The sequence below is a fragment of the Haliotis rubra genome, unplaced genomic scaffold (genome assembly GCF_003918875.1).
Source record: "Haliotis rubra isolate DU_JTF1 unplaced genomic scaffold, ASM391887v1 Scf517, whole genome shotgun sequence".
Lineage (NCBI taxonomy): Eukaryota > Metazoa > Mollusca > Gastropoda > Lepetellida > Haliotidae > Haliotis > Haliotis rubra.
This window is the reverse complement of record NW_025767210.1, coordinates 504,198-576,286: the sequence shown is the minus strand read 5'-3', so window position 1 is coordinate 576,286 and position 72,089 is coordinate 504,198. Positions and strand designations below refer to the sequence as shown.

Sequence of the window (72,089 nt, the reverse complement as noted above, 5' to 3'; positions counted from 1 at the left end):
AATATATATGTACATGAACAAAATATTATCTTTGGTTTTTTTCTTTTCAAAATGATGTTACAAATTTTGTAACGGCAGTGACACAATTTCAGGAAATGTCTAATAAAAATGGCAAAATATGAAACATCATTAAGCTTGCAGCATATATGTTATGTATATTCAGAAAAATTATTATGTTATGTATACCCAAAAAAGAAAAAAAATCCCCATAAAACCAAAAACTAACAAACAATGGGTTGTTGTTATTTGCTTTATTTAACGTCGCACGCACAACTAAGGTATTTCGGCGACGGTAAACAATGGGTACATTTGTGCGTTTTAAAAACAATTTCATTTTGACACTGAGTTTGACACTGGGCGATTTCAGTTGAGTAAATGTACTTAAAACATCAAAGGTTGCGATGTTTTCACGCTAAATTGAGATACCCTTTCCAATCACTGTCGGCACAGTAGATGTATTTACTATCTAAACATTCTGCAATCCGATTGTCAGCTATGGGATGCCCACTTCCAATCACTGTCCAATCAACTCCATTATATTGTTCCAATAGCTATATACACAATTGACATAATTTGACAACAAAAGAAAAATACTGTGACAAAATAACAGATAAATGATTGAATAATAAATATGTTTGGTATAGTGTTGGATATGCCTAGCAACGAAATGAGCAGCCGCAGAAAATCAAATATATAAAACTTGCCTTACATTGAATATATGCGTAGATTTGATAATTACTGTTAGCGGTTACTTTTAGAAATGAACTGTTGTAATGAGTTCAGAATATCACTGATAGTTGAGTTATTCAATGCGCCGTTACCGTATAAAGTAGTTTTCACATCGTATCCTTGAATATAAAAATACATCCTTGTTCTTAAATTTTGATAGTTCCGACATAATAGTAGATGTATTTATTATCTGCAATCCGATTATCTTATAACAAACTAGTTTTCCCCATAAGATTTTAGTTGGTGCCGTTTTCGCCATAAGATTTGTAGCCGTTTTCGCCAAGTCGAGGTTCCGTTATGTCCAAATGGTGCCGTTTTCGCCAGGTGCCGTTTTGCTGTGGTTCCGTTTTAGCCTGCACCCGCTGTTGTGAGGAAACGTGTCACGACCACTCCTGGAAGAAAAGATCACCCTCTCTAACTGAAGGTATGTGTTTATGGTACTATGAAACATAGATGTAATTTCACTTTGAATATTTTATTATTATGCTTCCCTAGATACATTTTCACAAAATGAACCATACTCAAGTTACATTTGCAAATGGATTTGAATAACCGGTAACTTAATCATGATTTCAAATTGGACCAAATAAACTTCACACCTGTGTGAAATGGCAGTAAAACTGACCCCTTGATTTTACAATGCCGTAATTACTCCAAGGTTATGTCACAGGTGATAACTGAACTTCATTCATCAGGATGTTTATGTCAGGCCGTTCACTTACTCATTGCATAACCTTAAAGTGATAAATCTGTAGTTTGCTTGTTGGTATAAATGTCGCTGCAATTGTTTGGGGGTTTGTTAAACCTCAAATGAATGAATGGAGAAATGCAAAGAAAAGTAACGTGTTATTGTTTATTTTTTTCAGCTGATGATGAGTCTGCAGACTGTATAACGAATGACCAAGGATGGTCAGCTGAAACATGTGTGAAGGTAATTTTGACCTATCTGTAGTGACTTTCATTATAAGTAGTAAATAATTTCAAATTAATAGAGTAGAGACAAGGTTTATGGATGTCAACTCCTTTATTATGTGAAAACATGTTTCAGAGTGAATGCTTACCCCTTCGTCAGGTGTAAGCATTCACTCCGAAACACTGTGTTTTCACATAATAAAGACCTTGACATCCGGAAACATTCGTGTCTTGTATTATTCACTTCTAAATACACCTCAAAGACGTAATGGTGTAAACATACAGTCACTACTGGGTGAATATACTTGTGCCTTCAACAATACAACTGCCTGACTGAGTTTGGTTTTACGCCGCTTTTAGCAATATTCCAGCAACATCACGGCGGTGGACACCACAACGTTGATGAAAATCTATTACTAGTACAATTATTACTACATAGAAAATGCAATAAATGTTCAGATATTATATATAACATATTACTACCTCTGGTCTGGGAACCATGTAACTCCAGAGCAAAGTTTGTATAGATTCTGTGTCCTCTTTAGAAAATAAGATATTACATTCGGTCAATGAAGTGTGATGAATTGCATAATTTGAGTTTTGAGAAAACTAGTGCAAAGTGTGATTGTTCAATTTAGTTCTCTTTTATTCAAACTTACTTGTGGATTACTCATTTTAAATCATCCTTGGCATTGTCAGTTTCTTGTTGATTGATGTTTGTGTAATTCATCAAAATAACCTAGTAATTCGTTATTACCTGCCATTTTCAGAAACTTGTACAACGCCTAAACAGACTTGCATCTATTGATTGGCAAGATAGACGATAGAAAAAGGTAGCGACAACACTCACCATAGACATGACATCACCAGTCGTGAGTGACGAAGATGACGTCAATTAGTTGCATTCCGTCCCCTTTGTCTGTGAGTCCAGCAAGCTTATGGCATACACGACGACACTGGACTTGGAAATAATCTACACCTCCACTGCTCTCGTCAAGGCCAACAGGAGGACGAGGATGAGGCATCCAACCAAAGTAACAGAGGGATCTCCGCCTAGGGATGCCCCTTACAGGGCCCACTGACCAGCTCTTGCAATTTAATTGAATTTATTTTCAATTTCATAATGTAATTTTATTTTATTTTTGTATTGTAAGCTGTATGTTGTGTTATTGTATATCATAGTGGATGTCTGGCGATAGTTGTGACATAGAGTGTGTGGCTGAATGCCAAGGCGTGCAAATAAATGTCCGATGCAGCTATGTTTTATTACTGTGTTAAGTTGTATGTTATTGTTATTTTTCATCATTAGCATGATTTTAGAAATAAATTTCGTATCTAACATGCTATTTCAAGATAATAAGTGAATGAAAGTTTAACTGATGAAAAATTACAACTTTGTTATAAATGATATATGATTTCTAAAACTGGATTGAGTTATGCCAATATGTTTTGCCCTGTTCTTTAGTGCTATATTACTAGTTATATGTATGATCTTTATTTGCCTTAAATGCTAATCCATACCATGTTGAGAAAATAAAACAATGAATCTTATTATATATTCTGTTTTTCTTTAGTAAATGTCATGATAATAACAAATTGCTTATATTGTTTTTAACAAGAGTTTATGATATAAATAAAGAAGAATGTTTACATTTAGCTCTTTGAAACGCATATGAAAACCTGTGAACCTGAAATTGAAACCGTAACTGAAACTATGTGGAAACCTTGTCGGATTGTTGGTAACTGAAACTATGCGGAAACTATGTCGGATTGTTGGGAACTGAAACTATGCGGAAACTATATCGGATTGTTGGTAACTGAAACTATGCGGAAACCTCTTGGAGTCTTAATAACTGAAACCTTGCGGAAACCTGAAGGATTCAAAGTTAACTGAAACTCAACGGAAACTTCATGGAGTGTGGGTAACGGATACCTTGCGGAAACCTGTTGGAGTGTGGGTAACGGAAACCTTGCGGAAACCCTTAGAAAGTGGGTAATTGTAAGTTTCCGTTATTGCGGAAACTCAATGTTAAAGAACGGAAACTCACTGGATTCTAGGTGGAAACTTAAGTTTCAGTCCACTTTCTACCAGGTTTCCGCATTGCGGAAACCGAGTTATTTTTGCTGTGCTCGTAAAACTCTCCACAGTTTTACAATTATTATATGACAGGTCTAAAGGCAAAATCTTTAATAATCATTTTAAAATTCCTAAAATCGATATCTTGATAGGTCACTAGGTATACAATTTCCATATGAACAGAGTAGTGTTTTAAAATATTCAGGAGTTTTATGTAAATTGTGAAAAACAGGATGCCAAAAGTTAAGTTGACGGACATACAGCACTGGTCACAATCGCTCATTCACTACAGAGGTCTCTCACACACGGCAGCCTTGGTCATCCCATTGACTGGTAGCACATACAGCACTGGTCACAATCGCTCATTCACTACAGAGGTCTCTCACACACGGCAGCCTTGGTCATCACATTGACTGGTAGCACATACAGCACTGGTCACAATCGCTCATTGTACTACAGAGAAGTCTCACACACCGCAGCCTTGGTCATCAAATCGACTGGTAGCACATACAGCACTGGTCACAATCGCTCATTGCATAACAGAGGTCTCTCACACACTGCAGCCTTGGTCATCACATCGACTGGTAGCACATACAGCACTGGATACAATAGCTCATGGCACTACAGAGGTCTCTCACACACCGCAGCCTTGGTCATCACATCGACTGGTAGCACATACAGCACTGGTCACAATCGCTCATTGCATAACAGAGGTCTCTCACACACTGCAGCCTTGGTCATCACATGGACTGGTAGCACATACAGCACTGGTCACAATCGCTCATTGCACTACAGAGGTCTCTCACACACCGCAGCCTTGGTCATCACATCGACTGGTAGCACATACAGCACTGGTCACAATCGCTCATTGCACTACAGAGGTCTCTCACACACCGCAGCCTTGGTCATCACATCGACTGGTAGCACATACAGCACTGGTCACAATCGCTCATTGCACTACAGAGGTCTCTCACACACCGCAGCCTTGGTCATCACATCGACTGGTAGCACATACAGCACTGGATACAATAGCTCATGGCACTACAAAGGTCTCTCACACACCGCAGCCTTGGTCATCACATGGACTGGTAGCACATACAGCACTGGTCACAATCGCTAAATGCACTACAAAGGTCTCTCACACACCGCAGCCTTGGTCATCACATCGACTGGTAGCACTTACAGCACTGGTCACAATCGCTAAATGCACTACAAAGGTCTCTCACACTCCGCAGCCTTGGTCATCACATCGACTGGTAGCACTTACAGCACTGGTCACAATCGCTAAATGCACTACAAAGGTCTTTCACACTCCGCAGCCTTGGTCATCACATCGACTGGTAGCACATACAGCACTGGTCACAATCGCTAAATGCACTACAAAGGTCTCTCACACTCCGCAGCCTTGGTCATCACATCGACTGGTAGCACATACAGCACTGGTCACAATCGTTAAATGCACTACAAAGGTCTCTCACACTCCGCAGCCTTGGTCATCACATCGACTGGTAGCACATACAGCACTGGAAAAATCAAGAATTGGTGTTTAACTTTGGTTGATAACAAAGTCATAAACAAGTCTAAAGTTCAAGATGGGACAAAAGACATTGGTAACTAATGGTTCTGTGAAACCATTACTCTGAAATAGTCTTTAATGACATTTCCAATTGATCTATCCATACAAACAACACAAGCGCTTTTAGCATTTACTTCAATAAGCCCATCACAGTTGCATACTTTTTATTACTGAGTGTGGCTACCCCGAGCGTGTGACTGAAGTAGTTTATATATTGCCATATTCCCCTTCTGCTTTGCTATCATTGCTGGTGTATGGCCAAATCCATTCCTCGTTTTAATGCCTACAACGTTTAGCAGTAAGATATGCTTCACCATTCTCGTGTGTCCTTCGGTGCAGGCGGTATGAAGGACGTTGTTACCATCATTAGTCACAGGGGAAGCATCAGCTCTTTCATTGACAAGCAGATCAAAAACATCTCTATATCTCCCGTATGCTGCCACCATCAATGGCGTCGTCCCTCTCCTATCTCTGCTATTAATGTCAACAATATTTTGCGAAAGGATATACTTCACCATCTCCACATGACCAACCGCAGCAGCACCATAAAGAATATTGCGACCGTCATCATTTACGAGGGAAACATCAGCTCCTTTATTTACAAGGAAGTCATACACTTTTCTACGTCCATGACATGCTGCCAACATCACTCGTGTAAACCCTCTCTTTTCTCTGCTATTGATGTCAGCGATATTTTGCGAAAGGATATACCTCACCATGCCCACATGTCCACCCTGAGCAGCACTATAAAGAATATTGCGACCGTCACCATTTACGAGGGACACATCAGCTCCTTCACTGACAAGAAGATCAAACACCTCTCTTTGTCCGGTGTATGCTGACACCATCAATGCTGTCTTCCTTTTCTTATCTCTGCTGTTGATGTCAACGATATTTTGCGAAAGAATATACTTCACAATCCCCTCATGTCCACCTTGAGAAGCACAGTGAAGGATGTTGTGACCATTGTGAGCTGCTAAGGAAAGATCAGGTCCTATATTTACAATGAAGTCAAACACTTCTCTACGTCCATGACATGCTGCCACCATCACTGATGTAAACCCTCTGCTATTGATGTCAACAATATTTTGCGAAAGGATATACCTCACCATGTCTACATGTCCACCCCAACATGTTACGTGAAGGATATTCCGGCCGTGATCATCTACTAAGAGAACATCAGCACCTTTATTGATTAGTAGGCCATACACTTCTTTTCTTCCACAAACAGCTGAAAGATTTACTGCTGTCATGTCGCCGCCTGCTCTGCTGTTAAGTTCACCAATGTCCCGTGCGAGGATGTCCTGCACAGTCTGCACATGTCCTGGCCCAGTGGCAAGAAACAGAATGTTTTTAAGGATATTGTCAACAAGGGAAATGTCAGCTCCTGACATTACAAGCAGGTTGTACACGTCTCTATGTCCAAAATATACAGTTCGCATCACCGGTGTCCTTCCCCTTTTGTCTCTGCTGTTGATGTCAACAATATTTTGTGAAAGGACACACTTCACCATCTCCTCATGTCCAGCTTCAGATGCCACATGCAGAATGTTGCTACCGTCAGCACCTACTAAGCATACATCAGCACCTTTACTTACAAGGAAGTCATACACTTGTCTGTGCCCATGGAATGCAGTCAGCAGGAGAGGCGTCACTTTCATTTTCTCACATCTACAGTTCATGTTCACCCGAGTATGAGACAAGATCCACTTCACTTTTTTAAGATCACCCTCCTTGCAGGCATTATAAAGTTTGCCTTTTAGTGTCTTTTTTTCATATGTTTAGGAGCTACTCCAGGGTAGGACTGCTTCCAATCTGAAGATATTTTCGGAAATAATGCACTGACATCGGTGTGTTAAAACATGCATGAATAATGTAGTTTAGAATGGACTTAGCTGCCAAAATGGTAGATTTACGTGTACTGAAGCAAATGGTGTCAAACTTGGGTGCCATCTGAGTTGATATGAATTAGTTGTACAATTTGTAAGCAGTGTGTCCACAGATCTTTCAATTGGTGTGTTGGACTGACTGACTGAGTTTGGTTTTACGCCGCTTTTAGCAATATTCCAGCAACATCACGGCGGGGAACACCAGAAATGGGCTTCACACATTGTACTCATGTGGGGATTCGAACCCGGGTCTTCGGCGTGACGAGCCAACGCTTTAACCATTAGGCTGGTGTGTTGGAACTGATATGACATACATCTTTCCAAGATTGTACTTGAATTAGTTGTACAGTCTAAAAGCATTGTGGCCATATAACTTTCCAGGGTTGTACTTTCAACAGTTAAAAATAGTTTTGCCGAAGCCATCGATTACCAAAATTAAACATGATCCTACAATCTCCCATTTAGCCATTTTATATATATCGTTTAAACAAACAAAATTAAGTTTCACAGTATTTCTATATAGCACTTAAACATATGTGAGTGAAATAACCATTTCGCTTAATGGGAGTAGTATCTTGGGCACGATATTAAAGAACAAGATAGAAGAGAATCTATCCCGTTTAGTTGCAGGAACCTGACTTAACGACAATAGTTCCAGTATCAAATGCATCATATCTTGCCAACGAACTGTCTTCTCATTAACGTTCGTAGACAGTCTGGTATCGCAGAAAATGTAAAGCTCTGTAACAATATCTATGGAAAATGTGCTTTTATTTTGGCTATTTATAGAAAAATAACAATCATTTAAACCTTGTCATTATCTTGTCAAAACGAATCACTTTCAACTTTAGAAATACTAACTAGCCATTAGAATACCAATTCATGCAGAAACCCACCGAATTATATACGTTAACAAAGTACTCCTCTTGTAACGTAGATAACTTAAACAAGCTTTGGTCTGTAGTGCTTTATTCTCTTCAATATCTTGTTATGCAAAACCGTTACATTGCTTAAGATAAACAAACCAAATATATAAATAACATAACAAAACAAGACAAAAGCAAAACAAGCTGAAGTAATTTTACGCTCTCAACATCACGAAAATCATTCAAGGTACATTTAGAGGCATGCCTTTGCAACGAGTACTATATCCCAAGAAGGTAAACAGGCTGAGGGAGTAGCAGACCTAATGCACCGAAAGCAATGGGCGCTGTACAACTTAGTTAAATAAGAGTACGACCTTGGACACGATTTGAAAGAATAAGGTAGAGTATCAATTGTATTCTGTGTATTTGCACGAACGTGATCTAGCCACAACACCGTACGTAGAAAGTTATAATGCATCTACTGTCCCAGGGAAATAGAAGATGATACGCATATATTCTGGAAATGTGGATCTAAGTGTGCTCCATCTGGTGAGAAGTGGAAAGCTGAATGTCGCACAAAATGCAAAGCCCACTTACAATATCCGTGGAAAATGTTCGTGTTGTCTATTTATCGTCATGTAAAGGTTGGTGTAGGACGTCATGTAAAGGTTGGTGTAGTACGTCATGTAAAGGTTGATGTAGGACGTCATGTAAAGGTTGGTGTTGGACGCCATGTTAAGGTTGATGTCGTACGTCATGTAAAGGTTGGCGTAGTACGTCATGTAAAGGTTGGTGTACTACGTCATGTAACGTTTGGTGTAGGACATCGTGTAAATGTTTATCCAGGACGTTGCGTGGATGTTGAAGTAAGACGGCATGTAAATGTTGGTACGGCATGTAAAGGTTGGTGTAGTACGTCATGTAAAGTTTGGTGTAGGACATCATGTAAATGTGTTTCTAGGACGTTATGTGAATGTTGATGTAGGACGGCATGTAAATGTTGGTACGTCATGTAGTACGTTATGATTACACAATGCCATTCTGAAAGTGTTCAAATGTAACATATGTTACCGCTCAGCCACCGCGACTTCCACTGTCATCTGTGACCCAAGTTTGACACCATTCGAATCCGTCAAGATCCGGGTCTTCAGTAACCCATACTTGTCGTAATAGGCGACTAACGGGATCGAGTGGTCTTGCAGTCAGGTTTGCTGACTTGGTTGACACATGTCATCGTATCCCAATTGCGTAGATCGACGCTCATGACATCAATCATTGGATTGTCTGGTCCAGACTCGATTACTTACAGACCGCCCCTATATAACTGGAACATTGCTGCGTGCGACGTTTGACAATCAACCAACAACATAAAACCATTCACTTCAGTAATATAAATCTACTATAGTAATTACAGTTCATATAGAGTGAGTTTGTTAATCGTCTTTGTTCTTGAACCAACTTAAGAATTCCTTTTCACATTCTTTCATCAGGCAAAAACCATAGATCACAATGACGGTCTAAAACACATGATATCATCACGAGAATAGGACAGTACACGTATGTCAATACCTGAAATGAACATTCGTTTAACATTTTATGTGGTTCAAAGACAAATGAATGTTTTTCTCTTCGCCTGATACATCCAATCATAGGAAATGTAAATCTATGATAATTACACACATGTAACCAGCATCCATTGCGTGTAACACCATGAACAACTTGGACTCCTAGCGCCTGTCGCCAGATACCTGAATTTTTGGAGAAACAATATGCCTGAATAGTTTGACAAGGAGTGACTGAGTGAGTTTAGTTTTACGCCGCACTCAGCAATATTCAAGCAATATGGCGGCGGTCTGTAAATAATCGGATCTAGACCAGAGAATCCAGGAATCAACAGCATGAAAATCGATCTACGCAATTGAGATACGATGACATGTGTCAACCCAGACAGCGAGCCTGACCACCCGGTCCCGTTCGTCGCCCCTTACGAACAGCATGGGTTACTGAATATCAATTCTAACCCGGATCTCCACGGGTCAGTTTGACATGGAAAAGCGTCAAACAACTGTAACGATTTATCGCTAAGCAAACAATCTGTCAGTGGGAATGTACTCTTATCGAACATTCGTGACCAACTCGTGTTATTCCGTGACAAGCTGAACAGCGTCTAGCGCACCTCTGAAATGATTTCATATTGTCGTATGAACATCAGAACTACTTCATACAAGAACAACTCTATTTCTGCTTAATTTCGTCAGCAAATAATATTACTGAAACACTGAAAAACTGCTGCTTCTAATATAGTATAACCTGTTTTAAACAATAATAATAATTATGATGATAATTTAATGAAAACATATTTGTACGAACAATTACTAACTAACTATTCGCCTTATTTTTCCAAATGTATATTTCTAAATGCGTTTAAGAATTACAAATATGATTTTTCTTGATGAATGAATCAGCAACTAAAATAATCCCCAAACTAGTTACAGGTTGAAATGCATTTCATTCTGAACAGAAACCCCTGGAGAGTCCTGTCATGATTTAATCTGCCCTGTGTCACGGTTTGTCTGGAAAACGTAAACCATGCTGCGATCCCGTTGGTGGAATTCAAAAGTTGATTAGTTTTATATAAATACATATTTGTTTTGACTCGTAGCTGTCTATAATTACATTACCTTAAAATGTCGGAGAGCGCACATAAAATCTCGAAAATATGACAACAAAATCGTCAGATAAAAACTCAATTGGAAACGTGAGATCCTTTATGAAAACAAACGCACGTGTTTGTATTTGAATCTCGTACCCTTCATGGCCATATCCTTATTAAAAGCCTCAGATTAGGGAACACAATTCGGTGAGTTATGTTCGTCATAATGGCAGAATGACTACATATATTTTTTCACGATTTCTTAAACAATCATAAAGTGACATAACCGATTTAAGGACTTGGGGTTAGTTTTAGTACCTCTATCCTATATATTCTGCTTGGGTTATCACATTTTCGCACATACAATCCATCGAGAAATGGACGTGTCTTCTTGGAGGTTACGGAAAGGGTCGAATGGTGACGAGTGTTTAACAGATAAATCCATTCTAAATAACATTATGTCATATATGTCCTGACACACGGATTACAGGGTATTATGTCCGAACATATCTTCAGGTTGGAAGCAGTCCTACCCTGGAGTGACCCCTCAATACATGAAGAGAAGGACACAAAAAAGCAAACTTCATGCTGCCTGCACGGAAGGTGATCTTAAACGAGTGACGCGGCTCTTGTCTCATACTCGGGTGAACATGAACTGTAGATATGGGTCCAAGAAGTTAACACCTCTCCTGCTGACTGCATTCTATGGGCACAGACAAGTGTATGACTTCCTTGTAAGTAAAGGTGCTGATGTATCCCTTGTAGGTTTTGACGACAGCAACATTCTGCATGTGGCATCTGAAGGTGAACATGAGGAGATGGTGAAGTGTGTCCTTTCACAAGTTATCGTTGACATCAACAGCAGACAAGAGGGGAAGGACACCAGTGATGCGAACAGTGTATTTTTGACACATCTCCTGTTCCATGTTAAAACGAATGTACTAGAAGATGATAAACAGCTCCAATCTACTCACTTCCGCTGGTATTGGACTGATGGTAAAATAAACGATCTCCGGTTGAGTTTTAAAACATATGTCTTTATATACATGGTTAATCATGCGCAAAAATTCCTTTATTTTCCCGAATATGTCGTGGAGACTACTTAAGTCCATTTTTGACGGTTTAATATAAAAGTAAGACCAGTTTCCCAGCAATTTACGTGACATGCCCTACGTAATGCAGCTAATTTGATTATGAATATTATTGTCGCCGATAACAGATTCGTTATAAAATCAATTATGTGTTTATTAACACCAACAGAAGTACTTGTGTTACATCATGCTACCTCAAATGATCGTTTGGTGTTTTTGTAATGTTGATAATAAATGTATTCGGGTTCTGAGCATGTGCATACAGCATTCAATGTACACGGTTTGTTATTATCCAGAAGGCGCAAACACCACGTACATGAGAACAAATACAGGGAAATAGGTGAAACCTACAGGAGAACGCAGTTTTCTTCGAAGACTTTTTGTATGAAGAAATATACTAGGTAATGTTAATTCATCTGCCACATATGAAAGTCACGTGTAGAAGTTCCCTTTTCTTTGCAATTTAATTAGATACGTCGCACAACTAGAAGTGAGGGATTTCCTGAAAATAACCATAGAATCGTATTATTCACCTCTGTACTAAGGGTATGATAATGCCCGGGAAGGAGTACTGCTGTCATACCAACCAAATCGTTCTCTTGCTGGGGAGTTTCCTAAAAAAGGTGATCCATTCAGAGAAGCTCTGGCTCCATTTATTCTCTTCGCTGTAAACATTGGTTCACGTTATTACAATATGCATGAGAAAAAGTACTGTAGCAAGTATACAAAATATTACAAAGCAGATACAGTACAGTTATTTGATAAACACAATTGATTTGCTACGTTTAAATTTTTCGTGACGTTATATTTGATTGGTTTGTTGTTTTACGCCGCAATATTCAAGCTATATGGAGGCGGTCTGTAAATAATCGAGTCTGAACCAGACAATCAGGAGACCAACAGCATGAACAGCGGTCTACGCATTTGGTATACGATGACATGTGCCACCAAGTGAAGCGAGAATCTCCATCCGATACCGTTAGTAGCCTAACATTGTCGCACTTTGCAATATTCCAGCTATATGGCGGCGTTTTGTAAGTAATCGGGTCTGGGCCAGACAATCCAGTGATAAACGTCAGGAGCTTCGATCTATGGCAACTGAGATATGAGTCAACCAAATCAGCTAACCTAACCACCCGATCCACCCGAATCGCTTACGACAAGCATGGGATGCAGAAGATTCAATCTAACCCTGATCTTCACGAGTGGAGGCAAGCATGGGATGCAGAAGACCCAATCTAACCCGGATGTTCACGAGTGGAGACAAGCATGGGTTGCAGAATACCCAATCTAACCCGGATCTTCATGGGTGGAGACAAGCACGGGATGCAGAAGACCCAATCTAACCCGGATCTTGACGAGTGGAGACAAGCATGGGATGCAGAAGACCCAATCTAACCCGGATCTTGACGAGTGGAGACAAGCATTGGATGCAGAAGACCCAACCTAACCCGGATCTTCACGAGTGGAGACAAGCATGGGATGCAGAAGACCCAATCTAACCCGGATCTTCATGGGTGGAGACAAGCATGCGGTACAGAAGACCCAATCTAACCCGGATCTTGACGAGTGGAGACAAGCATGGGATGCAGAAGACCCAATCTAACCCGGATCTTGACGAGTGGAGACAAGCACGGGATGCAGAAGACCCAATCTAACCCGGATCTTGAGGAGTGGAGACAAGCACGGGATGCAGAAGACTTACTGTAACCCGGATCTTCACGAGTGGAGACAAGCATGGGATGCAGAAGACCCAACCTAACCCGGATCTTCACGAATGGAGACAAGCATGGGATGCAGAATACCCAATCTAACCCGGATCTTCACGAGTGGAGACAAGCACGGGATGCAGAAGACCCAATCTAACCCGGATCTTGGCGAGTGGAGACAAGCACGGGATGCAGAAGACCCAACCTAACCCGGATCTTCACGAGTGGAGACAAGCATTGGATGCAGAAGACCCAATCTAACCCGGATCTTCACGAATGGAGACAAGCATGGGATGCAGCATACCCAATCTAACCCGGATCTTGAGGAGTGGAGACAAGCACGGGATGCAGAAGACCCAATCTAACCCGGATCTTGAGGAGTGGAGACAAGCACGGGATGCAGAAGACCCAATCTAACCCGGATCTTGACGAGTGGAGACAAGCATGGGATGCAGAAGACCCAATCTAACCCGGATCTTGAGGAGTGGAGACAAGCACGGGATGCAGAAGACCCAATCTAACCCGGATCTTCACGAGTAGAGACAAGCATGGGATGCAGAAGACCCAATCTAACCCGGATCTTCACGAGTAGAGACAAGCATGGGATGCAGAAGACCCAATCTAACCCGGATCTTGAGGAGTGGAGACAAGCACGGGATGCAGAAGACCCAATCTAACCCGGATCTTGAGGAGTGGAGACAAGCACGGGATGCAGAAGACCCAACCTAACCCTGATCTTCACGAGTGGAGACAAGCATTGGATGCAGAAGACCCAATCTAACCCGGATCTTCACGAGTGGAGACAAGCACGGGATGCAGAAGACCCAATCTAAACCGGATCTTCATGGGTGGAGACAGGCATGGGGTACAGAAGACCCGATGTAGCCCGGATCTTCACGAGTGGAGACAAGCACGGGATGCAGAAGACTTACTGTAACCCGGATCTTCACGAGTGGAGACAAGCATGGGAATGCAGAAGACCCATCCTAACCCGGATCTTCACGGTACTGGAGTACAGGTAGCAACGTCTGCGGGTGGTGACGTTGATGTCTGTTCTAACCCGTCCAGATGGTAGTAGTGTACACCCTAAATAGCAACACAGATACTATGACAAATGCGTGGTAAGCGTATATCTACAATCACAAGGACATACGTGCCTGTCAATAATCTCATCGCGTATTACACAATAATACATTGTTAACATGATTTATTTTTAAAAACGCAGTAAACAAAAAGAATAAATATGAACACAATCTCTTTCCTCCAGCGTCCTATCTGACAAGGACAGGAAAATATAACACAACATATCCTGTTCAGTTGGAGCTCAATAATGCAAGGTGTTTCGTCAGCTTTGTGATTACATTAGATGTGATCAACAGGGACAACTCTCCGTGAATGGGTAAATACTTCACAAGCTCGTCAGAATTCCAGGTGTGAAGCCAGACTCACGCACGCACGCACACACACACGTATGCACTCACCAACGTTTACTCAGACACTCGCCCAGCCAACCCGGACTCACCCGCTCGTTCACTTCCTCCAAAACTTGATATCACGCCGGATGTTTCATTTTTACTCCATTCATGCAAAAAATAAATTGTACAGTCAATTTCAAATATATTCTATTATTCTTGTCGGTGTCATCGTCAAATCGACACATCACACCGACACTTGATTCAAACTAGTAGATAGTTACTTAGAGAGGCAACAGTATACGTGACACCGAGGGCCAGGGAACAAACCAGGAGGTAGATCATGTGGACCTGACACTGCAAGGAATGTTATCACCACATCCACACAGTCGCCAAACAGATGGAGGAGCACATGTTCTAGGTCGTCTATATTATTCTGGTAAGTGCTAAAACCTTCTGAGCATTTCTCACTTTGCTCACTGCATATTATGGATACTATGCATACACACGTTATGGCTACATCACGGTACTCCGTCGGGTCGGGCTCTTCATGCATCACTAATACAGCATGCCCACACACACCACACACACGTTATGGCTACATCACGGTACTCCGTCGGGTCGGGCTCCTCATGCATCACTAATACAGCATGCCCACACACACCACACACACGTTATGGCTACATCACGGTACTCCGTCGGGTCGGGCTCCTCATGCATCACTAATACAGCATGCCCACACACACAGCACACACGTTATGGCTACATCACGGTACTCCGTCCGGTCGGGCTCCTCATACATCACTAAAACAGCATGCCCACACACACCACACACCACACACCTCAACCCAACCTCCGTCCCATTCCCTTTATGTGCATATTTCATTAGTTTAAGTGTACTATTCTTTCCCTAATTACCCGCATGAGAACTACTGCTACCAGTGTGTTCGTATAATGTGGTTTGTGTCCCTTTTTAGCCAACTATGTACACACACCAACCACCAGGACCCGGTTGTATCAAACTTTAATGAAGCATTAACGTGCCATTAAACGTTCATTAACTAATGTATCATTAAATTCTGTTGGACTAAAGTTTTAATGATGCTCTGCTGTCATTAGTGCGTCATTAACTTAATGAAGGTCCTGGGGTATCATTAGAGCGTCATTAAACTTCCTTGAAAAGTGAACATTGCGCCAGGATTTCGTTTGCGCCGCACTGGATCTACCTATAATAAAATTTAATGTAGAGTGTTAGATGTCCTATCTCATGGTATAAACTCAGTTTGAAACGTAGACACTGCTGAATGTTACTCCAAATTTTGTTATGCGTTAAAAACAGTAAATTGCTCTGCTTTTTATCGTGCACTGATAAAAGTACTGTGGGTCACACGCTTATAAAGATAAGCGGGCCTCACTTCGGTACGCTTAATAAGTCACTGTAATTCAGATCACTTCGCAAGAATTTGCTGTGAATAATATTTCCGTGATGTTTTGTTCACGGAATTATCGAAAACAATGATACTCAAAATATTTGTGACAAACGCGCACCTGGCCAATGATTATACGCCATTGTTTTGTCTATAACAAAACATAAACAAATTCAATGAACAAGACATATCCTTTAAAAACGTGTGCATATATACATTTCATGAAATAAATATATCATTTTTATTTATTATGTCAGTTTTACTTAGGATTAAAATACTAAATGTTGATAATGAAATTAGTTTCATGAAACCATATGTGAACGATACGCAAAGTATACATTAATAATACAAGTGTAATCCGCAGGAAAGTGTGATTGTGTTTACTCTTATTCAACCGACCTTCACCTCAAAGAAATTGCCACATATGTTCAACAATGTTGATGTATCACATCACTACCGATGACCGATTTCTCATGAAATAGCGGCTTCGTGGATATGGGTGCCCACGATTTTGCGAGGGAACCTTTGTCCATAAATGTATGATGTAAGTAATCGGAAACATTCTGACTATCTGCGTATGGTTGTTTGTTTTTATTGTTTTCATTGAAAAAGTCTGAAATGCCGATAATTGCCTATGTCGTTCGCCATGATTTTGCGTCTCGCACGGCGTCTCGCATGGCGTCACGCTGCACAGAACTTTTGTATCAATATATCAAATTTCAGTATTGTATCTGTATAAAATCTGATTTTTGTTTTGTTTATATTTCTAGCAAGCGCTGTATAATGAGCACAACGTCCCGTTTTCACACCCAATATGTTCCGTTTTTTCTTAGACACTTGGTTTTAGTGACAAAGACCATTTGGAATTTGATTCTAAAATGTATGAGGAATTCAGCGATGCATTTGTCACAACTGAATATGAAATATACATGATGTAATAGGCGTCCTATGACTGGCCTTAGCGAAACTTGATTTTGTAAACACTATCCTATATGGCGGATTAAGGATTTAATGTATCATTAGGGTTTAATGTTGACATTAGTTAATGAAGCAATGATACAATCGGATCCAGGTTAACTGAGCCGTGTCGTGTTGGTAACTATTGAAAACCATGAGTAGTAAAAAAAACACAGGGGGTGTTATAATGAGGGTTATTCGTATCAGGATGTAATATCTCTGTGTTCAGCTAAATAAATGATTTTATCATCCAAACTGTTCCAAATTGGATATTGCTTGTGTGAGATAAAACGATATCTCAAGGGAGATAGTGACGTTGCGTTCTATATGCGGCGACGGCGGGTAGCCTGCCTATGTTTGAAAGTAAATTTGGGTTTATTTTCCTCAATTTGACGACTTTGGTAGTAAACAGAATGTCATTTTCGTGCCCATATCATACGTAGTCTATGTTTACGACCTTCGTGCCTAACTATGGTATACACCTCGCTCTCACTCGGGGAATACCAACATTTAGGCACTCGTGTCGTTAACATAGTATGACATGAGCACTCATATAATATCCTCTATGACAATAGGTTTTGTATACCGCCCTGACAATGCTATGACGTCATGAACTTGATGACGTCACAATGCTATGACATCGCTGCATTGCAAGTCTAGTGGCAGCACCGTGTTCAGAGAAAACTAATGAAGTGTGTGGTTTTTTTAAGAATCTCCCCCAGTGGTTATACTGAACTTGATGCCGAAATCCTTGATTCAATAATAACCGAAATTGTCGATGCCATAGGAAATCTTAAAAGCGGAAAATCACCTGGTTCGGACAAGGTTTTAGAGGAGATGTTAAAAGCTTCCAAAGACATTATATTGCCATTTTTGCATAAATGTTTTAACTATGTTTTTAAGACTGGATACTTTCCAAGAACCTGTGCGCAGTCTATCATAGTACCTCTACATAAGAAGGGTGACATCAATAACCCTGACAATTACAGAAGCATATCTCTGACGAGTAGTATTGGTAAATTGTTTACATCTATCATCAACAAAAGATTAAACATGTAGGCTAATATTAGAGATAAAATTCCTGCAACACAAGCTGGCTTCAGGAAAGGTTATTCCACATCTGACCATATTTTTACATTGTATGCAATTGTGCAAAAGTACTTAATAAGAAGAAAACGTAAATTATATCCAGCATTTATTGACTTTAGGAAAGCATTTGACTCTGTAAATCGACAGAAATTGTGGGCTTGTTTAAGGCTGGCGGGATTAGATGGGAAAATGTTATTTATGTTACGAGGTATTTATGCAGGTGTAAAGTCTTGTGTGCGTAGCAATGGGGGAATCACTGACTATTTTGAGTGCCCATTGGGTGTGAAGCAAGGATGTTTGTTAAGCCCTATTCTTGTTCCCTTCTTCATTAGCGAATTAGAAAATGAAATAATTCATGAAGGCAAACATGGTGTAGAACTATATCCTGATATTTTGGAGATTTTAATGCTACTGTTTGCTGACGACGTGATATTAGTATCGGACTCAGTGGTAGGTTTACAGAACCAATTAGACATTCTGGAGAACTACTCGAAAGAATGAAATTAGATGTTAATCTTGATAAGTCAAATAGTGTTGTATTTAGAAGGGGTGGACAAATCGCTAATGGCCAAAAATGGTTTTATAGCGGCATTTCAATGCAAATAGTTTCTGAATACAAATATCTTGGAATACTTTTTAATTATACATTGAATATGGGTAAAACTGCTGTTGCCTTAACAGCAAAAGCAAAAAAGGCTCTGGTGTATTTACTTTCATCGCTCTATCCATTAGCGCCAATAACACCAAAGATGTTTTTTAAACTTTTCGATGCACATATACAACCAATGCTTTTGCATGGGGCAGGGATATGGGGTTTCCAGACTTTTGAACCGATTGAGAAAAATCCATCTATTGGCATGTAAGAAGTTTCTTAATGTTAACATTACAACACGAAACTATATGGTGTATGGAGAATGTGGAAGATACCCACTTTATATAAACTCTCACCTTCGCTGCATAAAATACTGGTTCAAAATACTGAAAATGCATGAACAGCGTCTACCAAGAAAGTCTTATAACATGCTGCTTAATTTAGATAATATTGGTTATGTAACATGGGCATCAAATATAAGATATCTGTTATTTTCGTAAGGATTTCGATATGTGTGGATTTTCGAAGGTGTCGGTAACGAGTAGTTGTTTATGAATGAATTTCGTCAAAGAGCTGTGGATATGTTTCGCCAGAATTGGATGAATACTCTTAATTTAATTTCTAGATTTGATGTATATAGGTCCCTACAAGGGAAACACTTATAAGAATTCTATCATCAAAAGACGAATCTGTCCATGTAAAATTAGCCCTGTTTTTAACACATTCTCTGTCTTTAAGGAAGAGTCTAATTTCTCCTGTCAACTAATCTAACAATGTTATGATGCTTTCCACTGTTTGCAATGTCAATACCTTGCCAGTCATTATAACACTATGTATACGGGCCAGAGGCCTTATGTACAATAAACCATCTTGATCTTGAAATAAAAATATCAACATTCGTTGATGAAAGTAAAAATATCCCCGGCAAGCATCGGATATTTGTAACTTTATCACCTTTATAAAACTGAATTCAGAAGGCAATCGGGTGAGATTCTCTATTTATTACACACGTGTTCTGAATATCTTTATGAGATAATTTTGGTCATTTGAAACAGCTGCTTAGTAACCAGTTGAAAGTTATCCAACGAGTGTTGTGTAACCAAACTAAGTTATTCAACGATAGTGACGTCATAATGTCAAACTTTCTGTTTCAAATTCGATATTTTAAATTAACATTATAACTCTATTCAAGCAGTTTTTTACGAAAACTGTCACAAACAAAACATTAGGTTTGTGGACAATTCAAATTTAATTTCGGGATTAGTATTATATTTTAATTGAATATTTTGAATTCATCTGTAAAGAAGTCATGATAGAGTTAAGTAGAGGAAAATGTAGGAAATAGAGGAAAATGTAGGAAATCATGACAACAATACCAGTTACCTCCCAATTTCAATAGAAATCGATGAAGCGTGAGCGGGTGTACAATGGAGTGAGGTACTTGAATGTGCAGTGGAAGAAGACTCCCTAAAGATGTGGTAACAAAGGGAACAAAGGAAGGTATTGAATTGAGCGGAGTGAATGAGATGACACAGGTGTTCGTCGTCTGCTAGCGGTTCCCCGTCTGCAACGGGTTGGATGTGAATAAGAAAAAAGTTCGTCTGCTTTAGGACAGTCGTCTGCTAGCGAAACACTTCCGGTTTACACGTCCGAGGAAGGTTGTTCAAACAGTCTCGTTGCGGTGTGTGTGTGTGTGTGTGTGTGTGTGTGTGTGTGTGTGTGTGTGTGTGTTTTAAATGTAATCGGTATATTTAATACATTTGAATGAAATTGCGGTCATGTAGGAATGTATGTGCGTGTAGATTTTATGCATATATCTGAACATGAATGTATGACACCTTTCAATAGATCCATTACGGTTCTAACCACGGCATGAAACATTACTATGAGTGTGGCTAGCAGTTCGTATTTATTAACACATCGTAAGTAACAGATTTCTGATGAATGAACTCGCCCGCACACATGTCTAGGGTCAACATAACTCTGGGTATTTTCAGACCATCCAACTGTAAACAGTTACACGTTGATAACAGGAGGGTGTAGCGTTTGTGCGGAATGCACTCGTCCTTGTAAAGGTAAATCCATGTAAAAATACGCGTTTAAACTCACAATTTAAATGATGGCATTACTTTTTAGCTGTATTGCTATGGATGGGAGGTTCGTAGATCTGTGAAGTGTGTATCGATGTCTGTCTAGGGACTACACATATATTATCATCGAGGTATATAAGGATTATATTCTAAGTATGCAAAACAAACCCCGACAAAACAAGCAATTCCATTCATATCATTTATTGATTCAAGTCAGTCGGTTCTATACAAAGCTGTGATATACGAATGGACAATAGGATTCACTCTGGAACATTAAAGTCAACAGTTCAGTCACTCTAGACACAGGCTGCTGCTTCAAGGCGCGATTGTTTAAACGGCAAGTCCATGTTTTTGAAACACATTTCGCACTGTTGAATATTCAGTTCACCTTTCCTATGCTGTTTTAAGGTTGAATGGTTATCAATAGTCTTGTTTTATCCACTGCTTTTAACGATGTCCGTCCAGGGGGTCCCAGTTTCACAACTCGTCTCACGTAGGGGAAAATTCGGCGTTTCTCATCGTTCAAGCGCCTCAGTGTATGAGGTGTTTTCAAAATATGAATCAAACTAGACGTGCGGCGTTGACTCGGCATTCGCTTTCTGACTGATATACTAATGACCGATATTTATTTCCTCAAACATTCTCCTCCACGTCATACTCGTCGTCATCAGCGTCGTTATCCTCTGCAACGCTATCAGATTCAGTCTCACTTTCTATTTCCGGCATATCTATCAAAGGCACGATCTCTTTCATCTTGGGTTTCAGGAGGAGTTTGATTTTATTTTTGAGAACGGATTGCTCCGTGGAAGGATTCATATCTCCCAGGCTGTGTAGCATGTTTTGAAACAGAGGTGCCTCTTTAAAGTACTTGGTATATTCCACCGCAAAGATGAGAGTATTACGCAGTAGATCTTCCCACCTCTGTTTCAATCTTCTCTCAATCCATTCTTGCGTTCGTCCCTGTCGCTTGTACTGTTTTCTCTGCAGTTTCATCTTGTCTTGAAACATGTCGTACACCTGCTTCCAGATGCGTTGTAAGCCTACATTTTGCCACTCCTCGGCTTCCATATCAGTGAATGTTGTCTTCCCACGAGGAGGTTTGACGGCAAGACCACTGCCTTTCTGGGAAGAGGCTAGGTCGTCATAGTCACTGTCATTATCATCACTCTCGAGTCTGGCGCGCTTTCTCTTAGGTTGAAGGCTATTGGCCGGACACCAATGTTTAATATGTCGCCCAAGATCGTGCACGTTATCTATCAGCACTCCGCAAGCTGCACAAGCCGTGGCCATAGTCAACGATGTCTCACTACTCGTGTCTGAATCGGTTTCAATTTGAGTGAGCTGATGTTGGGGCAGTCTCTCTTCTTCAGTCAGAGGACTATCCAGAGATTCTGTTGTAGTCAACTTTTCCCTAGGCAGATCCTGTTCACACTGAGCTTTGACTCGCCCATTTTCCTCTTTTACGAGATTGACCTGCAGTCGATCCTTATCTTTGGTGGTAGGTTTTAGATCAATGGTGAGTTGTCCATAGGGTGTTTCAGCAGCCTTTTCATACATAGCCATAAAGTGATCCATATGTTCGGGGAAAATTCTACGGGCAAAGAGTTTGATTTGCTGTTTATCTATGGGGGAATGAAACAAGCTGACATAATGCGCGTTCAAAGCAATGTCTCTCGATTCTTTACCTCTCGGAAACAGATTTTGTACCAAGAGAAAGATCAATACATTCTTGTGATGGGAGGTTTGAGTAAACAGCCGCGAAATACGTTTGTTGTTCTTTGCTTCGGCCAGGAAATCGTCCAATACTAATACGTTCCGTTGGCCAGCATCAAAGTAATCCTCGTCCAAGATATCGTAAGGAATTCCTTTGACAAAGGTCACCTGAGGCAGCTGCTCGCTAATGTCCTGATATAAGGGCTGCCATTGAGTATAACACCAAACAATGCGGGTAGGTCGGGGTTGGATCAAGCCATGTCGGAGCACATGAGAGGTAAACACAGACTTTCCACAGCCACTGGGTCCCACAACGAGCGCATTCGAGGGAATCAGGAACCTGAACCGTTCTTGCTGCTGGTCCTCTTGGCGAGGAGGGTGTTTCTCTTGAGGAGGAGGTAGGTGTCTCTCTTGAGGAGAATGTAGGTGTCTCTCTTGAGGAGGAGGAGGAGGTAGGTGTTTCTCTTGAGGAGGAGGTGGTAGGTGTCTCTCTTGAGGAGGAGGGTATCTCTCTTGAGGAGGGTCGCTACCTACAGGAGGGGCATCATTATCCAGAGGAGGAGGTACTTTTAGAGCGTGCATCTGCTTCCAATGTTCTGTTGATTATCTTTTCGTGAAACCTCATCCCACAGTCCAGACAGGTAGTCACTCCCATCGTGATCCTATACAAGTGTCCAGATTACCAGGGTTCAAGCTTTCTTTTATACTGTTGACGTTTCAAGTCAGCTTCCGCTCGTTTCAAAGCAGCTTTTGCCCCGATTCACTACAGCTTGCATCTCTGACATATATCGTATGTTCATGGGTTGGGGTGTTGTCTTCTGTCCCTTCTGGGTTGTCACCGTTTTCATTTTAGGTGTTACCTGTCTCTTCTTTGTCTTCAGCATCGACTTCTTGGGTGCTGGTGGTTTCATTCTCTGTTGTGACTTTCTTAACGTGGTCTTCCTAAATATATCTCTAGGGTCAAGTCTAATCTCTGATGCTTTCTTCATGTTGTTCACGTCCAACCCGTTTGCTGGCGAGAGTTAAACTGTTTGTCAGGCTACACTACCATAGAGTTTATACTATCTTACACGTGCAGGAGGGAATCTTAGAAGACACTCTTTTCTTCACAGCACACTTGTGACTATGCGTTAAAAAGCGATGGTATGTGTATTTTAATTAGGTCTTACAATACACACAGGTAAATAATCCTTGATGGTCTTCACCGTTGGCTTCCATGGGCAGCCACCCAGAACATGCGTCACACAGGTAAGACATCTTGAACTGAACTGTAAGCAGTCTCAAAGGACATTGGCGCATGCGCAACAGATCACAAAAGCCTAAGGAGATAGGAAATAAATACCGGTCATTAGTATATCAGTCTAACAGTCAGAAGCGAATGCCGAGTCAACGCCGCACGTCTAGTTTGATTCATTTTTTGAAAACACCTCATACACTGAGGCGCTTGAACGATGAGAAACGCCGAATTTTCCTCTACGTGAGACGAGTTGTGAAACTGGGACCCCTTGGACGGACATCGTTAAAGGCAGTGGATAAAACATAGACTATTGATAACCATTCAACCTTAAAACAGCATAGGAAAGGTGAACTGAATATTCAACAGTGCGAAATGTGTTTCAAAAACATGGACTTGCCGTTTAAACAATCGCGCCTTGAAGCAGCAGCCTGTGTCTAGAGTGACTGAACTGTTGACTTTAATGTTTCCAGAGTGAATCCTATTGTCCATTCGTATATCACAGCTTTGTATAGAACCGACTGACTTGAATCAATAAATGATATGAATGGAATTGCTTGTTTTGTCGGGGTTTCTTTTTTGCATACGTAGAATATAATCCTTATATACCTCGATGATAATATATGTGTAGTCCCTAGACAGACATCGATACACACTTCACAGATCTACGAACCTCCCATCCATAGCAATACAGCTAAAAAGTAATGCCATCATTTAAATTGTGAGTTTAAACGCGTATTTTTACATGGATTTACCTTTACAAGGACGAGTGCATTCCGCACAAACGCTACACCCTCCTGTTATCAACGTGTAACTGTTTACAGTTGGATGGTCTGAAAATACCCAGAGTTATGTTGACCCTAGACATGTGTGCGGGCGAGTTCATTCATCAGAAATCTGTTACTTACGATGTGTTTATAAATACGAACTGCTAGCCACACTCATAGTAATGTTTCATGCCGTGGTTAGAACCGTAATGGATCTATTGAAAGGTGTCATACATTCATGTTCAGATATATGCATAAAATCTACACGCACATACATTCCTACATGACCGCAATTTCATTCAAATGTATTAAATATACCGATTACATTTAATACACACACACACACGGACACACACGGACACACACACACGGACACACACACACACACACACACACACACACACACACACACACACGGACGGGGACACACACACACACACACACACACCGCAACGACGCAACGAGACTGTTTCAGCAAACGGAAGTGGTTCGCTAGCAGACGACAGTCTTAAAGCAGACGGACTTTTCCTATCCAACCCAACGAACACCATCGTCGCTCCATTCACACCGCTCAATTCAATACCTTCCTTTGTCCCCTTTGTTACCACATCTTTAGGGAGTCTTCTTCGGTCCACTGCACATTCAAGTACCTCACTCCATTGTACACTCGCTCACGCTTCATCGATTTCTATTGAAATTGGGAGGTAACTGGTATTGTTGTCATGATTTCCTACATTTTCCTCTACTGAGTTATCTCCCTTTCATTTTGTTTGCGTTCGGTTTTGTCTACTTGATTTGTCATCATGGATCAGACTGTTTTCCCGTCATGTGTGTAACAGATAGAGCACACGTCGTCATATGAGCAAAATATTCTCAAGCACGACGTTCAACCCAATTTCACCTCACCTCACAGATAGATCACCAAACTCGTAGATGTTAAAGGTCACATGCAACGTAAAACACAACTTTGTACATTCTGATACCTTTCGGTATGGACTTACCGAAACAAATCATCAAAAAAGCAAAGTAAATTTATACAGTTGAAAAATAACACGATGAAAAAAACCGCGATTCAAACGATTCACTAATTTTCCCCAAGCGCTTGGGGGAATTGAAGTGGTTTCAACAGCTGGGCTGCGCTCATAGCACATGCGCAGTGAAATAGGTTCGCGCAGCTTGGAAGCGGGTTGTCCGGTGATGGCTTTGTCGTGAGCTATTTTTCTAATGTTTTTGTGATATTTCACAGGCGCGAGCTTTTTATATGTTATTACAGTAGATTACCCATATAACTGGTTATATTATATTATTTGTCTATTCACCACACATTCTTCTTACCGAGTCACTTTCTCAGTTCGATGGCACCCGTGAAAGGCCACCTCCTCGTGGTGGGTGCTGGGTAACGCTAAGCGCCTTTCAACCCCCCGTTGTGGACCCGGGGGGGGGGATATTTTGGTCCACCAACCCGTTTGCCGTGGGTTGGGCCCCTGTGTCGGTGGAGGACGGGATTCTGGTGGTTGAGGGCACTGGGTCCACGAACAGTGTCCCTTTGCCCAACACACCACTTCGGCCCTTACTTCACCTAGACGGGTGGTTGAATGGGCCCGGTTCAACCAATCGGCTGGTCATGCCATGCCCTGTGCTTTGTATTTGATATTGCATAAATTTGAATTTTGTAAATGATCTTGTTTTGGGTATTGGTAAAATAATTTCAAAAAATATATATTTGTTTAAAATGTCAACATATGTTAAATATGCCTAGAGTCCTATGCCCAGAAGGCGGTGGCTCATGGGCCAATCTGGTGGATTGATTGATTAATTTCAATTAGTCGTCTGCTGGAGTATACCATTTCAGTATCCCGGTGCTGCCAGTCGGAACCACTGGTATATAGCATTGTCCTTGTGATACTCCTTGGAGGGTGGGGAGCTGAGATGGCGAACCTTTCTAATTAACCATGGCACAACACAAAAACACAAACGAGCATTGGATGAGTGTTTGTCCTCTGATGAGGATAGCATCACAATTAGATCTTCGGATACATGGAGCAGATTTTGGTTGTATCTTCAACTGATGGTGAACCGTTGAAATTAAATCCGTTTGCGACATCAAAGGCTATTTATGGCATTGTTGGTGATGTTAAAGCCGTCAAGAAAATTCGATCTGGCTTTCTACTCATTGACTGTAAAACAGCCAAACAATCGGCTACCCTCTTGGCTACAACACAGCTTGTAAATACTGCAGTTTCAGTTTCGCCACACAAGTCTCTCAACAGTAGTAAAGGAATCCTGAGAGACAGAGATCGCTGGCTTGCTGATATGAGTGAATCTGAGATAGAGGAAGAATTACGCAATCAAGGTGTCACTCATGTGAAACGATTTACATTCAAAGAAATGGTGAAACGCTTAAAACAAACACGTACTTGATTTCGTTTTCGCAGCCACAACACCCAAAATCCATCAAAGCAGGATATTGTAATATCGAAGTGGAACAGTATATTCCAAATCCGCTTCGATTGTTACAAATGTCAAAAGTTTGGCCATGGAGCCCAATCTTGCAGAAATCGCACTACCTGCTACAGATGTGGTGAAACAGCTCACGAAGGTTCAGACTGTCAGTCTACTCCAAATGTGTCAATTGTCTCGGAGAGCATATGTCTTCATCTAAGACATGTCCCATCTGGAAACGCGAATACGAAATCATCAAAATCAAACTTCAAAAAAATATATCATACCATGAAGCCAAACATATATTAAATGCAACCTCCCCTCAAACATCGGGTAGGTTATACTCTTCAGTGGTTTCTCGCCCTCCTGCTCACTCTGTTACGTCTGTCATGTCTGTTGCATGTCAGACGGATATCACCTGGATTAAAACAGACAAACATACAGTCATCACATCAGCTCCAACTGTTGACCAGACTAAATCATCATCAAGCTGTCAGACTGAAATACCACCATCAATATCGCCTGCAGTGAAAAATCCATGCCATAAGATAGATCACAGCAAACAATCTGATAGAGTATCAAAGGGCTCACGTGACCCTGTACAGATGTACAACAAATTTCAACTTCTGGAAGACATGGACGTCTCCCCTCATCCCCGTGCTCGTACTAGGAGCAGTTCGCCCCGGAAGGGAAAAAGTAGATCTCCTGTACTTCCACCCGCTATAACATGAATTCTACCTCCCTCATTCAATGGAATTGCAGAGGCCTCAGGAAGAATTTTAATGAATTACAATTACTAGCTCAAGACTTTCAACCATCAGCATTCAGTTTACAAGAAACATATTTGAAACAAAATGATAAATTCGAGTTGCGTCAGTTCCATTCTTATCATTCTTTTTCACATCCTGGTGACAAAGCCACTGGTGGATCTTCCATTTTGGTGAGACACGGCGTTATACATAGCCCTGTTCCACTCAAAACCAATCTTCAGGCTGTTGCTGTTCGTCTTTCTTTACAAATAACAATTACCCTCTGTTCTTTATATATATCGCCATCTTCAACACTTCACCAGTCCGATCTTCAAGATGTATTTGATCAACTTCCCAAACCCTGTATCATAATGGGTGATCTCAATGGACATAACCCATTATGGGGAAGTACTGATACCAATGCTAAAGGGAAAATTCTTGAAGATTTTATCTCTAGTAATCATTTATGCATATTCAATGACGGCTCTAAAACATATCTACATCCTGCAACTGGAAGATATTCCTCTTTAGATCTGTCACTCACTGATTCAAACGTTTATAATGAATTCGAATGGTCAGTCCATGATGATCTTTGTGGGAGTGACCATTTTCCCACAGTACTTACAGCAATTAACCCTACCGATGATCCACCTTTCACAAGATGGAACTTTTCTAAGGCCAATTGGCCCTTATTTCAGGCCACCTGCCTCGAAGAATTGAAATCAGACCTTTTCATGGATGTTTTGATCCAATTCAATTGTTCTCTGACAAACTAAGACATATAGCTGATGATACTATTCCTAAGTCCTCTGTAAACCCACACATACGTAAGCCATGGTTTAATGACGAATGCAAACAGGCTAGGAAAAGTAGGAAGAAAGCCGAGAAATATTTTCGCAGCCATCCTACAGTACCTAACTTAAATAATGTAAAAATCAGTTATGCTAAGGCTCGCCGAACGTTCAAGCACATTAAGCGTCATACTTGGAAAAAATACGTTTCCAAAATAAATTCCCGTACTCCTATGTCAAGGGTATGGAATATGATCCAAAAAATCAAAGGCAAGGGTTCCAAATCTAGTAGTATTCAGCATCTCAAAGATGATACTGACATACTAACTGAAAAATCTGATATTGCAAACATGTTAGGTGAAACTTTGGCTAAACATTCGTCCTCCTCAAATTATAATCCAAAATTTCAGGTTTATCAAACACAACAAGAAAAGAAAAAAATAAATTTTCAATCTGATAATGGTGAAGATTATAATGAGGTATTTTCACTACATGAACTTCACACTGCTTTATCACAAGCTCATGATACTGCAACAGGACCTGATAATATCCACTATCAACTCTTAAAACACTTGCCTGAATCTTGTCTTGAAACTTTACTTAACATTTTTGACCATATTTGGACAACGGAAAATTTTCCTCCTTCATGGCGAAACGCCATAGTTGTTCCTATCCCAAAGCCTGGCAGGGATCATACAGCTCCATCTAATTATCGACCTATTTCCTTAACTAGCTGTGTTTGTAAAACCATGGAGCGAATGGTCAATAATCGCTTAGTTTGGTTTTTAGAAACCAACAATCTAATCACTGATATACAATGTGGTTTCCGTAGAAACCGAAGTACTGTTGACCACTTGGTTCGTTTGGAATCATTTGTTAAAAATTCTTTTATTAAAAAAACAACATGCTGTATCCATCTTTTTTGATCTGGAAAAAGCTTATGACACCACTTGGAAGCATGGTATTTTACAAGATTTACATGCTTTTGGGTTGAGAGGTCGCTTGCCTCAATTTATAACTAATTTTTTTATCCGACAGACAGTTTCAAGTTCGTGTGGGATCAACCTTGTCAGACTTCTTTAATCAAGACCAAGGTGTTCCACAGGGCAGTATTTTGTCTGTGACTTTATTTAGCATTAAGATAAATAGCCTTTCACAGGTTTTAAGTGATTCAGTTGATGGATCACTATTTGTGGATGATTTTAATGTTTCTTGTAGAGGTAGAAATATGCATACAATAGAGAGACAATTACAACTTTGTCTCAATAAAATCAACAAATGGTCACTTGAAAACGGGTTTAAATTTTCTATAGCAAAACTAATTGTATACATTTCTGCAGAAAATATAAACCGCATAAAGATCAGAATTATTTTTAAATGGCACCCCTATCAAAGTCGTAAAGGAGGCCAAGTTCTTGGGTCTCATTTTTGACTCACATTTAACTTTTCTGCCACACATTAAATCACTTAAAGCCAAATGCCTAAAGGCACTTGATCTGTTAAAAGTCGTTTCAAATTGTAAGTGGGGTGGGGATCAAACTACCCTACTGCACCTATACAGATCTCTCATCCGGTCGAAACTTGATTATGGCTCCATCGTTTATGGTGGAGCCTGTAAAATCTCAAAATACTTGATTCAATTCATCACCAGGGTCTGAGACTATGTCTTGGGTCTTTCAGAACTTCTCCTATTGACAGTCTGTACGTTGAGGCTGATGAACCATCTCTTAGCCAACGCCGTATAAAATTATCCTTACAGTATATAACCAAATTATATTCTCTTGAGTCTAACCCTGCATTTAACTGTGTTTTCATCCTCTTTATGAGGATCTCTACAATAAAAGACTTCTCTTGTTCCGCCTCTGGGACTAAGAGTCAAACCTTTCAGTTCTGCTGCTGGTATTGAGCTAGACAATATATCTTCTTCCCGTTTGTTTTCTTCTCCTCCTTGGCAGTTAGTTAGACCAGAAGTTGACCTAACACTAACAACATTTAAAAAATCGGAAACAAACGAATTACAATATAATCAAGAATATAATCAATTAAAAACTAAATATAATACCTACAAATCCTTATTTACAGATGGGTCCAAGGATGGTGGCGCGGTTGCTTGTGCCACTGTCATTGGATCCCGAACAATATCTTCTCGATTACCAAAAAACAGTTCTATTTTCACAGCGGAAGCTCACGCTATATTAACAGCTCTTAGATATATCAATAACCACCGTAAATATAAACAATACATCATCTTTTCTGATTCTCTTTCGTGTCTTCAGGCTATTAAAAATCTTTCTTGTAAACATCCACTTTTATTAGAAATTATTGAATTGTACAATGAGCTTGCTACTGGCCAATGCGACATCGTCTTTGTTGGTTACCAAGCCACGTTGGCATTTCTGGGAATACTATGGCTGATCTTGCTGCTAAGGCAGCACTCAACAAATCTGTGACACCACTTCTTATTCCCTACTCTGATTACAAAGCTAGCATTAGAACTTACATCCGTGATCTGATGCAGAAGAAGTGGGACACCCAAGTAGGTATTAACAAATTACATAAAATAAAACCTTATATTGGTTACACTCATTTGGGTTGTCAGTCCAGATTTGAGGAGGTCATTATGCGACGATGTCGCATTGGCCATACAAGGTATACTCACAAATACTTGTTGAAAGGTGAAGATCCTCCGTTTTGTATCCCTTGTGATGAGAGAGTCACAGTCAAGCATATCCTGCTTGACTGTGTCGAATCTCCATCATAAGGGATACCTATTTCAATGTTAAAACTGTTAAGGATCTTTTTAACACTGTTCATGTTCATTTAATTCTTGGTTTTTAAAAGAAATTGATTTTATTAATGAATTTTTGATTAATATGTTCTGTAGATAGATGTATTTTAAAGCTACGTAGTTTAGATTAGCAACTTAGATTGTCAGTGGCTGTACCCTCAAAGGGGGTTAAAGTATTGTAAAATTATTGTCCTCCGGAGAGGGTACGTAAGTCCCAATACATTCGAAGTGGATTTAAACCTACTACCATTTTAATCGTAGAATGTCTGTTCGTTTAATTTGTGGCTAGATTTTCTAAAATTGCTAGTAGCTGAAGGGATGGTGTAAATCCAGCTAGGGTCCATGCAGGAAGCAAATGTACTGTAAGTCCCCATGGTCTCTAGTATGGTGATCTACCTTCAGCTGTTGGCGATATATAGCCTATTTTTATATTGTGTTGTCACCTATAGTTCAAATATTTTAGATTTAATTACTAGTTTTACATGTCTAACTGTGATATTCTAGTTGTTTTACTGTCCTTCGTCGGCAGGTTTTTATGATATAGATATATTTTGTTTCAATATCAAATGTTCTCGTCACGATATGGCTGAAATATTGCCGATGTGACGTTAAATCTTAACTCACTCACTCACTCTCAGTTCGATACTTAAAAGCAGTGTCATTATTAAGCGTTGGCAGAATTTCTAACTGTGATATAGATATGTCGTTGTCACAGACACAACTCAACGTCTGTTTTATTGACACCCATGTGTCTGCCTGCCCGTCTGCTAATGACAATATACAATACACAACTTCGATCACTGACCACATGCAATTTGAACTTAACACCAATCAGGCTATACACCATAAACAAAACGCATTGATTTATGGCCCGAGTTCTGTCTCTGTCACATTATGTAATTACACAGACAGGCAGGTGTGATATTTGTACACATGACATGTTATGATGTCTGTTGATTGCAAGATGTTATACACAAAAAATGAGGATGTATTTACAAAACCCAACATCTCTATATATACACTGTTACGAGTGAAGGTGTTGCAAATTTCCACCTATAGGATAAAACACCCTCTGTGTTTGTTTTGAAATGACAGGCGACATGATGTTTTCTGAGCAATTCCCCCCACTGCTGCCAGTTGTTACAGGCTCCTCAGTGACGATGTTGTTATTTTAACAATGGAATTAAATCTGCTTAATGTTGTTTCAGAGAACTGGCTTAAATTGGTCACTTCCTCTTATGTTTGATTTTGTTGGGCAGGTACTCATTGTGGCATGTCATTGAACATGTTTATTAAGATGGTCTATTAAGATGGTTAGCGCTATTGTTATTTAATTAAATTCCTGATTTCCTGGTTCCTTCTTTAAAGTTTAGAGTAGCTAATCAATTAATGATGTATTATCAAATCATCCTTCCCCACCTGTATATAAGAGGTTTAGATGGTCATGTCTAGTTGACCAATCCAGATCCTGAAAATTCTGTCTTTGCTTTTTCATGAAATAAATATGTTTAAACCAAGTCTAGTATATCACACTGCATCATGGAGGTTATTAGGAACAATAAAGGTGGTGTCAAGCTAGCGCTAGATGGGTATATGTATACCAAGAAAAGTTCAAACAAAAGTCGTACTAGGTGGCACAGTTAAAAAAACTAGTTAGTCACGACTATCCATCAGTATGGGCAGCAATAGAAGGATTTCAGCAAGACTTCCCCATGTGCCTGACTGTTCTTCTGTAGGACGCCAGGGGGGTTCGACCAGCGCCCAAGCGTGTGAGAAGAAAGAGTGATAAGCACAAAGACAGATTGCGAAATCTGTGCTGAGACTTCAACAGTGGTGACAAGTCACTGCCAGAGCTTCTGACTAGTATTGGACACAATATTAGACTGGAATGAACTGTAGTACAAGTATCAACTGCACAACTGCTATGATGTCTGTTGATTGCAAGATGTTATACACAAAAAATGAGGATGTATTGACAAAAAACAACATCTCTATATATACACTGTTAGAAGTGAAGGTGTGATAAATAGAGAATACTACACGAGGTCTCATTACATACGAATTATACGAAACGAGTTTCTTTCCTATGGTATCTGACCGAGCGAAAGCGAGGTCAGATAACATAGTAAGGTCACGAGTTTCGTATAATTCGTATGTAATGAGACCGAGTGTGGTATTTTATTTATTACCCACGTCTTACATGCATTTAAAATGACGAAATAGCGTATTTTTGTTATGTTTTTGGTTTCAAACCGAAACCGGTTTCATAAAGAGGTTGCAGAAGAGTTTTGTACTGTAGTACAATATTTGCATGACATCACACTAATGACGTCACTGCCATGGTAACCGACGTCACGATGCATGTCAGTTGTCATCGCCTCGTACAGCCTCCTACAGTAAACTACTCCATTGCACCTCGTTTCTTGGTTTCCAGTTGCTTCATTCGGCTAACATCACTGGTGGAAACATTGCGGTTATCTTTTTCGACTGATATAATGTCTCATTTCGATTCACAATTAAACAGCGACACGGCAACATTCGCAATGTTTACATTCCCCCAATGCATTTAAGTTGTAGAATGAATGAATTCACGTGTTTGCTATGAATGAAAAAATAGTTACGTCAGAATGTGACCTAATTGAGAGGTCATCGGTTATCCAATCAAATCGTTAGAATTTCAGGTCAAGTCGTTACGACACAGGTCAACGCCATACGACACTCGTGTGACGTACGAGATTAATATGCAACTACCCATACGTTGACCACGTGGGTAATAAAGGGGTATATGACACCAATTCACTCGTAACAATGAAAATGGATCACACAACAATTTGACTAATTCAGGAAGATTTATTTATACTATCCTAACAGAAGGCTGATACAGGATACCAATTTACAAATGTGGAAAGTGAAGAGGAAATTGTCTTAGATATATTATGGGCAAAGCAATATCGCATAGTCACCTCATTTTTAAATCCTTCCAAAACTGTACACCATGATTTCCTAGTGTCCATATTTGACACATTCCCGACGTGGGTGCAAGTATGTGAATTCACATCATGGGTACAACCACAACAGGCAAAATTCCCGTCCTCAAGAAACATCCCAGCTAGATCAGAATCACCGAGCTTTTCCCTATAAGCTGGCTGGCCACATTCACTTAACTGACCAAAGCCGAATTCATCAAATCCCAAGCTGTACCACTAGTTACATAACAATTTCTCGCTCAAGCGAAGGCCCTCCCCACCCCAAGCTAAAACTAATTACACCAAGTATACTCATCACTATCTAAAACTGTACATTATGTTTGCAAAATATGTTTCATCACCCATAACAACACACACAATGAGCCGTGAGAGCATCTGCAAATGAACCAGCCGTTACACTTGAGTGCACACCCACCCGCTCTGACTGGGTTCGGTATCCCGGCTGCTTCGTTTCGAGGGAAGTAAACCCAAGTACAAAATATTGCACTTTTGATTTGCGATTGTACGCTGATAATTTTGTTTATATGTTTTTTTCATAACCATCAATGCATATTATGTCATGAATAAGTGATAATTTTGTTTTAATTATGTTTGATTTTTTGGTTGCATGTGACCTTTAATGTGAAAAATATTTCAACTCAATATTGTTTTTGTTCGGTTTTGGGGGGTATTTTTTGGCAACGCTCGATCTCATAAGATTGTTGCCCATTGAATTCTTTACTATACAGTATCATGACTACGGGTTGACACCAGTACTTCCACCATTCGTACAGCTACATGGTCCTGGACTGACATTTTAACACGACATACTGAAGTTCTGACTCGCATCTTCTCGTGTAACGCTGGTGTTGATGTCATTCTGACGCGCATCTACTCACGCTACGTCGATACTGATGTCATTCTGACGCGCATCTACTCACGTTACGTCGATACTGATGTCACTCTGACGCGCATCTACTCACGTTGCGTCGATACTGATGTCACTCTGACGCGCATCTACTCTCGCTACGTCGATACTGATGTCACTCTGACGCGCATCTACTCATGTTACGCCGATGCTGATGTCATTCTGACGCACATCGACTCACGTTACGCCGATGTTGATGTCATTCTGACGCGCATCTACTCTCGCTACGTCGATACTGATGTCACTCTGACGCGCATCTACCTACGTTACGCCGGTACTGATGTCATTCTGACGCGCATCTACTCTCGCTACGTCGATACTGATGTCACTCCGGTGTGTAACGCTCGTGTAACGCCGATGTTGATGTCATGCTGACGCGCATCTACTCACGCTACGTCGATACTGATGTCATTCTGACGCACATCTTCTCACGTTACGTCGATACTGATGTCACTCTGACGAGCATCTACTCACGTTACGTCGATACTGATGTCACTCTGACGCGCATCTACTCTCGCTACGTCGATACTGATGTCACTCCGGTGTGTAACGCTCGTGTAACGCCGGTGTTGATGTCATTCTGACGCACATCTACTCACGTTACGTCGATACTGATGTCATTCTGACGCGCATCTACTCACGCTACGTCGATACTGATGTCAATCTGACGCGCATCTACTCACGTTACGCCGGTGTTGATGTCATTCTGACGCGCATCTGCTAACGTTACGCCGATGTTGATGTCATTCTGACGCGCATCTACTCATGTTACGCCGGTGTTGATGTCATTCTGACGCGCATCTACTCATGTTACGCCGGTGTTGATGTCATTCTGACGCGCATCTACTCAAGTTACGCCGGTGTTGATGTCATTCTGACGCGCATCTGCTAACGTTACGCCGATGTTGATGTCATTCTGACGCGCATCTACTCATGTTACGCCGATGTTGATGTCATTCTGACGCGCATCTACTCATGTAACGCCGGTGTTGATGTCATTCTGACGCGCATCTGCTAACGTTACGCCGATGTTGATGTCATTCTGACGCGCATCTACTCATGTTACGCCTGTGTTGATGTCATTCTGACGCGCATCTGCTAACGTTACGCCGATGTTAATGTCATGCTGACGCGCATCTACTCATGTTACGCCGATGCTGATGTCATTCTGACGCACATCGACTCACGTTACGCCGATGTTGATGTCATTCTGAAGCGCATCTACCTACGTTACGCCGGTACTGATGTCATTCTGACGCGCAACCACTCACGTTACGCCGGTACTGATGTCATTCTGACGCACATCTACTCACGTTACGCCAGTGTTGATGTCATTCTGACGCGCATCTACTCACGTTACGCCGATGCTGATGTCACTCTGACGCGCATCTACTCACGTTACCCGGTACTGATGTCAATCTGACGCGCATTCACTAACAAAGAGTTGTTGTTGATGTTTTAGCGCTTCCAAGACGTGACCCCGAGTAAACATATTATATCATAATCGGGTAAAACGAGGGCGACAGCAGATGGATTAGCATTACGCATTGCAGGAACTTGGGCCAGCACCCGTTGACCAATGGCCATGGCGCCCATGGAGGTCACACTCGTTAATGATATCTTCTGTTCCAACATATTTATCAGTGTGAAGTTTAGGGGGAATGGACCGTCCTGCTTTACTTTTCAAAGTGAGACAGCTATCCACATTCGTCGTCAGTATTGTCACCTGGACGATAGTAATATGATAGTAGAAAGTTTTGGGTTTTTTTCGAATAACTATGTTTATTTGCAAAAATATACTGAACCGCAAAAAAACCGCAAGTTTTTCAAAATTAATAAATATTTGACAGAACATTGTTAAATATTATAGTGTAACTACACATTGTTACCGTTGTTGTGAAAAAACAGTTTTTTTAATGTTCAGGTTCTGTTTGGTGATTTTTTTGGATATTGCACATGGCCAAAACGCAGCAATTGAATTGCCCGTGGGATGTGGTTGCAGAAGTTTTTCATGAAAATCATGATGCGCATTATGTCACGGACACATAGGGGTCTAAAAATGCCCTCAAATCAGTTTGAAATCACTCCCGACAAACGCCCACCAAGAATGCCTAGGTTAACGACGCAACAGAGGGAACAAGCGATCGGCCGTCTTGAAGCTGGACAGAGTGTTGCAGATGTTGCCAATGCATTCCATGTGCACATAACGACCATTTACCGTCTTCAGGAACGTTTTGCTGCTACACAGACCACTGCTGACCGCCAGCGTCCTGGACGTCCGAGAGTCACAACACCACGGTAAGATCGACACTTTCAACGTTCGCACATCGGGGATCGATTCTTATCTGCCAACGAGACTGCCCGACACACTATTGGATGTCACAACCGATCAATAAGCGGAGATACAGTTCGGCGCGGACTCAGAGCAGTTCACCTCTGTTGTCGTCGTCCAGCTCGACGTCCTATCCTCACACCGAGACATCGTCAGAATCGTCTGCAGTCGGCTACGTTGCATCGAAACTGGCGTCAACAACAGTGGAGACTGGTATGTTCTCTGATGAAAGTCGGTTTTGCATTTCTCGTGCTGATGGCCGAGTTCGAATATGGCGAAGACGAGGTGAACGCTTTGCTGACGAATGTGTAATGGAAGTTGATGCATGGGGAGGTGCGAGCGTTATGGTATGGGCAGCGATTGGCCTGATCAGAGATTGGGGCCAGTATTCTTCCAGAATATTTGGCCAGGTCGGGGAAATGGAGTCACTGCCCAACGTTATATCGACCAGATCCTCCGACCACAGGTTGTGCCATTTTCCGTCCGACACCAGCAACACAGTTTCCAGCAAGATAATGCCAGGCCCCACACTGCTAGAGTCACTCAGGCATTTTGCCAGCAGCACAACATCCGACTACTGCCATGGCCTGCTGCTAGTCCCGATTTAAACCCGATCGAACATTTTTGGGACGAGCTGCAGAGACGACTGAATGAAGTCCGACCACGTCCGACAACTGCAGCAGAACTCCAGACAGCCATCATCCGGACATGTGCGGCAATCCCTAGGGCCGTTGTCAACCGTCTGATTCACTCCATGTTCAGGCGGTGCACAGCTGTAGTGAATGCACGAGGTGGACATACACGCTACTGACTTGTTGGATCAATTTCGATTTTGTCTTTAATGCAAAGTAAACCAACAATGTTTCCATGCATTGACTGACATGTCCCAATAATCATGCAATAAGTGTTGATTGTTAGCATGTACCTGTTTTCATGCATTATCTGTCAAAAGTAAAGTTTTTATAAATCTGGATTTTGACTTGCGTTTCTTTTGCGGTTTAGTATATATTAGTGACTTGACTTGCGTAGACAGACATGGACCGTGGTCGTTTGCTAACTGAAATGGTTCACTGTAACAAATGACTACTTTTGACGCCACACGTAAAATTATGCCCCATTCAAACAAAAGACATATTTATTGAACTTTATGTGTAAAGTATATAACTCCTAAATTACGAATACATTGCTAATATCATATATAGCAGTGTGTAGACTTGCCAAACGTGGGTTTCAGTATCAAAACCAAACTTCTCAGGCCTTACATGTCAGATATGTTTTCAATCTACGACCGCCAGAGACCTGAAATCTTATGCATGTGCAATTTGCTTGTGTGAAATACGCGAGGATATGTTTGATTGGAAGTTTAGAAGTTGATGAATAATAAGAAAGGTACGATACGTTATGGATAACAGCCTCTTTATTATATTATTTATAACATGAGGGTAATGATGTGATGTTTCGGTATAGATTCTTTTACCTTTTTCAAGGAAGAGCAAAATAATACAGCACAAAGCCGACTTATATACAAGTGGAGTAAGTGAGACAACATGAGGGTATTATCAAAGGGATTAACAACAACATCAACAACAATGGAATGGGTAATAATGCAGTAACAATACGAGGAAGCCAACTGTTGAAGAGGCAGAACATAATATACATAGCAGATGGGATATATTAGCACTGATGGCTGTAGTGCTATGTTCTGTTGTTTTTATCAGTTCATTGTCGTTGGATGGGATGAGGTATCCTGGTCTCTGTTGATTGATTGTGTTTCAGGTTGAGCTTCCATCATTCGATGATGTGGGATTCAGCACGTGGGTTGTTTGCTGCAACAGTCTGGGTCCTCCTCGTGTGGCAGTCGTCATGCCGTAAGTTCCCTTAAAAACATGATTAACGATGGTTACCACCTTATTATGTGTCGAACCTTCCTTCAGAAGTTAGCACTGAGTTGAAACATATAACAGAACAGAAGTTTATTGTATTTCAAGGCCAGGAGGCCCAGAGTACAGTTTTAGATGTAGTTTAAGATGTTAAAATACATTTTCTGAGCGGTATGATTTTATGATAATACCATATGCACTATGATACACAATGACATTAACAAGTCATGATTTAATATATAAGGAAACTAACTCTATGCTCCTAGTTGACCGTAGACAAATTAGAAAGTTATCACTATTTTACGAAATGGTTCATCATATGACACCAGGTTATTTAACTGATCTACTGCCCGAAAAAGTATCACAGTTAAGTGACCATAGATTAAGAAACAGTAATAACATTCAAACTATAAGATGTCGTAGTGATTTGCATAGCAACTCGTTTTTACCTGATACAATACGACAATGGAATGATTTGCCTGAGAATATGTACGATATTGAAACCATAGGCCAATTCAAAAATGCATTCCAATCATCAAAACCACTCAATTTTAATATATTTGATAAAAACTTTGGTACACGTTTCTGCGAAATTATCCACTCACGCTTCAGACTTGGGTGCAGTAATTTGAAAGCGCACATGTTTGAACCGCACATTTCAGTTAATCCATTCTGTTCCTGTGGTCACCCCTATGAGGATACTTTACATTACTTCTTTACTTGTCCTAATTATTCTAACATCAGACATCGCATGTAGTTTTACGAACATGGATATAATTTAAATTCTGTCCTAAATGGTAACCCAAACAAAAATGAACTTGTAAATTTTTTCATACTACAATCTGTCCATACTTTTATAATAAAATCGCATAGGTTTGATAAATGATTGATAATGTTTAATACGCCAACTGTTGAAGAGGCAGAATAGACATTAGCAGATGGGAGTAATTAGCAATGATGGCTTGAGTGCTATGTTCTGTTGTTTTAATCAATACAAAACTGATTAACGATTGCATTATGCTTACCAGTTTATTATGTGTCACACCATCTTTCAGAAGCTAGCACTGAGTTAAAACTTATAACGTTTGTTTCGCGTATTTACAGATTATCCGATACTAGAAGGGGGAATGACGGCTTCGAACACTTCCAGGTTACGATGTACAAAAACAGGCGGTTGGGGCATCACAGGACTGTTTACAGTCTACTGGTACCGAAATGACACCCTTGTATTCGAAACATACAGACGGTTCGGATCATATGTACACATCGTGGACAATAGGTTTGAAAAATCCGTTCATCTGAATATTGCTTGGAGGAGCCACACTGTGACCGTTTCTGACGTGCACGAAGGCATGTCTATATGGAGGTGCAACAACGATAACAACAAAAATACTTGGAGTGAACCAATTGAAATATCAAGTAAGTGCAATAATAATACTAATTATCATATAAATAATTGTACAACGCATTCTCAACTCAGTGTGTCTGACCCGCTCAGTGTCCTTCTCGATAGATCAGTGTACTCGTGACTGCCATTTTCAGCTCAAAGGAAGCCCAAACCTCATATGTCTTGCCAGAATGTTTCCTGTCACATTACCATACCGAACTACCGGGTAACCATATGCGATGCTAGGTGAATTGTCTGTACAAAATGAAGACCCATGGCATTAACTGACTGTGTGTCCCACATTCTTGCTGTCTATTTTGATGACATGAGATAATTTTGCTCTTGGACAGTAAAGAAACAATCGCGTTTTGTCTGAACGACATATTTGGCTGATTTTGCCCGAGATGTCAGTTGCTTTATATGAAAGGACTTTTCTGAAGAATGATGTTGTTTCCTTTTTCTTCAGGTAATACAGCAGGTGTAAAGCCGTTCACGCCTATTACGCAAACCCCTTTTGAAGGTGAGAACACAACATATCACTTGGGAAGATTCACGTTTTAGGAATACCAATCCCCACTCCAATTGATTTATCTTCTTTTATTTATGTGTATTCTGTTCATCGTCAATGTTTGGTTAAAACGGGTTATTATATTAACAACAAAAATCGTTAATTCTTAACTTTGCAACAAAGACACACTACCTGATTTTATCATGTTTCATTTTCAGTTGATAACTAAGGCGAGTGATGTTAGATCTCACAACATGAACTATAGTGGCTCTTGGCCAGTACTCAAACAATACTTCTGTAGGTGCTTTTATATACATTTTAAATCATTTTTTGTCGTTTTACATCGAAAACAGATTAATGTACATTTGCAGCAAAAAAAATTACATTTCCAATAGTGTTCAGGTCTTGCAGTTCCAAATTCTTCCAAATTTCTTTCAAAAGTCTTCACTAAACCAGTGTATTGGTGTACACCATACTTTTCCCAAACTGTTGCAGGAATGGGTTCTGCTTAAAATGACATATGCAAATTTAGACAGAGATATTTAAATACATAAAACACACTCTGTATATGTATTGCCACTCAGATTATATATGGGGATTTGAAAGGAATTCTAAGTATGCAATGCCCTACTTCTTTCATTGTACCACCTGTTCCCGTGTTTGTTCAGGTGAACGCTTCACTTGCCTCTGCATGTGTTTATGACACGTGTTCTTCATGTAGTCGGGGGATTTAATAGGATTTGCTTTTAGCACAGATTTTTTAAGATTCTGTTTTTTCGCTTTCATCTAGTTCATATTTCCCTTTCTGTGATGAGAGACCATTGTTATTTATTTCCCAATAGGACATTGTGATTCGATCATTTTCTCTAAAACATGATCATTGAATCTTTTAGGAAATGTCACTCTAAATGTCCATCCAGACAAGATCGTCGATGATGGCAATGTTACTGTAAGCTGCACAGTGGAGACTGGAGGACATTTCAATATTTCCAATATGGCTTGGCTTCAAAACTCTGAAGAAATCTTCGTGACCTTCAGTAACGGAAGTCATCTCGTCTTGGACAACTCCATCACGCCTGCTGTGATGGACGTGACACAGAGCAACAACCAGCACAACGTAACCATGATAGCCAGTCCCTATGTGAATGGCACTGAATGGACGTGCGGAATCCCAGTGTTGGCAACAATCAGTAACACTGTACTGATACAGGTCTTGGAACCAACAGGTAAGATTAGGCTTGGGAGGTCTGGGAAGTGATATACACATCATAGTTGTTCAGCCGGCTCTTCAAAACATGCACTGGGATTGGATGAGTCTCATATTCCTCGCAGCGTCCTTGTTGTTCAGAATATTAGTGATCCAAGTATGTTCTCTTGTTAAAGATGAGCACCAATTCTTACTTTGCATAATTACGGGAACGGATCATTATATTTGAAGGCAATGTCACACATACACATATTCTAACTTTTTTTTCAGGGAATGTCAGCTTGGATGTGTACCCAGAGGAGGTAGAGAAGGGTACAGGCTATTCTTTATCTTGCACTGTGAAAACGGAGGACCCTGTACGTGCGTCACATATGACGTGGCGTCAGAACTGCGAAGAATACATTGTGACCTTCGGTAACGGCAGTTATGACATTGTCGGCAATTCGACCTCTTCTGTTATTGGTGAGATCAAAGCGAGTGACAGTCAACACAATCTAACTCTTTTGCCTATCAACGATGATTCGAAGTCAACAACATGGACTTGTGGAATTGAAAAGTGGCAATGGTACAGTAACAATGTATCAATAACGGTTCGGAAACAAGTTTCGACATGTGAGTATCGTAATTTAGTGTACGTGCGTGCACTCTGCCCACCAGTCCATCTTGTTAAAATGCCTATGTGCCGATGTTAGAAGTCATGTCTTATATAATGTTACGAGAACACATTCAAATTACTCCTATCACTCAGTGTGATAACTGGAGGGATGACAATGGGTTGAATTGTTGAAGGTGATGACACTGGATTGAATTGTTGAATGTTGAGTTAGTGTAGTCGACAAAGGTAATATCCCCACATATATGAAGGAGCACAACATAACTTTCACTGCTAACTATACTCATCAGCACAACAAACGTCAGTACGAATTCAAAATTGGATAGGCACTGTAATCAAATGATTACAGAATGGATATAATAAGCGGATCTCGTAAAATCCCGGTAGGACTTTTGTGTACAATATCTTGACACGTCAATGAATAACTCAGCACAATTTCAAGATATTACGTGAACGTTTGCAAACCATTCAGACTCTTCACTTCAGTATCTAGTGTGAACACCACGAGCGGCAATAACTGCAGCACAGTGTCTATGCATGGAGTGCACCAATCGATTGATGAAGTCCCGAAAATAAAAATTTCCGAAAACTGTAAATTTAAACTCGCTCGCCCATGGGCGAACAGTGTCCCATGGGCCGGCCCATGGGCGAGCGAGTTTAAATTTAAAGTTTTCGTTTTTTGTGCATTTTTTCATCCTTGGCATATATTCATAACAACTGCATGTTCCATTTGGTCCAATCCCTTGTCAGAAAGTGCCCACAGTGCGGAGAGTTTCTGGACTTTTGTGAGTCCAGAATTAAATTGTGACGTGTTGATAGGTAATAGGCCACAAGTGATTAACTTCATTTTAACAGTCTACCACACCACGTCGATATTTCGTTAGAAAATGCATTTTCATCCAAAAGTGGATATAAGCATACACTTGTCATCATATAGAGAAGGGGATATATCAGTATTTAATCAAGTGTGATGACTCTGTTCAGACATACAGTAAAACATTATCTATCATATCTCCCGTGTTTCACAGCCCGGCCGCACCTACCAAGCAATCTGAAGGCAGTAAACATCTGCTCCCGTTCAGTCACCCTGACATGGGAGAAAGGTTCCAACGGTGGCGCCAAACAAAGGTTCAACATACAATACAGAAAACCTGGCGGACAGTGGACCACCCATCCAACACTTCCAACCGAGGACGACACCCTCCAGCTGGTCATTGATGGCCTCGAACCCGGAACGGTCTACGAAATTCGGATTAATACACAGAATGAATACGGCACCAGCAACTACACCTCCGCCATTGTAACCACGGACACAGGTACATTTCTTCATATAGACATTATTTTTAGCATACAGATGTTTTGGTTTGGGAATTGTTGTTTTTGGGGGGTGGGCTAAAGAGTATTAAGCGCCAGCGGTTAATATACTATTCTCTATGATTTCTGACAGACACATGCATGTACGGGCGTGTGCGCGTGTATGTGTGTGTAATGCGTTGAATATATTTGTTTTGCAACAGAGAAACCGTTGCAAACACAACGATTCATACCTGCTTTGTAAAACCATCTAATTTTGAATTACCAAGACCAATATCTGAATACCCCATGCTCAACACAACCCGTGAGGGTGTGGTCGTGTTCACAGTGGAGGAACCTGTGACAACCCACAGGTTACAAATAACGACCACACAAAGTATCGCCCTGGCTGTGGCCTGCCAAGACTCAACACCCCGTACCACAACTCACTAGTGTTAGAGGATTGTTATTCTTGCTGTTTCCCTCCTTAGTTTCGTGTGACCTTCTGAGTGGCGACACCATCTGTAGGTCAACTTCAATGATGCTGTTCCTGGGTGCCTGTCTCTGCACATATATATTTACGATGTTGTGTGTTTAGTCTTCACTACAAAGATATCTCAAACATTTAATTGGCCATGAACGTTTTACCTCAGTGTGTATCGTGTTCGTATTTGGCCCTCATCTACTAATAACTCGTTTCTCTGTTTGAAGAATTATATTTTATTCTCTTTTCTCACATATCTTTATTGATCACTCATGTTTTCATTTTGTGTGAAACAACCATAGAATCGGAGTTCAAATATTTTTATGGAGTACATGTGTTTAATTTTGTATCTGCATCACAGAAACGCGTTTGTTTTGTTATTTAACGTCGAACTCAGCAATATTCCAGCTATATAACGGCGATCTGTAAATATTCGCGTTTGGGCCAGACAATCCGGTGATTGGCATCATGCGCATCAGTTTATACTGACATGCATCAACCAAGTCAGCGAGCCTGACCATCTGATCCCGTTAGCGGACTTAGCCTGGCAACTCGGGACAAAATCCTACCCGGATCTTTACTGCACGGATATCAGCATGCGAACAAGAGCAGTGAGAGGTAGGGTTTCAATGGCTGTTGATTGTCCAATAACGACCCATGGCAGGATGGATAATGCTTATTGTATTCACAGCGAACCCTTCAGGCGTGCCTGTCTATGTTGTGATCATCGCGTGTGTAACGTCAGTGCTCCTCACAGCGGCATTGTACAAGGCAGTGGTGGTTGGATGTAAGTATTTCACAAACTTGTTTCACATAGCTTGTTTTCTCGTTAGTTTAATTAGTTTCTTCGAATTAGAAAATAAAGCTACTGTGTTTTCACTTTTGCGGTCCTTTATGGTAACGGTTGATTCTAGCACGACATTGTGTGATACTCGATTCTGATTGGCTGAGAGCTCATCAAAACCGTACTTAAATGGCAGTTTAAGACCGCTAATTAAAGTAACCGATTCACCGCGTATGAATACAATGAACGCGTTGACCCTTTTGTTTGTAAACAAATATGTCGGACATCGGCAATGTCTACCTCGGCAGCATCTTTTATGTTTTTAAAATAGAAAGCGAATAGTTTGAAGAACAATTTCTTGACCCTAATCCCAGTGAAGAAACTACGAAGCTGGAAAATTCGTCAGCTGCGCAAAAGCGGCACTATTCAAAACCGGGTCTAGATCTAGCGGGCATGACGTAGACAACACACGTCGGCCCATACGTCCTTACCTGACCGCTTCCGTCCTGGCCGTAATGCCCAGTCCTTCCACTTCCACTGTCCATATATCCCACATAAAACGTGGCATGTCAGGTCTTTTCCAAATTGGGAATAGTAGGGTGGTTATCAACAATTATTAGTTTCTGAGATTAGAGTCAAGAAATTCTTCTGCGAAACCTTTCGCTTTTTACTTCAAAAACATCAAAGATGCTGCCGAGGTAAAAATCGCCGTTATTGGACATGTTTGTTTACAAACAACAGGGTCAACGATTTCAATGTCTTCATACGCGGTGAATCGGTCACTTTAATTAGCGGTCTTAAACTGCCATTTAAGTACGGTTTTGATGAGCTCTCAGCAAATCAGAATCGAGTATCACACAATTTCGTGCTAGAATTTCGAGTATTTTCTTGTTACTTCGTTTCATGTCTCGTTACTTCAAGTTTCTTGCGGGGCTGTGGGGTAGCCTAGTGGTTAAAGCGTTGGCTCGTCACGCCGAAGACCCGGGTTCGAATCCCCACATGGGTACATTGTGTGAAGCCCATTTCTGGTGTCCCCCGCCGTGATGTTGCTGGAATATTGCTAAAAGCGGTGTAAAACCAAACTCAGTCAGTCAATCAGTCAGTCAAGTTTCTTGCAAAACCCTGAATTTCAAACATTCCTTGGTTGCTTCGATTCGATTATCTCGTCTTTACTTCGATTGTTTTCTTCAAGTTTCTTTCAAATGGTAACGAGGAAGTAATCAAAGCAGAAAGGAAATGCTCGAACTTACAAGAAAATGTAACTCGAAATGTCATTTTAACTTAAAAAATGATAAAACAATTGAAATGGAACATATGTTATATTTGGAATAATACTTTCTCATTATACTTCAACCCAATCCTGGATTCGAACCCACGCACTCAGAGTAAGGCATCTAATCGGAAGCACACACATTCCACGATCTAACCCACTCATCCATCTCTTCTTCCTTAAAACTGGTAGCCTGACAACTGGTTGTGATCTAGGTAATCCAGATCACGTATTTTGTGTACTCTGACAATAGGAAATTAGCACGGCTCCCACGGCCGAAAGAAAAACCTCTCAAACTATAAAAAAGTTTAGGTCTTACGACAGTTGTCCTGACAAATATGTCTAAAATTAGTTTAGTCTAAAGTCAACAAATAATCAGTATGTGCTCGTTCTTTAAGACTTTGCTACTCATTTGGCAGGCCTGTTCAACCACTGACTTGCAATATGTAATAAAACAAATAATAAATCGTTTCAGTAATTAAAAAAGTTTGGAACAGAAGTAAGAACTGAAACTCTTGACCACTGGTCTAAGTAAACATAACAGGTAGGCAGGTAATTAGTTCCCTGTATGTGCAATTCAATTCAATTCTTATATTTCCAGACTCGATTATTTACAGATCGCCGCCATATAGCTGGAATATTGCTGAGTGCGGCGCAAAACTAAACTCACTCACTCACTCACTCACTAAGAAGGCAAATATTTCTTCTAACAGTTACTTGGTTGATAAAGTTACATAATATTCAACATTCAAAAGTAACCTAATTACACTTAGTACATACATGTCCGTTTCAGTGGCCAAACGAAAGTCTTCTAACCAGCCCGCGACCACCAAAAAAACCGAGAGCAACTACGAGACTACCACAAGAGGTAGGGAAGTGACAAGTCTATTTAAACACTATCAATTGAAATGAATATAAGATATATCCTCTCCCAATGTTGTATGTAACAGTGAGTGAGTTTAGTTTTACGCCGCACTCAGAAATATTTGTATGTAACAAATCACAACCACAGGTTACAATATGCTCAATCATTGATATCACATTTTTTTACGGTACATTTAGATAATCATTGTTTTGTGACAGAATGTCAATGTTTGAGGGATTCCGGTGAGAATATACACGAACAAAGATTAAGTCTGAGATTAAGAAGACCGTGTGTCCCCGGCGGTATGCGACGTTTAAAGGGTCAATCGCACTTGTTATTCATAGACTGGTGTCTTACAGTTGTGTACTGAAGCCTTTTAGGGCCATGCGTTTTTACATTGAAATTTCAAGATAAATATAAAGCTGAAATTTCAAGAAAATGACCTTCAAATTTTAAGATAAGAAGTTGAAAATTCAAGATCATTATCTTGATATTTCTAAATAGTATGTTGAAATTTTGAGTTACTATCTTGAAATTTCAACTTAACATCTTGAAAAATCCGCTCAGTATCTTGACCTTTCAAGATGAAACGAAAAAGACGAATGGTCCTCGAAGGCTTCCGTAGTTGTGGTTAACTGACGTTTAAAGCAACAACTGTCCTGCATATTCCTATAGTTACCCCTCGGTTAATTAGCAATTGTTAAGTAGAAACTGTGGATTTTCTGGAAAATATTGTTTCATGTGCTTCACAGAAGTTTCGCTCTTCCTTTCACCACCCCACGAATGCGTTTTCTTGTTTTCAGACATGAACGTGGGGGGGAACGCATACTGCTCTCTGGCCCCTGTGGAAGCTGTGTACGTCAACACTAACACCAACAACCAGCCACGACCTACGTCATCAGCATCGGCAGCATCACGAGAGTGACAGTCCCCAAACCCGTATTACTCAATCGTTAGAGATTCCGCTGTTTAATACACACACACACGCACGCACCTGTATTACACATTGTGTAACGACATCATCAGTATATCCTCGGCAAACGGGGTGAACTGTACGATACTAACACCGGGGATCAGCACTGACAGAGATTCTGGTAGGTCCTTCATTCTGCCCAGACGAATATCTGAACTGTATGTATGCATCGCAGACTAGCCGAGTTATTCACACATTTTTTGTCAGTTTTCTCTGCAATCGCATCATCGCAATATCGCAATATTGCTCTTAATGTATGTCTCTTTATTGATGCAACATGTGCTTGGTGTTGTGTTGTGGCTGTGCTATGGCCTATAGCAACTTGCCCACTCACATCAAGAATGCTGAATCTTTGGACACATTTAAATCGTCTCTAAATACCCACTTTTTTCGTCTTGCCTATTACTAGACTTTCTATGTTCAATTGTCTCTCTGTAAATAGTTTTACCTATTTTCTTTTCTCCTATAGTATTGTCGCGCCATGAGCAGGTATTAGTACCTGGATGTAGCGCTATATAAATACCCACATTATTATTATTATTATTATTATTATTATAGTGTTGCACTGTATAACAATGTTGACCATGGAGTCAGTGAGTTAGTGAGCGTAGTTTTACGCCGCTTTTAGCAATATTCCAGCAATATCATGGCGGGGGGACACCAGAAATGGGCTACACATATTGCATCCATGTGGGGAATCGAACCCGGGTCTTTAGCGTGACGAGCGCACGCTTTAACCACTAGGCGACCACGCCCCGAGTGCAGTGATATGCTAGGTGCTATATTTAGACTGGGAGTGAAGACTGGTTTGGAAGTTTCTAGAGCAACCGGACAATTCCAACCAGTTAGACTGACTGACTGAGTTTAGTTTTACGCCGCTTTTAGCAATATTCCAGCAATATCACGGCGGGGGACACCAGAAATAGGCTTAACACATTGTGCCCATGTGGGGAATCGAACCCGGGTCTTCGGCGTGACGAGCCAACGGTTTAACCACTAGGCTACCCCACCGCCCCCCCAACCAGTTAGAGAAAACTAGTGAGTGAATGAGCCAGTTTAGTTTTACGCCGTACAGCAATATTCCAGCTAAATGGCGGCGGTCTGTAAATAATCGAGTCTGGACCAGACAATCCAGTGATCAACATCATGAGCATCGATCTACGCAGTTGGGATACGATGACATGTGTCAACCAAGTCAGCGAGCCTGACCACCCGATCCCGTTAGTCGCCTCTTAGGACAAGCATGGGATGTCAAAGATCAATTCTGACCAGATCTTCACGGTTGAGAGAAATCAAACCGAAACTTCAGGAAACCTCGCCTGCACGCGTTGATGCATCACTGTTCTCTGTATTCAAAATCACTGCTTTTATGTTGTATTGTTGCTGTATTGTACTGTTATTTTTTACTGACATTGGACTTGTTTGTATTTACTTGTAACCCCAGTTTATTGTTGATCCTATCACATTTCATTGTTTGTTAGCTTCACACCAATTTCATTAAGCTCAGATTTCGATATTAAAATCGTCACATATTAACTGGATAAAATAAACAAGTTTTTAGAATCTCTGCCTTCTTTATCCTCATCATTGATCTGGCATTCCTCAATGCCAGGCTCTTCTCTGAGATTGAATCACAAACAAGCACTATTTTACTGACTGACTGACAGAGTTTGGTTTTACGCCGCTTTTAGCAATATTCCAACATCGCGGCGGGGGACACCAGAAATGGGCTTCACACATTGTACCCGTGTGGGGATTCGAACCCGGGTCTTCGGCGTGACGAGCCAACGCTTTAACCATTAGGCTACCCCACCGCCCCAGCAATATTTTACTTGAAGCATGAGTGAGTGAGTGAGTGAGTGAGTGTAGAAATAGTTCAGTAATATCACGGCAGAGGACACCAGAAATGGGCTTGACACATTATGCTCATGTGAACAATCGAGTCTTTGGCGTGACGAGCCAACGGTTTAACCACTAGGCTACCCCACCGCCCCCCAACCAGTTAGAGAAAACTAGTGAGTGAATGAGCCAGTTTAGTTTTACGCCGTACAGCAATATTCCAGCTAAATGGCGGCGGTCTGTAAATAATCGAGTCTGGACCAGACAATCCAGCGATCAACATCATGAGCATCGATCTACGCAGTTGGGATACGATGACATGTGTCAACCAAGTCAGCGAGCCTGACCACCCGATCCCGTTAGTCGCCTCTTAGGACAAGCATGGGATGTCAAAGATCAATTCTGACCAGATCTTCACGGTTGAGAGAAATCAAACCGAAACTTCAGGAAACCTCGCCTGCACGCGTTGATGCATCACTGTTCTCTGTATTCAAAATCACTGCTTTTATGTTGTATTGTTGCTGTATTGTACTGTTATTTTTTACTGACATTGGACTTGTTTGTATTTACTTGTAACCCCAGTTTATTGTTGATCCTATCACATTTCATTGTTTGTTAGCTTCACACCAATTTCATTAAGCTCAGATTTCGATATTAAAATCGTCACATATTAACTGGATAAAATAAACAAGCTTTTAGAATCTCTGCCTTCTTTATCCTCATCATTGATCTGGCATTCCTCAATGCCAGGCTCTTCTCTGAGATTGAATCACAAACAAGCACTATTTTACTGACTGACTGACAGAGTTTGGTTTTACGCCGCTTTTAGCAATATTCCAACATCGCGGCGGGGGGACACCAGAAATGGGCTTCACACATTGTACCCGTGTGGGGATTCGAACCCGGGTCTTCGGCGTGACGAGCCAACGCTTTAACCATTAGGCTACCCCACCGCCCCAATATTTTACTTGAAGCATGAGTGAGTGAGTGAGTGAGTGAGTGAGTGTAGAAATAGTTCAGTAATATCACGGCAGAGGACACCAGAAATGGGCTTGACACATTATGCTCATGTGAACAATCGAGTCTTTGGCGTGACGAGCGAACGCTTTAACCACTGGGCTACCTCGCCGCCCCTCGTGAAGCAGGAAGCTGAATCCGTCAGCGTACAGAGAAGTTAATCAGCTGACTTGGGGAAGCACATTGTGAGGCAGATATCATGTTTATCCGTCCGTGTGTCACGGACGTGTCTAGTTACCTGTCATGTGCTGCAAGAGTTTCCCACCTACCTCCAGGGGATCGTTGTCTTACCACAACAGTAGATAAACACTTAGAAGATGAGCTTATTTTAGTAATATATACTGAAATACAACAGAAGTTGCAATCAGTTATTTGTACAGTTTAGATCAGTGTGAAGTGGATCATGTCGATCAGAGAAACCATTTGATATGAAGGAGTGTGTGTGTGTGTGTGTGTGTGTGTGTGTGTGTGTGTGTGTGAATGTGAGTTAGCGTGTATGAATGGGGAGGGGTGGTCAGGTGACACAGGTAAGTCAAGCGAATCATCAGTTTGATACGTGGTCAGCTCACCCAGGTAAGTCTAGGGAATCATCAGTGTGATACGTGGTCAGGTGACCCAGGTAAGTCTAGTGAATCATCAGTTTGATACGTGGTCAGGTGACCCAGGTCAGTCTAGTGAATCATCAGTTTGATACATGGTCAGGTGATCCAGGTAAGTCTAGTGAATCATCAGTTTGATACATGGTCAGGTGACCCAGGTCAGTCTAGTCTAGTGAATCATCAGTTTGATACGTGGTCAGGTGACCCAGGTCAGTCTAGTGAATCATCAGTTTGATACATGGTCAGGTGACCCAGGTCAGTCTAGTGAATCATCAGTTTGATACGTGGTCAGGTGATCCAGGTAAGTCTAGTGAATCATCAGTTTGATACGTGGTCAGGTGACCCAGGTCAGTCTAGTGAATCATCAGTTTGATACGTGGTCAGGTGACCCAGGTCAGTCTAGTGAATCATCAGTTTGATACGTGGTCAGGTGACCCAGGTCAGTCTAGTGAATCATCAGTTTGATACATGGTCAGGTGACCCAGGTCAGTCTAGTGAATCATCAGTTTGATACGTGGTCAGGTGATCCAGGTAAGTCTAGTGAATCATCAGTTTGATACATGGTCAGGTGACCCAGGTCAGTCTAGTGAATCATCAGTTTGATACGTGGTCAGGTGATCCAGGTCAGTCTAGTGAATCATCAGTTTGATACATGGTCAGGTGACCCAGGTCAGTCTAGTGAATCATCAGTTTGATACGTCGTCAGGTGACAGGTGACCCAGGTAAGTCTAGTGAATCATCAGTTTGATACGTGGTCAGGTGACCCAGGTAAGTCTAGTGAATCATCAGTTTGATACGTGGTCAGGTGACCCAGGTCAGTCTAGTGAATCATCAGTTTGATACGTGGTCAGGTGATCCAGGTAAGTCTAGTGAATCATCAGTTTGATACGTGGTCAGGTGACCCAGGTAAGTCTAGTGAATCATCAGTTTGATACGTGGTCAGGTGACCCAGGTCAGTCTAGTGAATCATCAGTTTGATACGTGGTCAGGTGACCAGGTCAGTCTAGTGAATCATCAGTTTGATACGTGGTCAGGTGATCCAGGTCAGTCTAGTGAATCATCAGTTTGATAGATGGTCAGGTGACCCAGGTAAGTCTAGTGAATCATCAGTTTGATAGATGGTCAGGTGATCCAGGTAAGTCTAGTGAATCATCAGTTTGATACGTGGTCAGGTGACCCAGGTAAGTCTAGTGAATCATCAGTTTGATACGTGGTCAGGTGATCCAGGTAAGTCTAGTGAATCATCAGTTTGATACGTGGTCAGGTGATCCAGGTAAGTCTAGTGAATCATCAGTTTGATACGTGGTCAGGTGACCCAGGTCAGTCTAGTGAATCATCAGTTTGATACGTGGTCAGGTGATCCAGGTAAGTCTAGTGAATCATCAGTTTGATACATGGTCAGGTGACCCAGGTAAGTCTAGTGAATCATCAGTTTGATACGTGGTCAGGTGACCCAGGTCAGTCTAGTGAATCATCAGTTTGATACGTGGTCAGGTGACCCAGGTCAGTCTAGTGAATCATCAGTTTGATACGTGGTCAGGTGACCCAGGTCAGTCTAGTGAATCATCAGTTTGATACGTGGTCAGGTGACCCAGGTCAGTCTAGTGAATCATCAGTTTGATACGTGGTCAGGTGATCCAGGTCAGTCTAGTGAATCATCAGTTTGATACGTGGTCAGGTGATCCAGGTAAGTCTAGTGAATCATCAGTTTGATACATGGTCAGGTGACCTAGGTAAGTCTAGTGAATCATCAGTTTGATACGTGGTCAGGTGATCCAGGTAAGTCTAGTGAATCATCAGTTTGATACGTGGTCAGGTGATCCAGGTAAGTCTAGTGAATCATCAGTTTGATACGTGGTCAGGTGACCCAGGTCAGTCTAGTGAATCATCAGTTTGATACGTGGTCAGGTGATCCAGGTCAGTCTAGTGAATCATCAGTTTGATACGTGGTCAGGTGATCCAGGTAAGTCTAGTGAATCATCAGTTTGATACGTGGTCAGGTGATCCAGGTCAGTCTAGTGAATCATCAGTTTGATACGTGGTCAGGTGACCCAGGTCAGTCTAGTGAATCATCAGTTTGATAGATGGTCAGGTGACCCAGGTAAGTCTAGTGAATCATCAGTTTGATACGTGGTCAGGTGACCCAGGTAAGTCTAGTGAATCATCAGTTTGATACGTGGTCAGGTGACCCAGGTCAGTCTAGTGAATCATCAGTTTGATACGTGGTCAGGTGACCCAGGTCAGTAAGTCTAGTGAATCATCAGTTTGATACGGTCAGTCAGGAATGACCCAGGTGATCCAGTCTAGTGAATCATCAGTTTGATACATGGTCAGGTGACCCAGGTCAGTCTAGTGAATCATCAGTTTGATACGTGGTCAGGTGACCCAGGTAAGTCTAGTGAATCATCAGTTTGATACGTGGTCAGGTGATCCCTGTACAGGTCAGTCTAGTGAATCATCAGTTTGATACGTGGTCAGGGTGTGTTGTGTGGATTGAATCATCTGACAGTTGCGATTGGATGATTATCTGTTAGATCTGTTTTTATTCTGGCTTTAAGGCATCATTGTGCATGTATATATATGTAGTGGATGTTAAAGGTCTGGTTATTTTTAGATAATATAACATTACTAGACATTTTTGTGTGTGTAACCCGTAGCAATGCTAAGAATGACGCAGTAGCCTCTCCTTGCAGGAGTCCTGCCTCACAGGTTCCACTACACTAGACCGCCTCCGTGGCTAGTGGTTAGAGCGGAAGGTCGCGGGTTCGATCCCTTACCGCGTCATACCAAAAGACGTTAAAATATGGTACTTGTTGGTCCCTGCATGGCGTTCAGCATTAATGGGTACAACAAGGACTGGTCGGCTCGGAGTCAGTATAATGTGTTTGAGTTGGGTATTCATGCTTCACTGCGGCATGGTATCTCAGTGGGCTAGCACTATAAAAGCAGCTTCAGTCTGGGCTAGTACAAGCAGCCGCACATACACCTACACACGCATGCACGTCGTCATATGAGCGAAAGATTCTCAAGCACGACGTAAAACCCAATTTCACCTCACCTCACCCCCACTACACTAAATGAGAATCGCATGCTCCCTGAGCGAGAACCGTGTGTAAACAACTGAAGAGACAGAGACATGTGACAGATTTTTATGTATTTTTATTTATGTACAATTTTAAGTATTTAGTGCTGTCATTTTTATCACCATGACTTATGTTATTGTGTGTACAGATATTTTTCAGTGGGTGAAGTTTGGTGCGGAACTGAGGTTGATGTGTTCCGCTTCTTGTCCTCGGAAAAGTAGTCGGACAAGGTGGGCAGAAATTGTGCACCAAGTCCGAATGAATGAGGAGTGACAAGAGAGGGGAAACATATCAAGCCCTGGGTCTACCAGACAATAATAGATGGATGTGGCAGATATCTTAAAAGACATATTTTCGTTAGATACGAGAAACATCCACAGGTATGTGACTCACCTGGAAACAGACTTGGCTTGACCAGTGTTTGCCATGAAGTAGAAAACCTACGTATCTGACTCCCCAAAACATGTCCATGACTCCCTCTCATGACACGAGGAGTCATGATGACTCGTAAAGTTTTATGCCAAGGGCAAACCATGTCGGACTGCTGTCAATCACGTCAGTTTAGAACCTATCAGTACTGATGGAAAGGCTGCGAGGAGAGCCTGCAGTGAAGTTCAATTTCCAACTGAGATCTAGAGAACTGGACGAAGCTCATCGAACCATGTATCATGTCTTATGGTGTTTAAATCAATAAATCAAAGAACAAATTGAACATGCTAGTCTTCTTGGAGGTTACGGAAAGGGGAGAGTGGATGCACTGCTGCCATTCGTCACCACTCGCCCCTTTCCGTAACCTCCAAGAAGACTCGTCCCCCACTCGATACTTGTTATGTGCGAAAATACGACAAACCAATCAGAACGTGCGTAAATGAGCGCGGTGCTTTGATAAAAATAATCCCGAGTTCTTAAATCGTTTATGGCATTATGTCATTGTTTAAAAAATCGTGAAAAACATATATCGTCATATTGAAAGTACAAAGAACGTAGCTAAAAGGATTTCTCTGCCTATTATGAAGTTTTTAATAAGAATCATGCGATTGATGGTGAGAGATTCAACTACACGCACGTGCGTTTGTTGACATAACTGCTCTCATGGGTCCAACTGAGTGTGTTTCTGTGTTTTGTTATGCAGATTGTAAGTGCTCTTCGACCAATTTTAGGAAATGTAATTATAATCGCTACCAGTTTCAAAACAATAATATCGTATTTGTATGTAAGTAATCAACCTTAATCTTAAACATTGGGTTATATTTCATATCTCTGGGGATATTTTAGTCTGACTGTTTTTTGGTCATTCATATTTTTTTCAGTGAATTCATTTACAATTCCACCAGGGGTGTGACAGCAAGGTCAGTTTGAGAAATATTTTAAAGTCATTTTTGAGTATCTGCTTTGGGATTTAATGTAGCTGAATTTTGTTTATTTTGTTTGTATACTCAATAAAACAATTCCCATTTGTGATGATTAACGCTATTAAGAACCCTATTAATTAACATAATGGGAAATATAAGGTGAACAGCTGGTAATAATTACATTAGAATATGTCTTTAACAAATGTTTGTCTCCTTCTTTTAGTTGTATCAAAGAGGTTTAATTCTTTAAAATAAATAAGTAAAAAAAAACAAAACAAAAAAACAACAACCTAGCGATACAATGTACACGTGCTTCGGTGATTTTTAGAAACATTGGAATCAAACAGGGATAGAGTTATCGTTGACAGTTATTGTTGAAAGTAGTTTTGATGTTCATGCGCCAATATGAAATCCTTCCAGAGAGGCACGAGTCGCTATTCGGCTTGTCCCGGAATAACACGGGTTGGTCACGAATGCACTGCTGCAAGACTCGGTAAGACTCGGCAAGACTCGGTGGGGAAACCCTGTTGTTTGTCTGTCTGTCTGTCTGTCTGTTGTTTAAAGCTGCGCTCAGCTATATAGCGGCAGTCTGCAAATAATCGAGTCTGGACCAAACAATCCTGTGATGATCAACAGCTTCGGCATCGATCTACGCAATTTTGATACGATGACATGTGTCATCCAAGTCAGTGAAACTGACCAGCCGATCCCGTCAGTCGCCTCTTACGACAAGCATGCGTTGCTGAAGACCAATTCTAACCCGGATCTTCACAGATAGAAGCTCTGTGGTAAAAGCCTTCGCTCGTCACGCTTGTTTGTTTGTTTGAACATATTTGATTCAATGTTGAAAGGAATTGGGCACAAGTTATTACCGCCCGCTTCCATCAGAAACATGAATGCTCGTCAGGCTGAAGGTCTGGGTTCGATTTCCCTCATGGGTACGATCTTTGAAGCCCATTACCGGCGGCGAAAACCACCCACACCCTAGACTCTACTTCACGGAGGACAGAAACAATTACATAATAAACAAATCATTAATTTATATCAGGATATCCAGCAAACATCTTTTAAAACGCTGAAGGTCTGGGTTCGATTTCCCTCATGGGTACGATCTTTGAAGCCCATTACCGGCGGCGAAAACCACCCACACCCTAGACTCTACTTCACGGAGGACAGAAACAATTACATAATAAACAAATCATTAATTTATATCAGGATATCCAGCAAACATCTTTTAAAACTTGAGAAAATTATTTTATTAGTATTTTCAGGAATTGTTTTATCTCTCACAAGGACGGTATTAATATTACACAACATCCGGTCAACGTTGCCCCGACGTATATGGATAATAAGCATAGGTGTGGGGAAATCCCCTTGAGTTGAGGCTTTGCAAGGGTGGAGCTGTCTTTTGATAGAAATACGGATGTCTGCCAAACCACCCGATAGGGGGGATGGTACATTAAATAGATGCATGTATTGTTTTGCATAACGTGAAAACTGCAAAAGGCAACTACAGAACAGACGCGATAAATTTTCCACCTCCTCAGAGCCTCAGTGCCCCAGGTGTAGCTCCTTCGCTAAGAAGGGTTATGACAATGCACAAAATGGCTGAGAGCTTCCAGATGTTCTGTGGACATTCTGCTATTTTCGTAAGTATAAATAGGCATCAAGTTGTAATTTATTCAAATTGTGTGAAAATAATGATTGTAACCAATCTAACACATACGAGAATAATAGCAATTACGTCGTTCCTTACATTAGATAAACGACGATCAGTTTTACAACCACTTACTGACCTATGCATGGTTGTAATTCAGAAGCACGGACATACATTTGATAAGCTTCAGAGTTAGCAGTCGGTTCTTTTGCCCTTTTCAACTTTCCGCAGACAACGCACCATGCCAGTTATAAACCTTTAAAGTATCTATATAATAACATGCGGTTCAGAAGGATATTGTGGTTGTTTGTCGTTGTTGAGTGTTCTCAAGCCACAGTGCTTTGAAAACTTGAGATGGGAGGGATCTCCCTTAATATCTTGTTAATGCAAATGTGTACGGTACGGTACGAAAACCTTGTTGTCCGCAAAAAGGAGCGCGGTATTGCAAGGGCAACAATTATTGACCCTGATCTATACCGTGGAGGGAGTGTCATGGTGTTGTCCGATATCACACATGAAAACTGATTTCATGACCGCAATATCTCACTGGCCAGCCATATCCGCTGGAAGTATCGGCAAAAACCGTTTTACTGAAAGATGAGAATGTCAGACCACATCGTGTCAAGTCTTGACCTATTATCTCTGACGAGGATGCATACGGACTGACCCCCCAGGGCCCAGGGCCCCTTGACCCGTGAAGATCCGGGCTAGAATTGATCTTCAGTAACCCACGCTTGTCGTAAGAGGCGTCTAACGAAATCGGGTAGTCAGGCTCGCTGGCTTGGTTGACAATTGGACAGCTACCTGTTTTGGGCATTGTCTTTGCATTGTGCAGAGTATATACACTATGTATGTACCCTCGAAACGCTTGATACTAGAGTTTAGGCAAGCAACTATATTATAACAGGTAGCTAACCTGTTGAGATTTGTCAGAAACACCCGTAATATGGTTAACAAACGGCAAGTCTCTTTGTTGCAGCAGAGACTGAGGCACAGTTTGTATTGGATATTGCTACTGTGTTAAACTCCGAGGTTTCCCGTCATTTCAGAATGAGAGTCTACTAATAGACAACTGGTGGCCAGAATTCACTCCATGTTTCCAGAACACTCTCCTTGTCTGGGTACCATGTGGGTGGCTGTGGTTGACCTTGCCCATCTATCTCGGCTACATGTGCAAGGACAAGGACTCCAGACCTCTTCCCGTCAACATGCTGAACACATCAAAGATGGTAGGCCACAGTGAGTGAATGAGTGTGTGAGTGAGGGAATTGGCCATTTCTGCCGATTTGAGTTCAAAGCGTTGACTGGTTTGTTAGCATTTCCTAGGAATAAAGAATTGGTGAGCATATGTGCCTGAAGTTGTCGATCGCTGCCCAAATACAAATCAGTTGCTTGTTTTCATTCAAAATCTATATGGTTTAATTCATTTTTTGTTTGTTTCGTTTATGTTTGTTTATCTAAACAAACGATACAGATACTACTGTTGACATCCTGAGCACTAGCTAACCTAGAAACATAATGAGAGGAAATGTGGGGTTCGAACCCATGATAAAAGGTTTCTGGCACGCCCAAGAAACGCAGCGAATTGCGCCATCTTGGACGAGAGTCCGGCAGTCGCCAGTAGATCTAGATTCATATTGGTTGATATTCCTGCTAATTGGTTACTACAATTCCAGTAAGTCCCGTGACCATTGTATAACGTTGTTTATTCAACATACGTTTGTTTCCAACAATAGCTGATCGTGTAACTTTAGTTTTTCAGCATCTTTCTGAGTTTCATCTGCATCATGGATGTCATGAAGGTCGTGACTGATGGAGAGAAGGAGGATGTCGTCACGGCGTTTTACGTCACCAAGGGCTTGCAAGCCGTTACATTTGTACGTCAAAATTACGACAACTTGTCACAATTCATCCATTTTGAGAGTAGATGTTTTTTTTGTTTTTAACCATCAAGCATTTTGGGATAATTCCAGAAAGAGAGCGATTTTACGCCGCTGTTAGCAACAATGCGGCAATAAAATAGCTGGGGAGACCAGATATAGGCTCCTCACAATGTGCCCATCGCGGGAAACGAACCTGGGTCTTCCCAATGACGGGTTATTCCTTCACCCACTTGGCTACCCGACTTCACCGATACTGTAAGAAAACAAGACATATAGCAATAACATTGTTCATTTTGACATATAGATATATATTTTACAATGATAAACACTGTGAGAAATAAGATCACAAAAAACATATAAAAAAAACCTTGATAACCAAAACATAAATGAATGTATTATATTTAGCACTACCCACTACCAGTCTGAGGCACCGTTTTCTGCGATATAATTGGTTGCCTGAGAGTTATCCGGATCACTGATTTTGCGTTTACAAAAAAGTCGCGTAGGAGTCGTCATAGCAACCAACTGATCGCCTGTGCCGAATATGAGTGGAGTAAGTCAAAACACTCCTCAACGTAACGTCATATATCCTTTATGAAATGATCCCAAATATAAACTGAAAACGTAATCACCGTAATAATCATTTTAAATCAATATCGCAGATATGTACAATATCGATAGTATATACAATATCGACAGTGTGTAGTTTTATGGCAAGTGTGAATACGCTCTTGAGTGAAACACAGAAGCCTCTTCAAGCCTCACCCGAGGTGCCAGGTATCGAGACAGTGTTAAGGGACAGTTGAGACAGATCGGTAACTGATAAAATCAGCGACTTCTTACACTCACAGCGTTGATCTTTTCTTCAGTTGCTGGTGGCCATTTTGGTTCAGCTGGAACGCAAGCGTGGTTTCATCACATCCGGAGTTCAGTTCATCTTTTGGTTGATGACATCACTGGCAGGAGTGGTGCCAGTCTACATTAGGATAATACAACAGGTGGGTATGTGTCAGTCTACATTAGCATAATACAACGGGTGGGTATATATGTCAGTCTACAGAACAATACAACGGGTGGGTATATATGTCAGTCTACAGTAGGATAATACAGCAGATGGGTATATATGTCAGTCTACAGTAGGATAATACACCAGTTAGGCATATATGTCAGTCTAAATTAGGATAATACAACAGGTAGGTAATTTATGTCAGTCTACAGTAGGATAAAACAGCAGGTGGATATATATGTCAGTCTACAGGATAATACAACAGGTGGGTATATATGTAAGTCTAACGTAGGATAATACAACAGTTAGGTATATATGTCAGTCTACAGTAGGATAATACAACAGGTAGGTATATATGTCAGTCTACCGTAGGATAAAACAAGAGGTGGGTATATATGTCAGTCTACAGCATAACACAACAGGTGGGTATATATGTCAGTCTAAATTAGGATAATACAACAGGTAGGTATATATATCAGTCTACAGCATAATACAACAGGTACGTATATATGCCAGCCTACAGTAGAATAATACAGCAGGTAGGTATATATGTCAGTCTACAGTAGGTTAATACAGCAGGTTGGTATAAATGTCAGTCTAAAGTAGGATAATACAACATGTAGGTATTTATGTCAGTCTACTGTAGGATAATAACAGATGTTGGTGTATATGTCAGTCTACAGTAGGAAAATACCGCAGGTGGGTATATATGTCAGTCTAAAGTAGGATAATACAACATGTAGGTATTTATGTCAGTCTACAGTAGGATAATACAGCAGGTGGATATATATGTCAGTCTACAGGATAATACAACAGGTGGGTATATATGTCAGTCTAACGTAGGATCATACAACAGTTAGGTATATATGTCAGTCTACAGTAGGATAATACAACAGGTAGGTATATATGTCAGTCTACAGTAGGATAATACAACAGCGGGGGGGTACATATGTCAGTCTACCGTAGGATAAAACAAGAGGTGGGTATATATGTCAGTCTACAGCATAATACAACAGGTACGTATATATGCCAGCCTACAGTAGAATAATACAGCAGGTAGGTATATATGTCAGTCTACAGTAGGATAATACAGCAGGTGGGTATATATGTCAGTCTACAGGATAACACAACAGGTGGGTATATATGTCAGTCTAAAGCAGGATAATACAAGTGGTAGGTATATATGTCAGTCTACAGTAGGATAATACAACATGTAGGTATATATGTCAGTCTACAGTAGGATAATACAGCAGGTTGGTATATATGTCAGTCTACAGTAGGATAATACAATAGGTGGGTATATATGTCAGTCTACAGAATATTACAACGGGGGGTATATATGTCAGTCTACACTAGGATAATACAGCAGGTGGGTATATATGTCAGTCTACTGTAGGATAATACAACAGGTAGGTATATATGTCAGTCTACAGTAGGATAATACAGCAGGTGTCTATATATGTCAGTCTACAGTAGGATAATACAATAGGTGTGTATATATGTCAGTCTACAGAATATTACAACGGGGGGTATATATGTCAGTCTACACTAGGATAATACAGCAGGTGGGTATATATGTCAGTCTACTGTAGGATAATACAACAGGTAGGTATATATGTCAGTCTACAGTAGGATAATACAGCAGGTGTCTATATATGTCAGTCTACAGTAGGATAAAACAAGAGATGGGTATATATGTCAGTATACAGCATAATACAACAGGTTGGTATATATGTCAGTCTAAAGTAGGATAATACAACAGGTACGTATATATGCCAGTCTACAGTAGGATAATACAGCAGGTGGGTATATATGTCAGTCTACAGTAGGATAATACAGCAGGTGGGTATATATGTCAGTCTACTGTAGGATAATACAACAGGTACGTATATATATATCAGTCTACAGTAGGATAATACAGCAGGCGTCTATATATGTCAGTCTACAGGATAACACAACAGGTGGGTATATATGTCAGTCTAAAGTAGGATAATACAAGTGGTAGGTAGATATGTCAGTCTACAGTAGGATAATACAATAGGTGGGTATATATGTCAGTCTACAGAATATGACAACGTGGGGTATATAAGTCAGTCTACACTAGGATAATACAGCAGGTGGGTATATATGTCAGTCTACTGTAGGATAATACAACAGGTAGGTATATATGTCAGTCTACAGTAGGATAATACAGCAGGTGGGTATATATGTCAGTCTACAGAATAATACAACGGGTGGGTATATATGTCAGTCTACAGTAGGACAATATCGCAGATATGTACAATATCGATAGTATGTACAATATCGACAGTATGTAGTTTTATGGCAAGAGTGAATACGCTCTTGAGTGAAACACAGAAGCCTCTTCAAGCCTCAACCGAGGTGCCAGGTATCGAGACAGTGTTAAGGGATAGTTGAGACAGATCGGTAACTGATAAAATCAGCGACTTCTTACACACACAGCGTTGATCTTTTCTTCAGTTGCTGGTGGCCATTTTGGTTCAGCTGGAACGCAAGCATGGTTTCATCACATCCGGAGTTCAGTTCATCTTTTGGTTGATGACATCACTGGCAGGAGTGGTGCCAGTCTACATTAGGATAATACAACAGGTAGGTATATATGTCAGTCTACAGTATAATACAACAGTTAGGTATATATGTCAGTCTACCGTAGGATAATACAACAGGTAGGTATATATGTCAGTCTACAGGATAATGAAACAGGTAGGTATATATGTCAGTCTACTGTAGGATAATACAACAGGGGGTGTATATATTTCAGTCTACAGTAGGATAAAACAAGAGGTGGGTATACATGTCAGTCTACAGCATAATACAACAGGTAGGTATATATGTCAGTCTACAGTAGGATAATACAGCAGGTGTCTATATATGTCAGTCTACAGGATAATACAACAGGTGGGTATATATGTCAGTCTAAAGTAGGATAAAACAAGTGGTAGGTATATATGTCAGTCTACAGTAGGATAATGCAACAGGTAGGTATATATGTCAGTCTATTTTAGGATAATACAGCTGGTGGGTATATATGTCAGTGTACAGTAGGAAAATACAGCAGGTAGGTATATATGTCAGTCTACAGGATAATACAACAGGTAGGTATACATGTCAGTCTAAAGTAGGATAATACAACAGGGGGGTATATATATTAGGCTACAGTAGGATAATACAGCAGGTGTGTATATATGACAGTCTCCAGTAGGATAATACAGCAGGTGGGTATATATGTCAGTCTACTGTAGGATAATACAACAGGTAGGTATACATGTCAGTCTACAGTTGGATAATTCAGCAGGTACGTATATAGGTCAGTGTACAGGATAATACAACAGGTACGTATATATGTCAGTCTAAAGTAGGATAATACAAGAATTAGGTATTTATGTCAGTCTACAGTGGGATAATACAACAGGTAGGTAAATATGTCAGTCTACAGAATAATACAACAGGTACGTATATATGTCAGTCTAAAGTAGGACAATACAAGTGGTAGGTATATATGTCAGTCTACAGTAGGATAATACAACAGGTAGATATATATGTCAGTCTAAACTAGGATAATACAACAGGTAGGTATTTTTGTCAGTCTACTGCAGGATAATACAGATGGTGGGTATATATGTCAGTCTACTGTAGGATAATACAGATGGTGGGTATATATGTCAGCCTACAGTAGGATAATACAGCAGATAGGTATATATGTCAGTCTACAGGATAATACAACAGGTACGTATATATGTCAGTCTACAGTAGGATAATACAGCAGGTGGGTATATATGTCAGTCTACTGTAGGATAATACAACAGGTAGGTATACATGTCAGTCTACAGTTGGATAATACAGCAGGTACGTATATAGGTCAGTCTACAGGATAATACAACAGGTACGTATATATGTCAGTCTAAAGTAGGATAATACAAGAATTAAGTATTTATGTCAGTCTACAGTAGGATAATACAGCAGATAGGTATATATGTCCGTCTACAGGATAATACAATCTGGTGCGTATATATGTCAGTCTACAGTAGGATAATACAGCAGGTGGGTATATATGTCAGTCTACAGAATAATACAACAGGTAGGTATACTTGTCAGTCTAAAGTAGGATAATACAACAGGGGGGTATATATATATCAGTCTACAGTAGGATAATACAGATGGTGGGTATATATGTCAGTATACAGTAGGATAATACAGCAGGTAGGTATTTTTGTCAGTCTACTGCAGGATAATACAGATGGTGGGTATATATGTCAGTCTACTGTAGGATAATACAGATGGTGGGTATATATGTCAGCCTACAGTAGGATAATACAGCAGATAGGTATATATGTCAGTCTACAGGATAATACAACAGGTACGTATATATGTCAGTCTACAGTAGGATAATACAGCATGTGGGTATATATGTCAGTCTACTGTAGGATAATACAACAGGTAAGTATACATGTCAGTCTACAGTTGGATAATACAGCAGGTACGTATATAGGTCAGTCTACAGGATAATACAACAGGTACGTATATATGTCAGTCTAAAGTAGGATAATACAAGAATTAAGTATTTATGTCAGTCTACAGTAGGATAATACAGCAGATAGGTATATATGTCCGTCTACAGGATAATACAACAGGTGCGTATATATGTCAGTCTACAGTAGGATAATACAGCAGGTGGGTATATATGTCAGTCTACAGAATAATACAACAGGTAGGTATACTTGTCAGTCTAAAGTAGGATAATACAACAGGGGGGTATATATATCAGTCTACAGTAGGATAATACAGATGGTGGGTATATATGTCAGTCTACAGTAGGATAATACAACAGGTGGGTATATATGTCAATCCAAAGTAGGATAATACAACAGGTAGGTATATATGTCAGTATACAGTTGGATAATACAGCAGGTACGTATATAGGTCAGTGTACAGGATAATACAACAGGTACGTATATATGTCAGTCTAAAGTAGGAAAATACAAGAATTAGGTATTTATGTCAGTCTACAGTAGGATAATACAACAGGTAGGTATATATGTCAGTCTACAGTAGGATAATACAACAGGTAGATATATATGTCAGTCTAAACTAGGATAATACAACAGGTAGGTATTTTTGTCCGTCTACTGCAGGATAATACAGATGGTGGGTATACATGTCATTCTATTGTAGGATAATTCAGATGGTGGGTATATATGTCAGTCTACAGTAGGATAATACAGCAGATAGGTATATATGTCCGCCTACAGGATAATACAACAGGTGCGTATATATGTCAGTCTACAGTAGGATAATACAGCAAGTGGGTATATATGTCAGTCTACAGAATAATACAACAGGTAGGTATACTTGTCAGTCTAAAGTAGGATAATACAACAGGGGGGTATATATATCAGTCTACAGTAGGATAATACAGCAGGTGGGTATATATGTCAGTATACAGTAGGATAATACAGCAGGTGTGTATATATGTCAGTGTACAGTAGGATAATACAGCAGGTGGGTATATATGTCAGTCTACTGTAGGATAATACAACAGGTAGGTATACATGTCAGTCTACAGTTGGATAATACAACAGGTACGTATATAGGTCAGTCTACAGGTTAATACAACAGGTACGTATATATGTCAGTCTAAAGTAGGATAATACAAGAATTAAGTATTTATGTCAGTCTACAGTAGGATAATACAACAGGTAGGTATATATGTCAGTCTACTGTAGGACAATACAACAGGTAGGTATATATATATCAGTGTACAGTAGGATAATACAACAGAGGGGTATATATGTCAGTCTACAGTAGGATGAAACAGCAGATGTCTCTACATGTCAGTCTACAGGATACTAGAAGAGGTGGGTATATACGTCAGTCTAAAGTAGAATGATACAACAGTGAGATATATATGTCAGTCTAAAGTAGGATAATACAAGAGTTAGGTATATATCTCAGTCTAAAGTAGGATAATACAAAAGGTAGGTATATATGTCAGTCTACAGGATAATACAACAGGTAGGTATATATGTCAGTCTACAGTAGGATTATTCAACAGAGAGGCATATATGCCAGTCTACAGCATAATACAACACGTGGGTATATATGTCAGTCTACAGTAGGTTAATACCAGAGGTTGGTGTATATGTCAGTCTACAGTAGGATAATACCGCAGGTAGGTATATATATCAGTGTACTGTAGGATAATACAGATGGTGGGTATATATGTCAGCCTACAGTAGGATAATACAACAGGTGGGTATATATGTCAATCCAAAGTAGGATAATACAACAGGTAGGTATATATGTCAGTATACAGTTGGATAATACAGCAGGTACGTATATAGGTCAGTCTACAGGATAATGCAACAGGTACGTATATATGTCAGTCTAAAGTAGGATAATACAAGAATTAGGTATTTATGTCAGTATAAAGTAGGATAATACAACAGGTAGGTATATATGTCAGTCTACAGGATAATACAACAGGTAGGTATATATGTCAGTCTAAAGTAGGACAATAGAAGTGGTAGGTATATATGTCAGTCTACAGTAGGATAATACAACAGGAAGATATATATGTCAGTCTAAACTAGGATAATACAACAGGTAGGTATTTTTGTCAGTCTACTGCAGGATAATACAACATGTACGTATATATGTCAGTCTACAGTAGGATAATTCAACAGAGAGGCATATATGCCAGTCTACAGCATAATACAACACGTGGGTATATATGTCAGTCTACAGTAGGTTAATACCAGAGGTTGGTGTATATGTCAGTCTACAGTAGGATAATACCGCAGGTAGGTATATATATCAGTGTACTGTAGGATAATACAGATGGTGGGTATATATGTCAGCCTACAGTAGGATAATACAACAGGTGGGTATATATGTCAATCCAAAGTAGGATAATACAACAGGTAGGTATATATGTCAGTATACAGTTGGATAATACAGCAGGTACGTATATAGGTCAGTCTACAGGATAATGCAACAGGTACGTATATATGTCAGTCTAAAGTAGGATAATACAAGAATTAGGTATTTATGTCAGTATAAAGTAGGATAATACAACAGGTAGGTATATATGTCAGTCTACAGGATAATACAACAGGTAGGTATATATGTCAGTCTAAAGTAGGACAATAGAAGTGGTAGGTATATATGTCAGTCTACAGTAGGATAATACAACAGGAAGATATATATGTCAGTCTAAACTAGGATAATACAACAGGTAGGTATTTTTGTCAGTCTACTGCAGGATAATACAACATGTACGTATATATGTCAGTCTACAGTAGGATAATTCAACAGAGAGGCATATATGCCAGTCTACAGCATAATACAACACGTGGGTATATATGTCAGTCTAAAGTAGGATAATACAACAGTGAGGTATATATGTCAGTCTACTGTAGGATAATACAACAGGTAGGAAAATATATCAGTGTACAGTAGGATAATACAACTGAGGGGTATATATGTCAGCCTACAGGAGGATGAAACAGCAGGTGTCTATATATGTCAGTCTACAGGATACTACAAGAGGTGGGTATATATGTCAGTCTAAAGTAGGATAAAACAACAGTGAGGTATATATGTCAGTCTAGAGTAGGATAATACAACAGTTAGGTATATATGTCAGTTTACAGTAGGATAATACAACAGGTAGGTATATATGTCAGTCTACAGGATAATACAACAGATAGGTATATATGTCAGGCTACAGTAGGATAATACAACAGGTAGGTATATATGTCAGTCTACAGTAGGATAAAACAAGAGGTGGGTATATATGTCATTCTACAGCATAATACAATTGGTGGGTATATATGTCAGTCTAAAGTATGATGATACTACAGGTAGGTATATATGTCAGTCTACAGTAGGTTAATACAGCAGGTTGGTATAAATGTCAGTCTACTGTAGGATAATACCAGAGGTTGGTGTATATGTCAGTCTCCAGTGGGATAATACCGCAGGTAGGTATATATGTCAGTCTACAGTAGGATAATACAACAGGTAGGTATACATGTCAGTCTACAGTTGGATAATACAGCAGGTACGTATATAGGTCTGTCTACAGGATAATACAACAGGTACGTATATATGTCAGTCTAAAGTAGGATAATACAAGAATTAGGTATTTATGTCAGTCTACAGTAGGATAATACAACAGGTAGGTATATATGTCAGTCTACAGGATAATACAACAGGAAGGTATATATGTCAGTCTAAAGTAGGACAATACAAGTGGTAGGTATATATGTCAGTATACAGTAGGATAATACAGCAGGTGTGTATATATGTCAGTCAACAGTTGGATAATACAGCAGGTGGGTATATATGTCAGTCTACTGTAGGATAATATAACAGGTAGGTATACATGTCAGTCTACAGTTGGATAATACAGCAGGTACGTATATAGGTCAGTCTACAAGATAATACAACAGGTACGTATATATGTCAGTCTAAAGTAGGATAATACAAGAATTAGGTATTTATGTCAGTCTACAGTAGGATAATACAAGAATTAAGTATTTATGTCAGTCTACAGTAGGATAATACAACAGGTAGGTATATATGTCAGTCTACTGTAGGACAATACAACAGGTAGGTATATATATCAGTGTACAGTAGGATAATACAACAGAGGAGTATATATGTCAGTCTACAGTAGGATGAAACAGCAGATGTCTCTACATGTCAGTCTACAGGATACTACAAGAGGTGGGTATATATGTCAGTCTAAAGTAGAATGATACAACAGTGAGGTATATATGTCAGTCTAAAGTAGGATAATACAACAGGTAGGTATATATGTCAGTCTACAGGATAATACAACAGGTAGGTATATATGTCAGTCTACAGTAGGATAATACAACAGGTAGGTATATATGTCAGTCTACAGTAGGATAAAACAAGAGGTGGGTATATATGTCAGTCTACAGCATAATACAATTGGTGGGTATATATGTCAGTCTAAAGTAGGATAATACAACAGGTAGGTATATATGTCAGTCTACAGGATAATACAACAGGTAGGTATATATATCAGTGTACAGTAGGATAATTCAACAGAGAGGCATATATGCCAGTCTACAGCATTATACAACACGTGGGTATATATGTCAGTCTAAAGTAGGATAATACAACAGTGAGGTATATATGTCAGTCTACTGTAGGATAATACAACAGGTAGGTATATATATCAGTGTACAGTAGGATAATACAACTGAGGGGTATATATGTCAGCCTACAGGAGGATGAAACAGCAGGTGTCTATATATGTCAGTCTACAGGATACTACAAGAGGTGGGTATATATGTCAGTCTAAAGTAGGATCATACAACAGTGAGGTATATATGTCAGTCTAGAGTAGGATAATACAACAGTTAGGTATATATGTCAGTTTACAGTAGGATAATACAACAGGTAGGTATATATGTCAGTCTACAGTAGGATAATACAACAGGTGGGTATATATGTCAGTCTACAGTAGGATAATACAACAGGTAGGTATATATGTCAGTCTACAGTAGGATAAAACAGGAGGTGGGTATATATGTCATTCTAGAGCATAATACAATTGGTGGGTATATATGTCAGTCTAAAGTATGATGATACTACAGGTAGGTATATATGTCAGTCTACAGTAGGTTAATACAGCAGGTTGGTATAAATGTCAGTCTACTTTAGGATAATACCGCAGGTAGGTATATATGTCAGTGTACTGTAGGATAATACAGATGGTGGGTATATATGTCAGTCTACTGTAGGATAATACAACAGGTGGGTATATATGTCAATCCAAAGTAGGATAATACAACAGGTAGGTATATATGTCAGTCTAAAGTAGGATAATACTACGGTTAGGTATATATGTCAGTCTACAGTAGGATAATACAGCAGGTGGGTATATATGTCAGTCTACTGTAGGATAATACAACAGGTAGGTATATATATCAGTGTACAGTAGGATAATACAACAGAGTGGTATATATGTCAGTCTACAGTAGGATGAAACAGCAGATGTCTCTACATGTCAGTCTACAGGATACTACAAGAGGTGGGTATATAAGTCAGTCTAAAGTAGAATGATACAACAGTGAGGTATATATGTCAGTCTAAAGTAGGATAATACAAGAGTTAGGTATATATGTCAGTCTACAGTAGGATAATACAAAAGGTAGGTATATATGTCAGTCTACAGGATCATACAACAGGTAGGTATATATGTCAGTCTACAGTAGGATAATTCAACAGAGAGGCATATATGCCAGTCTACAGCATAATACAACACGTGGGTATATATGTCAGTCGAAAGTAGGATAATACAACAGTGAGGTATATATGTCAGTCTACTGTAGGATAATACAACAGGTAGGTATATATATCAGTGTACAGTATGATAATACAACTGAGGGGTATATATGTCAGTCTACAGGAGGATGAAACAGCAGGTGTCTATATATGTCAGTCTACAGGATACTACAAGAGGTGGGTATATATGGCAGTCTAGAGTAGGATAATACAACAGTTAGGTATATATGTCAGTCTACAGTAGGATAATACAACAGGTAGGTATA

At 40.3% G+C, this 72,089-nt stretch overlaps 1 protein-coding gene across 1 annotated transcript; it reads left to right on the top strand.

Moving 5' to 3' along the window:
• Positions 1–16,851: 16,851 nt before the first annotated feature.
• On the top strand, positions 16,852–48,995 carry LOC124292421. The gene is made up of 10 exons (XM_046729501.1): positions 16,852–16,885; positions 39,556–39,647; positions 40,764–41,078; positions 41,513–41,566; positions 42,448–42,780; positions 43,032–43,223; positions 44,403–44,690; positions 45,843–45,938; positions 47,999–48,073; positions 48,874–48,995. The coding sequence occupies exons 1-10, from the start codon at positions 16,881–16,883 to the stop codon at positions 48,993–48,995; spliced, it is 1,572 nt and encodes a 523-aa protein (XP_046585457.1). The 5' UTR covers positions 16,852–16,880.
• The last annotated feature ends 23,094 nt before the right edge of the window (positions 48,996–72,089 follow it).

Excerpts from the sequence above, each read along its gene's own strand:
- LOC124292421 (XM_046729501.1), top strand. Across the intron at positions 43,224-44,402 it reads TTCGACCTCTTCTGTTATTG|CCCGGCCGCACCTACCAAGC; the intron begins GTGAGATCAAAG and ends CGTGTTTCACAG. Across the intron at positions 44,691-45,842 it reads CATTGTAACCACGGACACAG|CGAACCCTTCAGGCGTGCCT; the intron begins GTACATTTCTTC and ends TTGTATTCACAG.